Consider the following 72,089-nt stretch of genomic DNA (forward strand, 5'->3'; position numbering starts at 1 on the left):
CTTTTAAATTGACAAGACCTAAATCAACTTTAAAAGAGGAAGAAAACAATTCAAATTCATAAATAAAATGCAAAAAAGTGAGGAAGAAAAATACAAAGTGTTGAAAATAAATCATTTAGTAAATCAATAAAATCACTTTATCCTCACAAGATGAAAATCTCCCTTTTACCATTTAAAAGAATTTGAAAAATCCTCATATTATCTCCAAAACCAAGTCAGTTAGACTCTTCCTCCTGGCCTTTTATGAGATATTTTGAGTTTCACTTTCACCCCCAATCAAAAGTGAAAATCTTGGTTATTACCTCAACCCCTTCTAAAATCCTATAAATAGGAGGGAAATCTAAGAGACAAGGGACCCAAGTTTTTATGCATCTACACTATAGGAATATTTAGACTCATTATTTTAGCATTGTCATTATAGCGATTTCATAGCATTGTTAGTATCATTTTATGTCATTTAGCTTCATTTATTGCATATTTAGTTCATGGCATGATCATTTCACGAGAATTTCTAGGAGTTACATTTCACACATAATCTGCATTATAGTCATAGATCTTGCATTTTTTATCATAGATTTGCATCTTTAGCAATATCCCATCCTAGAAATGTCACTAAAAGGCTTGGTCTAAGAGCTATTTTAGCGGTTGTGGTTGGGGAGACATGAGATGTTTGTAGAGGTTACTTGCTAATGATGATGTCTTGGGTCTAGCATAGTTTGTCATTAGTCCATTTGCTTTTTGCGTTAAAGTTTCATGAATACACATTCTTTTACCATGTACAAAATGGCACCCACCATGGGGCTGAACTAAAAGCCTCTCTACATTTTGAGTTTTTCAATCTAATCCTTCTTTTTTAGTATAGATCTGTGTTTTTCTTGTTGTCTTTTGTGTAGACCTGATCTGATACAGGTTCTACTGTGTCCAGGAGGCCCCATATCAACAAGAATAGCATTCCAAAGTCTTCCCAAATGTAGAAGAGTCAAATATGGGTCTTCTAACACTTTTGCACTTTGTTTCAATGCTTCTAAGCAATATTCTAATGCTTGTGAACTCTGTTTCTGCATATTTAATCTTATCGTAGTGCTTATACATCATTCTGTAATACATTTTCCCTATACTATAATGTATTTGCATATTATTATAGCACTCTTAAGAGTATTGTGACACATTTAATCATCTCTATAGAGCATCCAAAGAATCTCATAGCGCATTTAACTTTTTTAATAGTGCATCAACATAATAGAATAATGCATTTGAGGTTTTCTAAAATGCATTTAACCATTTTTGGAGAGCATCTAAAGCATCCCATAGAAATTTTGACTTTATTTTAGCACATTTGCATAATAAAATAGTGCATTTTATGTTTCCTACAACGCATATGAGCATTTCTGTAGTGCATTTGATGAAAGTTGCAGTTTTCTAAATCTAACTCCTAGATCCAAACTTTTTTTCTTATAGGTCCTTTCTGCATCAACAAACAAAGCCTTCAAATTGTGGACAATGCACACTAGGAATGAAGACCCTCATAAATGCACCTAGCCCTTGCTAGCTTCAAATCAGGTAGGTGGATCTCTACTCTTGTCAATTAAAAGTGTGGCATTGTTGAGCTTTCAAACATAGTTTAATTAGATCATTCAAGCATGTTGATATGATAAAGAAGTAGGCCTATTCTCTCAACTCTTTTGAGTTGATCAAAATGCCTGACCTTTTGTAAAGGTCAATTACAGTTGAATAAGGAAAAAGAACCCACACATAGTCTAATTAGGAGCCCGCCTATTTTTTGTAGTATAAGGGCTAGAAATAAATCCTTTGTGTCTGACGTGTTTGGGGAGCCAAAGTAGTAGAGATATGCTCTCACTCTCTCAAGTGATCAAATTCCCAGACCTATCTATTGACTTTCATTTCTCACTTTTCACTAGGTAGAATAATCTTGTCATAGAAGGGCTACCTCCCGAGTTGCCTTAGTAGGGCCAATGAGAGGGATTGCCCCCAATCTTGCATTCTTAATCAAATGCAAGCCATCCATGTTCAAAGCATAGCCTTCCTCTAGTAGTTGTGCAAGGGATTGCACCAAACCTCCCTAGCATTGGTGGGAAGCTCTCTATTATAGGAGAGGTAAATCCAAACATAGTTGGAACACTAAGACCTACTAGTCACTAGCCTTAGATAACCTTGCTAGGAAGCATTTTCTTTTTGTTTTCTAGGTGTTTTTGATTCTTCTTTTTGGTTTGATCTCGCTATTGTTGTGGTTGAGTTCTTTCAAGCTTAATAATGAACACTAGTGTGAATCAAAAACTTTCTAGAAAGACAAACCTCAAACCGGTATTGAGAAATCAAGTGTAAAACAAAGACATTGTTGAACAATCCTTGAAATAATGCATTTGATTACTAAAACAATGCTTCTAAACATTCCTATAACACTTCTTACTGCTATTATGATGAATATACCTATGAAACAGTGCATCTAAGACTTAAAACCATGCATCTGATTCAAAAAATAATGCATCTAAGCATTGAAATAGTGCATATGAGCAACAAAACAATGCATTTGATTACTAAAGTAGTGCATCCGAGCATTCTTGTAATACATCTGAGAAAAAATAAAAAATAGAGGTTATCTACAAACATGATACTTGCAAAAAAATTGTAAATTTTGATACCCTTTTCCATGCTAGAATTTTACAAAGACTAAAATTTTTCGTAATTAACCAAAAACATCTTTTGAAAACAAGAAAAGAAACATCATCGTCAACCCAACAATCACCATTACCTCACTTTGCACATCAAGCTAGGAACATTTAGAAACACACATTTGTACTTGACTTCACAAAAGTGGACCTCATCCTATCAACATTGGCAAACACCTTATGTACATTAGCTTGTTGCTACGAACAAGTCACAGTCAACAAAAACTTTCACTTCTTGAAAAATGCTGAAAAACTAAAAGGATCCCACTTACTTTTCATGCCACCACACAAAAAAAGTGTACCAAAAAAACCAAAACAATCACCCATATGAGTAAGTGCTAGAATAGCAAGTAAAACTACCAAACACATAGAACCTTTAAACCTCTCAAAATCCACTACAGCAATAGATCGTGCATAGAACGAAGTTACTCCTACATCACCTTTATTTGATCAAAATTTAGAATCCCTAGCCATGATGGTCTCATTTCACATGTGGGATGATAGAAGCATTGAGTCTAAGATCAAGGATTTTCAACAAAATCCCAAACTTGTCGACATCATGGACAAGATTTTAGAAAAACACAAAGAGCAGTATATACTCACATTAGCACAAGAAGGTGCAAAATTTCCATCCAATTTTTATGTGACCAATTTGAAATGAGATCAAGAAGAATCACCTTTAGATGTAGTCACACAGAAATTACAAGACCTACAATTAGAAATGGAAAAAATAAAGAGGAAAGTCACAACCCGCAGAGTTTAGCCTTGAAAAAGTGTGTCCCCTACCATTTGACTAAAACATTACCTTCACAGCTTTTCCTCCAAATGTGCAAATACCAAAGTATGACAAATATTTTGGCACATCAGATCTACAAGATCACTTGAGGCAATTCTACATTCTAAGCATGGAGTTTGTCCATGACACAACATACTTGATACATCTAGTTCTTAGGAGCCATGGAGGGAAAGCCATGGAGTGGTTCTCTAAATTACCCTCTAATATTAAAACTTTCAACCAATTGGCCTCCATTTTCATCAGCCAATACTCTTATAACATTGAAAGAGAGGTTATGATGATCAATCTATGCAACACAAAATAACTCCCAGGTGAGTTGCTCAAAACATTCCTACAATGGTGGAGACAAATGTTTGTTAAATACCATAGAGTTATACCAAATAAGGAAAAGATGGGTATCTTCATCAAAGGTCTCTCCAAACCGATGAATTATTGGCTCCAACTCCAAGGCCCTAAAGATTTTAAAACCACTTTAGGGAATGCAGCTAAGGTGGAAGAAACCTTGGTAAACAATGACATGATCAAATTATCTAAAGATGGTAAAGGCTTTTCTAACAACTCCACACAAACACACAACTCCTCTGATTGGTCCATAGACAAACAAAAATTGTGGTGGAGAAACAATAATAAAAACTTCACAAATGAGGGGGCAGTTGAAGCTAATCATGTCAAAACTCACACTCAACCCCCTTGAAATCAACCAAGTCCCAGTGTCGCACCTCAACAAAACAATGTCGGCCCATTTTACTTATGTAACACAAAGACTCTCTCAACATCCAACCAACAAGTTGCTTACAATCAAGCACCTCCACCACAAAGATATTAGTCTTCTAATATACCTAAGGAGTATACACCCATAGGGGTGTCCTATGAGAGTTCTTTACAAACAATCTTGGCTGATGACCTCATCATATTACCCAAGGCTAAACCATATGAACCCCAAGTTAAGCCAAAATGGTGGAACGAGAAACACACTTGTGCCTATCATCGCAATCGGGGGCACCTAACGAACAATTGCCTCACCCTTAAGGGAATCATCCAAAAATTAATAAATGATGGAACCATTGAAGTAAATAGTCTCAGTAATAATGAAGATCATACAGCATTTAAGAACCCCTTCATGATTCATGAAAAGGGGGAGTCCTCCAAGGCTAATCAAAATTTGACTCCACAAACTAAAGTTAATTATGCACACCACTATGACAATACCATTGGCATGATTTCTAGATTTGATGACACTTTAAATGTTATCATAATAAAAGATAAAAATAAAAAATAGTCCTCAAATGTCATTACTTGAGGTTAAGCCTCCAAAATTACCCTACCAGGAGTAGTGACAAATCCCAACTGAGTAACCCCAAATTCCTCTATGCCCAAATATAACTTGGTTAACCAATTGCCCAAGACTCTGGCCCACATCTCCATTTTTGAACTACTACAAATCTCCCCAGAGCATAAAGAGATACTCACTAAAGCCTTAGTGCCAAATGACTAAGACGTGAGTAGATTCCAAAACATGGTCAACAATTTAGTTGCTTCCCATTGCATGCCATTTTCAATGCAAGATGACATGTCTATCATACAGCCACAAAAATCTCCTTTTCACATAGAAGTATTCATCCATAGGAACCAAGTTAAAAGGGCATTGGTCGATGGTGGGGTTGGTCTAAATATCTACACACTCAGTTTAGTTAAAGCCCTTGGGTATGTAGAGGATGTTGTTGACCCAAGAAAAAAGATTACCATCAAGGCCTATGATGATGAAGAAAGGTCCTCCAAAGGCATGGTCATATTACCAATAAGAATAGGGCTAGTCATGAAATAAACTATCTATCAAGTCTTAGATCTACAATTAATTTACAACATTCTATTGGGAAGACCATGGATCCACGACATGCAAGCTGCTCCCTCCACCTACCACTAGTGCTTCAAATTTCCATACATGGGACAAGAGATAACCATACCCGAAGATCAACACTTTGCATAGTATTGTAACTCACTTATCCCTCATAACAGAGAAGAAGTTGATACACCAATAGATGCTAGCAGTCAGTCCACAGTTATAGGTGCTTCACACTCAACTAACCAAACAAGCAACCACTTATCAACATTAGCTAAGGGTAAAGAGAAAGTGGCTTGTTCAGGTCCTTCCACTCCTTCACCACCATCATCATCAAAAGATACCAAACAACTACACTATGAAGAAATGGATAAATTGATTAAGGAATTTGATAATAAGTGTAAGTTACACTACAAAGGGGTAGGCGAATACTCAATCTCCCTATTTGATCCCCCACTTTCTCTAAGGTCTCATGGAAACTGACTTCCACAAAACCATATCATGCACATTTTGTCAAAGCAAGTGGCACACCTCCAAACTTAGTGGAAGACATTAGTCAATAGAACATTGACATCTCCTCCCACCTACATGAGAAAGGCTTTGATCTAATGAAAAGGATAGGATATATGGGAGATGGTCCCTTAGGGAAAGGGAAAGGAATCATAGAACCTTTGATGGCACAGTTCAGGTCCCATAAATCTAAAACAGGGGTAGGGTATGATGGACAAGACAAGGCACAAACCTCTTCTACCTTGGTGTGGGTACCTAAACTAAAGGACAATTATACCCAAATAACTACTGATGACATAAATAAGCATTTGGTCCTCTCCAATTCACACTCTATAGAAGAACCACCCATAAATACCTCCAATAATGAAGATGATGATGATTCCACTAAGTGGGAATTTGATTCACTATCTAAAGAATCTCTCCACGACAAAGAATGTGATGTTGTCCACATACCCACCCTTGATAGTTTGGCTACACAAAGAACAATTTGAAGTCCAAGAACCACTTCCCCAAGAAACAAAACATATCAGGGTGGCTTAGAAGATGATGAACACATTGAAGGGTTTCACTTCCAAACTTTATTCCTTGACTTCTTTCTAGTAGAAGTCAGAGATGATTACTATGAGCATCTCACAAGCTCTACTTTCCCTAACACTATAGAAGAAGCCCATGTCATAGATCTAATGGAGACAGTGTATGAGCCATCTAATGAATTTATGTCTTTAAACCCTATTGAACCCTTCCCATACTACGAATCACTTTCCCTAGTCCTTCTCGAGCTCATTAACTAGGATACAACTAAACCCTATCACCTCCCTCATTTTGACACTGACCGTAAAGCTTTCATTTACTTTAATGTGGTTGAACCATCTCATCGACAAAGAATGAAAGAAGAACATATGGTTGGGTCAGGTATCAATCACCTCAGTCACAGTGGAGCAGGGCAAACATCCCACAATCTTATTGACCACCACCAAGTTGTGGTTAATCTTGATAAAAATATGGAAACAAATAGAAGTGATTTATCTCAAGGTGAAAACCCAACTGTGGCACTCGCAGATTGGGTAATTGATACCTTACCCAAACATTTTGAGGAGTGATCTTCTATTTTGATTGAACCTACAAAATTGGTCAACATCGGCACAGAACAAGAACCAAAGGTCATTTATTTAGCACAATCTTTGAGTCCAGAAGAAAGGAGGGCATTCATTGAATTCTTTGAAGAAAGACAAATCAACTTTGCATGGTCTTATGCAAACATGCTTAGCTTAAACCTGTCCTTAATCCTCCACCATCTTAACATCTCTCTAGAGGTTAAGCTAGTAAAAAAAAACTTAGAAAAATGCATCTGCATATAGCCCTATTAGTGAAATCAGATTTTAAAAAATTAATTAATACCAATTTCATCTATCCTATAGCATATGCATCATGGATCTCCAACATTATCCCAATATCAAATAAGAATGGGAACATATGCATCTGTATTGACTTCCAAGATTTAAAGAAAGCATACCCTAAATATGACTTTCCCCTCCCTAATATTGACACCATAGTCAATCTCACAATAGGCCATTCCATGTTTTCATTTATGGATGGATTTTCAAGCTACAATCAAATCAAAATAGCACTAGAAGATCAAGAGAAAACAACTTTTACTTGTGCATGGGGCACATTTTTTTGGAATGTAATGCCCTTTGGGCTAAAGAATGTTGGGGAAACCTATCAATGGGCCATGACCACTATTTTCCATGATATGATGCATATCTTCATGGAAGATAATGTGGATGACATTCTTGCCAAATCCCATAGTCGAGAAGAACATCTTCCCATATTGGCCAAAATATTCACCCTCCTAGAAGTGTTTAAGGTCAGGCTCAATCCCAAGAAATGCACTTTTGGCATCAAATTAGGCAAGCTCCTAGGATATATTATCTTAGCTAAAGGGATAGAAGTTGACCCTGAGAAGGTACAAGCCATAGTTAGTATGCAACCTCCAAAGAACCTGAATCAGTTATGCTCTCTTCAAGGTAGGCTTCAATCAGTGCACTGGTTCATTTCTCAGTTGACAAAAAAGTACATATCATTCACACACCTATTACATAAAGACATAAATTTTAAGTGGGATGATCAATGTCAGAAGGCCTTTGAAATGCTTGTAACCTATTTGATGAATCCATCTGTGTTGGTGCCTTTGGTATCACACAAACCATTGCTATTATATATTTTTGTAATGTATAAGTCAATTGGAGCCCTCCTAGAGCAAGAAAATGACCAAGGAAAAGAACGATCCATTTACTACATTAGTCACACCTTAGTCAACTATGAGCTTAATTATTCTTTCATTGAAAAGGCTTGCATAGCTATAGTTTTTGCTTCCCAAAAACTATGTCATTATCTCCTGATGCACAAAGTCAAGTTCATATCCAAGATTGATCCTCTCAAATACCTTCTCAGCAAGACAACATTAACAAGTAGACTGGCTAAATGGGTAATGATCCTAAGCAAGTTTAACATTGAGTATGTGGATAGGAAGGAAATAAAAGGATAGGTCATTGTCAATCAATTGGCAGATACACCTATAGAAAGTTCCAATCCTATCTTAGTTGACTTCTCTAATGTGCACATCCTTCAAGCAGAGTCAGTTGCATGGAAATTTTATTTTGATGGTTCCTACACACACCATGGGTCAGGCACCAGTATTTTGTTCATGAAACCACTTGGCGTTACCATCCACAAATCATAAAAACTACTCTTCCCTTGCATTGAAAACATGGCCAAATATGAAGCTTTGGTCTTGGGTGTCAAGCTAACTTTGGAATGGAAACTAACAGCTTTAGAAGTTTATGGAGACTCCTAGTTAATTGTCAATCAAGTTAATGATACTTATCAGACAAAGGATGAAAAATTGCTGCCTTATAAACATATAGTCGATGCACTCAAGGCATGTTTTGTTCACATTACTTTTGAACAAATTCCTAGAGACAAGAATAGAGCAACAAATGCTATGGCCACCTTGGCCTCCTTACTTCAGCTCCCAGAACAACACGAGCAATATGAGTTCCTAGTGGAAGAGGTGGTTTAACCTATATTTACTCAACCTAATTCTCTTATCATTTTCCATCTAAATACCCCCGAGTCCCTTTGGTATGATCCCATTATCACTTACCTCCATGATAACACCCTTCCATCTGACCTCTCACATAACCAAAAATGAAACTCCATTCACCACACCTCTCGTTACACCTTAGTGGCTGATACAATATATAGGAAAGGTCTGGATGGTAGTTTATGTTAGATTGTGGTTACTGATCAAGAAAGTACTGCACATACTTCATAATTAGTGGGGTTCGGGGCATCACCCCAAAAAAAATTTCTTGGTACTATTCGTAGATTCGCCATTCATAGATTCGGCACTAAAGTTATGGCTAATTATGGCTGACATGTTATAACTTGAAAGTGGTTTAATACTTGTATAAAAGGGTTTGGGGTTGGGTATTTTTTCATTATGTTATGATGCGAAATTGGTTCTTGCAGTGGTATTGAGCTGTAAGGGATTACGGATTGTAATCAGGTTGTAATCACTAGATTGTAATAAGATCAGACTTGTTGTTTGGTGGACATAGCCCAGGGATTGGGTGAACCATGTTAAATCTTGGTGTCTTGTGTTCATTTTTGTGTGATCTATTTTTTTTTTTATTGGTTATATTTGCATGTAGTTTTTATTTCTGTCCTTGGTTTATCCTAACAAGTGGTATCCGAGTGAGGTTGTCTTTCAGTTATCCTCTGCAAGAAAGTCTCATGATTAAGTGGGAGTCTCATGATTGAGTGGGAGTGATGGTAGATGAGGTAAGTTGAGGGTTGATAGGTTTAATGGGCAGAACTTCCAGTTATGGAAGATGAAAATGGAAGACTATCTATATCAGAAGGATTTATGGAAGTCGTTGGAAGGAAAAGCCAAGAATCAGGGAACTATGTCAGAGGCTAAATGGGATCTTTTGGATAGAAAGGCACTTGGAAGCATTTGTTTATGCTTGGCAACATTGGTGGCATTTAATATTACAAAAGCAAAGATGATAGAAGATTTGATGAAAACACTAGCGACATTGTATGAAAAGCCCTCCGCTTCAAACAAGGTATTTCTCATGAAGCATTTAAATGAGTTTAATACTATTACTAGTCAGTTATCTTCTGTGGGTATCAATTTTGATGAAGAAATTAGGGCTCTCTTGATTTTGTGTTCTTTGCCTGAAAGCTAGAATGGCTTGGTAATGACGGTGAGTAATTCTATTCCTAGATCTAGTACCCTAAAATATGATGATGTGATCGATGTTGTTTTGAGTGAGGAAACTCATAGGAAATCCTCAAGTGGATCTACATCAGGAAGTGCTGAATGACTGAGAGAGGAAGTAACTCTAGAAATCGTGGGAAATCAAGAGGAAAGTCAAAGGAAAGGAGGTCTCAATCAAGAGGACCAAATGATTGTTGGTACTATGGGAAACTAGGGCACAAAAAGAAATATTGTTGGAATCGAAAGAAAAATGAAGGAGATAAATCAAATGGAGACGAGGAAAATGTGGTAAGTAACAAATCTGAAGAGGATGCTTTGCTTCTATCTTTAGAAAGTATTGATGATTCATGGGTTTTAGATTCTGGTGCTTCATTTCATGCTACACCTCATAGAGGTTATTTCATTGATTATGTCCAAGGGATTTTGGGCTTGTTTATTTGGGGGATAATAAACCCTGTCAAATTGTTGGAAAGGGAAAAATTAAGATTAAGTTGCAGAATGGGAATCATTGGCTACTACATGAGGTAAGACATGTTCCAAGGCTGAGTAGGAATTTAATTTCAGCGAGGCAACTCAGTGATGAGGGTTGTGTAGTTACTTTTAATGATAAAAATTGGAAGGTTTCAAAAGGTTCCCTTGTAGTAGAAAAAGGTGTGAAAGTAGGAACCTTATATCTTTGTACAGGTCATATTGTTCCTTCTACTTTGATTGTTTTAGAGAAAAATGAATGTACAAGAACAATTGTTGCAGTTGAGCAGGGAGAACAAATAGCTGTTGTAGATTCTGATATAGTATTGTGGCACAACAGACTTGGGCACATGAGTGAGAAAGATATGAAAGTACTTCATTCAAAGAAAGTTTTACCAAGTCTAAAATGTGTTAATATGGATTTTTGTGAAAGTTGTGTGTATGGAAAACAAAAGAGAGTGAGTTTTGTAAAGACTGGGAAGGAAAACAAAAAGGAGAAATTAGAGCTTGTGCATATAGATGTATGGGGACTAGCTCAGGTATCTTCCCTTGGTGTCTCTTATTATTATGTTACATTTGATGATGTAACTAGAAAAGTATGGGTTTATTTCCTTAGACAAAAATTTGATGTATTTCAAACTTTTAAAAAATGGAAATGCTTGGTTGAAAATGAGACTGGTAAGAAATTAAAATGTCTCAGATCTGATAATGGTGGTGATTATTGCAGTCATGATTTTGAAGATTATTGCTCCACTAATGGTATTCATACACAAAAAACTATTCCAAGGACTCCATAGGAAAATGGAGTGGCTGAACACATGAACAGGACTATAATGGAGTGCGCAAGGAGCATTAGGTTGCATGCTAGGTTGCCCTTACACATGTGGGCGAAGGTTGTCAATACTACAATATATTTGATTAATAGAGGTCCCTCTACTCCTTTGGGCTGTGGTATTCCAGAGGAGGCATGGACTGGTAAGAAGATGAGTTATTCTTTTCTCAAGACCTTCATTGTGAAGCTTTTGCTCATATAGACTCTGAAAATAGAACCAAGCTAGAAGCTAAATCAAAGAAATGTGTCTTTGTTGGATATGGCATTAATTAATTTGGTTATAGGCTTTGGGATTTGGAAAATCATAAAATTGTAAGAAGTCAAGATGTCATATTCAATGAGAAAGTGTTGTACAAAGATCTATTGCAGCAACATGAGAAGAAAGAAGATGATTATGTAGTGCTGGATGATACTCCAAAAGCTGATGTTCCAGCCATTCCTCATGATGTGCAACAACTAAAACAACAAATACCACACACACCAGTGAATGTTAGACATTCAACGAGGCAAATTAGACCTCCACAAAGATGTTCTCCCTCTTTGTATTCTATTTTACTTACTGATGCTGGTGAACCTGAAAGTTATGATGAAGCTATGAAGGTGGATACTAAGATTCAGTGGGAGTCTACAATGAAAGATGAAATGGACTCTTTGCTAAAGAATAAGACATGGGATTTGTGCAAGTTGCCTGTAGGTAAAATGGCTTTATAGAATAAGTGGGTTTACAGGTTGAAAGAAGAGGAAGGAGGTAAGAAAATATTTAAGGCTAGGTTAGTTGTAAAAGGATTTGCACAGAAAAAGGGAATTGACTTTGATGAGATATTTTCTCCTATTGTTAAAATGACTTTTATCCATACTATTTTAAGTCTTGTGGCTACTGAAGATTTTCATTTAGAGTAGCTAGATGTTGAAACATCCTTCCTTCATGGTGATTTGGATGAAGAAATCTGTATGGCTCAGCCACAGGGATTTGAGGTCAAAGGTAAGGAGAACTTAGTGTGCAAATTGAAGAAAAGTTTATATGGCTTGAAGCAAGCACCTCGGCAATGGTATCTAAAATTTGATAGGTTTATGCATGAGCATGGCTATAATAGGTGTCATTCAAATTATTGTGTTTATTTTAAGAGGTTGGATGATGATAGCTACATTATTTTATGTTTATATATTGATGATATGCTTGTACTTGGGTCTAACATGGATCATATTAAGGGGCTGAAATTCCAATTAGCACATGCATTTTCTATAAAGGAGTTGGGGGTAGCAAAACAAATCCTTGGTATGAAGATTTGTAGAGATAGGAAGAACAGAACATTGATGCTATCTTAGGCTGATTATGTTGAGAAGGTGCTACAACGTTTCTCTATGGAGAATGCTAAAGCTGTCGGCACACCTTTATCTGGTCAATTGAAGTTGACTAAGGAGATATGTCCTAAGACACAAGAAGAGGAGGATAAGATTTCCAAGGTACCCTATACTTTAGCTGAAGGAAGCTTGGTGTATGCTATGGTATGCACTAGGCCAGATATTGCACATGCAGTGGGAGTCGTTAGCAGGTATATTAGTCATCCATGATTTGAGCATTGGAATGTTGTCAAGTGGATTCTTAGATATTTGAGAGGAACATCCAATAAGTGTTTATAATTTGGTGGCTCTACTACTAATTTATAGGGCTATGTTGATTCATATTTGGCAGGGGATATTGATACCAGGTGGAGTACTATAGGTTATGTCTTTACTATTGGTGGGGCAGCTATGAGCTAGGTTTCTTGGTTACAGAAGATTAAAGCTATATCCACAACAGAGGCAGAGTATGTTGCTGCTATAGAGGTAGCTAAGGAGATGATACGGCTTCAGTTCTTCTTGGAAGAATTGGGACATCCTAAGAAGGATAATTATTTGTTCACAGATAGTCAGAGTGCCATTCATCTTGCAAAGAATTCAGCTCTGCATTCTAAGACCAAACACATACAGTTGCAATACCATTTCATTCGGTCAATTTTGGAGGATGGATAGTTAAAGTTGGAGAAGATACATACCAATGAAAATCTTGCAGATATGTTGACAAAGGTTGTAACACGGGAGAAGCTAAACTCCTCTTCAGCTTCAGTTGGTCTTTTAGACTGAACATGATTAAAAGAACAGCAGAGTCCAGGTTGGTTTGATCCAGTGGTAGCCCCATGTGGTAGTAATATTATTATAAGATCAGTCTCCAATTGGGATATTCTTGTTTAGTGTGGAGCTTGATTAGTCCCCAAGTGGGAGATTGTTAGATTGTGGTGACTGATTGGGAAAGTACTGCACATACTTCATAATTAGTGGGGTTCGAGGCATCGCCCCAAAAAAAATATTTTGATACTATTCGTAGATTCACCACTAAAGTTATGACTAATTATGGCTGACATGTTATAACCCTAAAGTGGTTTAATACTTGTATAAAAGGGTTTAGGGTTGGGTATTTTTTCATTATGTTGTGATGTGAAATTGGTTCTTGCGGCGGTATTGAGCTGTAAGGGATTACGAATTGTAATCAGGTTGTAATCACTGGATTGTAATAAGATCAAACTTGTTGTTTGGTGGATGTAGCCCAGTGATTGGGTGAACCACGTTACATCTTGGTGTCTTGTGTTCATTTCTGTGTGATCTATTATTTTCTGTTATTGGTTATATTTGCATGTAGTTTTTATTTCTGTCTGTGGTTTATCCTAAAACTTTATTTAGGTGTCTCAAAAAGGATGAGTCTAAAGTTTCTCTACAATAAGTACATGTAGGGATTTGTAGGTCACACTCTAGTGGGTTCACATTAGCCAAGAAGATTCTAAGAATGGGCTACTTTTGGCCAACCATGGAAAAGGATTCTATTGATTTTGTCAAAACCTATAAAAAATGCCCAATCCATGGCAACCTTTTTCACGCACCAACCCAAGAGCTAAATCCTTTAGCCACACCATGGCCTTTTTATTAGTGGGGTTTTGATTTGATTGGAGTCATCCATCCACCCTTCTCCAATGGGCATAAGTGGATTATCACCACCACTGAATACTTCACCAAGTGGGTCAAAGCAGCACCACTTGCAGACTCTATGGGAAAATAGATCTCTTCTTTCATTCTCAACCACATCATTTGTTGGTTTTGGATACCTCATGCAATTCTCATAGATAATGCCTTGTATTTTAAAAACCAAATAATTGATGAATTATGTGAAAATTTTCACATTATACACCATTCTTCATCTATTTATTATCCACAAGACAATGGCCAAGCGGAAGCTACCAACAAAACTATCATCAACATCTTTAAGAAAATAGTCAGCGATACTGGAAGGGATTGCCACTTATAGTTAAACCCTACACTTTGGGCCTACAAGAAGAGTGTTAGGACACCTATCGGTGTGACACCCTTCTCTCTGGTTTATGGCTATGAGGCTATTCTCTCTTTAGAAGTTGAGATCCCATCCTTGAGGGTTACTCTTCAAGATATCCTATCAAATGAGGATTATAGAGTGGCCCATCTAGAATAGCTAGAGTTGTTAGAGGAACATCATCATATAGCCCATGACCACCTCAAAGTGTATCAGAATAGATTATCAAGGCATTACAACAAAAAGGTCAAACCTCATGTTTTTCAGACTAGTGACCTAGTTCTCAGAGAAAACACCAAGAACCAAGTAGCAAGAGAAAAGAAAGGGAAATGGGAGGCCAATTTGATTGGTCCTTACCTTATCACAGAATCCTTTGGGAGTGGTACCTACTAACTTTCAGATTGTGATGGTACTGAATTAGTAGAACCTATCAACAAAATTCATCTCAAACAACTTTATGTCTAAAAGCTTTCAAAAAAACACATAGAAAATACCAAAAAAAATTGAAAAACATCAAAAATACCAAAAAAAATTGAAACACATAAAAAATTCCAAAAAAAAAAATGATAGTTGCATTCATCTCGTTTGCATTTTTCATCTTGGGTTCCTTACGAAACAAATGGTTGGTACACAACTAGGTTACAATCCACCAACATTACCCAGCCATTTCATGACTAGTTAGAAACAACATGTGCAACACCATCAACAAGCTTATGAGCACTCATGGACTTTGTTTCTTCACCTCATCCACGCTAGCATTACATGTCATACATTGACCATCAGATTGCACCACTTCATTTGCTGCCTTGCATGGCTTTTGAATCCCAAACAATCTCATTTAAAAACCTTCCATTTTCATCTGATTCATTGCATCACCTTTTCTCATTTTCCCTCCCTTCCATTTCCCCATTTCATCCATTCATTCAGTGGCTTTTGAATCACAAATATTGACATATCAACTCAAAGCCTTTGAATCTCAAACAATTGCATTTCAGATTCCATTCCATTTTTATTCATCCACTCCTCCATATCATTTTATTTCCATAAGAAACACCCTTTCATTTTCATTTCATATTTCATATCATTTCATTTCATATTTCATTACTCATTGCATTTCATTATTTACTCCATTGCATTTTCCTTTTCATCATCATTTCCCTTCATTTCATATTCCATTTCATTTCCATTCCATACTCCATTGCATCGTCCAGTTCATTTTCACTTCCTATCCCATGTCATTTCATTTCATTCCATCTTCTATCTCATTTCATTTCATTACTTATCTCCTTTCCATCTCCTTTCATCTTCATTTCACTATTATATCATTTTAGTACATTTCATATCATTCCATTTTATTACATTTTCACTACATTTCATATCATTATATTTTCACTTGTCATTCCCTTACATTTTCATTTCATTTCATTTCGTCACGTACATCTTTTCATTACATTTCATATCATATTGTTCCATTTCCTTACATTTCACATTGTTTCATTCCATTACATCTTCATTTTCATACCCTTTCATTGCATAATCCATTTCATTTTCATTTCATACGTCATTTTATTTCCCATTTCACATCCCATATCATTTTATTGTATTCCATCTTCTATCTCATTACCTATCTTATTTCATGTCATTTCATATACCATTGCATTTTCATCTCATTTCATTACATTATCCTTACTCGTTCCATTGCATTATCATTACACTTGCATTTTCATTACATTCCATTTCATTACACATTTTATGGCATTTTCATCATTACAATTCATTTCTCATGTCATTCCATTATATTTCATTACAAATCATTTTCATCATCTCGTATTACTTTTTATTATATCCCATCCTATTATTTCATTTCATTGCATTTTCATTACTCATGTCATTGCATTTCATTACATTTCATGTTATCACATCTCATTTCATTTTAGGTCATTTCATTTCATATTTCATTTCATTTTATTACATTCATGTTACCACATCACATTTTCATTACATCATTAGTAACCTACCATCTACTCTAAATAATGATTCATCTACATTAATCAGTCACACACACACACACACACACACACACACATATATATATATATATCTACATCCACTGTCAACATAATCATCACATCAAAAAATCACATGACAACATAAGTCCATGACATCATAATCAGTGCACACATCTAAAACATCAAAGAAGCTTGGATATCTCATAAAGCCACATGACAATCAGATAGTCCTACATAAGGATACAATCACATGCACAATAGAAAACATGCATCAACATGAAAATCACATGACCATATAACATGAAAATACATCAATCTAGGATCAACTAAGTACATCAACATAAATATCCAATAAACATCTCAAGAATAGTCATACAAAATGTAGAATGAGGCCATAGTACAATCATAAAATCATCCCTGTGAGGGTGCCTAATCTGATGGTCCCTGCTCATTGGGGGCACTTGTATCCTCTTGTTGTGATTGCTCTATCACATCTATCGATGGTGCAATGGGTGCAACCACAGCTATCTAACTCGATGTCACCCCATCTATCCTCAGTGGTGGTGGTGGTGCCAATGGTCCTCGTGTAATCATTGTTATGAGTATCTACAAGTTACTCAACACCTCATCCATTTGAGCCTCTATGGTGCTTACCTAAGTCTCTAAATCTGTCGATCCCCTGGACCTCTCTGGTGGTAGTGCCTCTGCTGGTACCTATTGTTGCCCCTGTGGCTATGCACCTAGTAGATCTCTAATAGGCCCCTGTACTCATGGTCTTTACTGATAGACAAACTGAAAATCCTCTGGCAATCTCACCCTCATCTGCTCCATCACATCACCCAACCATTCCTCCTCTCACCTGTGCACCACCTCTGACACGGATGCCTCTAACTCTCCCTCCACCCACTGGTCCTTGCAATGGGCCTCGTGCCACTCCCCTTTGTGATAACACCACAACTACTCAGCCTCATCTCCCCTATACTCTACGCACTTTGACCCTGGCTCATCACCTCCCTCTACCTCTCCCTAGATGATTCTCATCAACATCATCTCCCCCACTCAATGGCTCATCAATACCAGGCATCGGCTCAGCTGGATCTATGTACCTCAAAAAGGGATGATCTTGAAACCATAGTGCATAATCCCCCTCCATCCTAGCATCTTCCATTCCATCCCATAAGGCCCAAGGTTGTGGTGTGTCTATCATCTATAAAAAGGCCTCTAGACAAACCTCATACTCTAGAGTCAGTCCCCACACTACTCTCTCTGATTGAACTCGAGCATAATGTGCAGTCCCCTATGGCATGCCCTGTCTCCAACCAAACTACCTCACCACTCGCCTGAAGCAAAAATGTTCTAGCACTAAAGTAATATGACCCAACAAAAACCTTGGACTGAAGAAATACACCATCTCATCATCATCCTCTACCCATGGCTCTATAAACCTATAAGGTCTCCATATGACCTCATCAATATCATCCAGTATCCAGTGCCAGTAATTTGTCTTGTCCAAATGGGGCTGCATAATAGGCCTTGAATAAGTATACATATATGGCAAGCCCTGTGGCCACTATCATACACACACTAGATGTGTAATGGGTAGATGCTCCCATGTCCATACCTATAGCAAAATGACCCCTGTTGATAATGATGAGGCCCTCGAATATACAACCTGGTGTAAATCATGATACAAATGAGCCAAAATACAGCTACCCCATGCAAATCTCCATGGCTCATCAATCATCTCCTAAATCAACTACCCCCATCCAACTAAACACCCTCACCCTCAGTGATCTGGCAACAGAAATCCACCTATTAGTCTTATCAATACTGTTGGTAATGCATCATACTACAACATCTAAAACCAAGACATGCTATCATCACCAATACTATCATCTCTGAACAAGTCTCAAAATGTGGCCCCACCAATAGTCTAATCATAATGCACCAAATTCCCTACACTTATGATCTGAAGAATCATGTACACATCCTCAAGAGTCACTATCATCTCCCCCATCATAAAATGGAATGTGTTGTGGTCTAAGTGCCACTGCTTGTCCACAACTATCAATAATCCCATGTTCACTCAAAATTGGGGCATCTGCAATAAAAATGTAAAGCCACATTGGTCTATCACCCACCTGTCTACATCAGACAATTGACCCACTAACTCTAAAGGCCATGGATAGAGCCCTCACACCATGAGCTTACACCCAGGCACCTATTATTCATCAAGAAAATACAACATGTTAGTCTTCGTTACAAAGTGACCATCAAAAATCAATCTCATAATTACATCTAGCCACCTAGCTAATGGTTCTATCTTGGACCTATTGTTCATCTTTTTCTATCCTGAGTTGGACTAGTTTGGCTTCCCTACTCTGTATCCTAAGTTGGGGCATTACCTATATCTTATCATATTAATGCTAAAAACATCACTTTACGAATATGGATACCTGACTACTCATGTTTACTTGTTCTACCCATCCTCGGCTAACCAACCAAGGCTCTAATCTTTGGTGTTATCTTACGTTCAACCAATCATCTATACCTTATCAACTAAGTCACAGAATCCAATTTCCCTAATCCACCATGCAAAAGCACCATTATATACATCATAAGCGTTGTAAGATCCAATATGTGCTATTCCATCATGCATAAGCACTATTATTTTCAAAAGTGCTGCAAAATGCTACAAATGCATGACTTCACTAGGTGTATGCACTTTACAATTATATGCACTCCAAAACTAGTTATATGCAATGTTCTATCAGTCGATTGTGCCCTTACATTTATATGCGCTAATACTTTATGTATATGCACTATTATACTGACCATATGCATTTTTTTATGCAGGAGCGCTATTATATTCCTTATATGTGCTAATCTATCAATAACTAGGGTTCCAAATATGCTGATATGCCCTACACATGTGCTAAAAGACTATGCATAAGCGCTAAAAAAAATCAAATGAGCCACAAGAAACTTCAAATAAGCCAAATCTTTGAAATTAACACATCTACCCTACAAATCCACACAAAACTCACAAAATATAGGTAAAAAAAGCTAAATCTCAAGCAAATTGGATCTTGATGACATACTAGGTCACCGTAGTCTATTGGACACTCATACCAACAACCCTTCTCAAATCTATGCTTGCGTAATGGCACCACCATATTCGTTGGATCAGCGCTTCAAATCACCAAATGCAAAAGCCAAAAGTGAAAATGACTAGGGTAAAAGGTCTTTTTTGACCTATTTAACCCCCCCCCCCCCCCCCCCCAAGTGGCATTTACATCAAATTTTCACATTATTTACCCCTTTTTGGCACCTTTTTGATCCCCCAAGATGACTCAGGTATTGTATCAAACCTCCTGCCAATCTACTACCATATCAAAAATAAAATTGGAACATACTCCACTTTCTCATTTTCTTACTTTTATCCAATTTTATTTCTGAGGGGGCAGTATATCAAATTGGGACATCCAAGCTGGGGCATTAAAATTCTCTGAAACATCAAAATGATCCTCCCCAGCCAAAAATTTGTAGACATCAAAACCAAGGTATTCAAACAAAACCATTGCAATCAAACCATTGAATCAACATTGCAATCCAACCATCAAATCAATGACAATCAAAACATCATCAACGATCAAACATCAAATCATTGATGATCAAACATCGAGCAATCAATAAACAGAGACCATGAATATGACAAAAATGACCAAATATCATCGAACAAGCATCCAGTCATCAGAATTTGACCTAAAATCAGAAAGTCAAGATAGTCTTTGAACTAATATGCTTCGCATATTAGCTCAAATAGGGGTATTTGTAGACACCCAAAATTTGGCAAGGACTTAAATTATGCAATCCTGATCAATTAGGATCAAATTAAAGAGAAAATTAGAAGAGACACAACAAACTTTTAAATCAAAAAATTGCATCAAATCATTAATCACCTTTTAAATCAACAAGACCTAAATCAACTTTAAAAGAGGAACAAAACAATTCAAATTCATAAATAAAATGCAAAAAAGGGAGGAAGAAAAAGACAAAGTGTTGAAAATAAATCATTTAGTAAATCAATAAAATCACTCTATCCTCACAAGATGAAAATCTCCCTTTTACCATTTAAAAGAATTTGAAAAATCCTCATATTATCCCCAAAACCAAGTTTGTTGGACTCTTCCTCCTGGCCTTTTATGAGATATTTTGAGTTTCACTTTCACCCCCAATCAAAAGTGAAAATCCTAGTTACTACCCAACCCCTTCTGAAATCCTATAAATAGGAGGAAAATCTAAGAGACAAGGGACCCAAGTTTTTATGCATCTACACTATAGGCATATTTAGACTCATTGTTTTAGCATTGTCATTATAGTGATTTCATAGCATTGTTAGTATCATTTTATGTCATTTAGCTTCATTTATTGCATATTTAGCTCATGACATGATCATTTCAAGAGCATTTCTAGGAGTTACATTTCACACATAATCCACATTATGGTCATAGATCTTGCATTTTTCATCATAGATTTGCATTTTTAGCAATATCCCATTCTAGAACTGTCACTAAAAGGCTTGGTCTGAGAGCTATTTTAGCGATTGTGGTTAGGGAGACATGATACATTTGTAGAGGTTACTTGTTGCTGATGATGTCTTGGGTCTAGAATAGTTTGTCATCAGTCCATTTGCTTTTTGCGTTAAAGTTTCATGAATACATGTTCTTTTACCGTGTACACTCACAATTTATATAGATCAATGATTTTGAATGAGAACTACACATTGTACTATGATAGAAATAGTATAATATTTAGCATGAAGCAATAGTATAATCTTTAGAATAAGGTTTAAAGAAAAACTAATCTTTATGAATATTATTGTATTGCGAGAGATGAGTTCTTACATTTCACAATTTCTTAAATATAGGTCAACAAGTTTTTCTTAATCATAATTTATAAAACAAGAATCAATATGCCTGATATATTCTACCTATTAGATTGGACAAGAATTATTTATTATCATAAGTTTATCTTAAAACCTAAGTTCCAATTCACCTCAATGAACATCACCTAAGTATAATAAGTGAAATGTTTCATTCACTCTCATAGGAGATGAGTTTATGAAACATGAATAAATGAATTTTAATAAAAAAACTAAAAATTAAATTTTGATAGCAATACTAGAATCTTTAGAATGAAGTTTTGAATTTTTTTTCCCTTTTACCTTAGCATCACAATTACTAAAATCATAGCTTGACAAATATTGTTTCTAAATCTATTAGAAATAATAAAATTGAAATGAACTAAAATTAAGGAATTGTAAATTAATCTAAGAGAGTTTGTGATGAACATAATTACCATCATATATAAGAACTTCCCAAGATCAACACAAAAGAGGATACAAGGATTTTGAAAGGGGAAATCAAAGAAAACCCCTTGTGAATCATATGAATGAGGCAAATGCCTAAGAATGAAGAAAGAGAGAGAAGGAGATAATGGGGAGCCATAAAGTTCATTACATGAACTACATCTTGATTGTGTGTTGTAGAATGAGAGAGAAGCATCTCTTATAAAGAGATGAGAAGAGGAGTTATTTGTAACTGCCAAGTGAATGATTGTCACATTCATAAGCATGTGTATAACAAGTGTCATAATCCTCTTAAGGAGGAATAATCTATTTTCCCTAATAAAGGAATTACAAAATAGACTTGTCCTCACATGTGGACTAGAGGAAAAACAACATAAAGGATTCCTTGGTTTATCCCATTTAATAAATACAACCAAGGAAAGATTACCAATTCTAACACCCCCCTTTAATCTTTACTTGGGGAAATTACATCAAAGGGTATTAAACCCAAATTTTTACAATGAAATTATAAATAGCAGCAACTTGATCTTTGAGAATATCTTCAATTATGCAAAAGGTCTCTTGTGAGTGTAGGTAGATCTTCGTAGGTTCAAGAGAGAAGTGGATAGGTAATTTGAATGTACACCAAATAATACTATCTTGTATGGATTACCTAAAAAACATAGACACAAGAAACAAGACAACTATCCATAAGGAGCATTTCATTTTATATTCAAATTAGAAATCCTTTTAAATAAGTATAAGAAAATTTTCATAGAGAAATAGAGAGGAAAATACAACATGTTACCACAAAGTAATGAAGCTAACCTGATATTATTTGCTCAAAATATTATCAACAAGATCAGTGTTCTCAAGAAAAGTATATTATACTAATGTACTAATGACCACAGACAAGGCCAACTAATGATACGTGCATCAACATTGCATCAATCACGTGGATATAGACAGTCCACTTAATGAATCATCCCACTGCAAGTTAATGGGTGATCAATCCATAACATGCATGACTCATGATCTAAACAATAATGTATGCAAATTATTATCACATTAATATATGAAAATAAAGTATAAGGAGAGACATGCTGATCAAATTATAATTATCATGGTTTTTGTTAGGATACTAAAAGGAATGGATTATGAGGATATAACAACATATTGCCTTCAAATTAAATCAAATCATCTAAATTTGGAGGGAAAAACTCCAATAATAACATCCTCTTTATTGAGGAACAAAATGGAATAACATGGAGGGAAAACTCCATAAATATCAACCTTTTAAAGTAGAGCATATAGAATCAAATGGAGGGAAACTCCATATAAATATCAATCTTTCAAAGTAGAGCATATAGAATCAAATGGAGAGAAACTCCATATAAATATCAATCTTTCAAAGTGGAACCAATAAAACCAAATGGAGGGAAACTCCATATAAAATGAGTGCACACCAATATAGGATGGAGGGACACTCCATGGGCTAGATAAGGAAACTATGTATCAGTTATACTGAGGGGACCTACATAGTTAACCTTGAAGAAATCGGCTCCCTATGCAACTCAAAGAAAATATCATATAAATCATGTAGATCAATGGTATAAAACCATAAAGTGCCAACATGGGCATAGAATGATGCTATAAAAGCATACAAGTGCAACTAAGTGCATATCAAAATATCACAATGAAGACAAATGTGTAAGATAACTCATAAACCATTTAAGGTAAATGCAAGTATCCAAGGAAGATCAATGGAAAAATAAACAAAGTATGGATATCAGGTATAAACTCCTTTGAGGTTAAACTTGAGTACTTAATTCCTATTGTGAAGGTATATATCAATTTTTGAATCATAATAGCCATAAATAAAATTATATATTTATCTGGGTATATGTGTGTGCAACCATATACACTTAAATAAATATATGATAAGTCACAATTTTTACCTTTAAAAAAAAACATTGATAGGATCCTTCTATAACAATATATATCAAATAGAATGAATATTTTGAATAAAGACAAAATGTCTTAAATAATAATTTTTGATAAATTGAAATAACAAAATCCATGATCATTAGGAATGACTACCAAAGCAAATAGAGTACTATTTTTTGTTAAAAAATAACATAACCGAATTTTTTTAGAATGATGAAAGCCGAAAAAGCATATTACATGAACAACTAAAAAAACTATTTTTTATGCATACATGAATAGAGACGTTAAAGCAATGATAGAAGTTTAGCAGTTACAAAAGAATATAACTAGAATAGATAGTTACAAGTATGCCAAAAAAAAACTACTAACATGGATTGGGCAGTCAACAATGTAATTCAATAGAAAAGAAAAAAAACTTCTATAAGATGCAAACAAGAGAATGAAGAAGAGAGAAGCATTTAGAGTCTTACTCAAAAAACTTTAGTCGAGTTGATTCTAGGTGAAGTTAAAGCATATGAAAGTAGAGCATACAAAAGTATCTTTTTGTCATGAAAAAAAACTTATATTCCTTATGTATTTTTAATGCAAGTTGCAGAGAGGAAATGGATCACAAAGTGTTGAATCCCCCAGTGATGATTCCCATTTTAACATGGGAATTTCCATTGGAGTCAACATACTTGAGGAGAGATTTTGATGAACTATTTCAGGCAATGTGTGGAGAGGTGGAGCATGCAATAAGGAGCATAATAGGAGATGAGGTGTTGAGGCCAAGGGCACTGCAACCTATCTATCAGACTCAAGTATTGTCCATATTATACTCAAACATATATGATATGTTACCTTAGTACAAAACGTTGATGAAGATTCAAGAGATTTGTATTAAACCATCTTTTGTGAATGTAACCATATTGGATGAAGCAATCAATGGTTATATGTTGCATGGTTCAAAGGCATGGATGGGAGGAATTATTCCCATCAAGAAGTTTGATGAGGATATGGTATGAATGACCCTTTTGGATACTATGAGGATAAGGTTGCGACTAAGGAATCACATCTATTTTGAAAGGGAAATGATTCATATTGCAGGCCTCCTACCAACAGATATGGTGGCTAGGGCATATGCATTATTTGATGCAATCTTAGTGGTGGTCTGATACTGTGAAAGTCAAAAGGTTCATCCCCAGATGAGGGCCTCCTCTAGGGATGAAAACATAGGGATTATAGTGGAGTCGGTGGGTTCTAGAAACCAGGTGTAGGGGTTTGGGTCTAGAGGAGAGGGTTAAAAAAAATAAAGCATGCAATAGGTTTAGGTTTAATTATGATAGGAGAGAGAAAGAAAAGAAACATTTATGTACTGATTTTCTTTTTAAAAAACTTACAAAATTAATTGCCTACATGAATTAATTTTAACATAGGAAAAGATGTTTTAATATTGTTAACAATTTTTCTTGTTAGCTGTGATTTCTCTTCATGTAAGGCAACATTGCAAATAAAAGAATTGATAATGATAATTATTCTTCCCTCATGAGACATTGAATAATATTCAAAAATAATAATTTAGAGTTCAAAAACTTGTCAGAGAATAACTTTGTAACAGGCAAATAATAATGCAATCCTACGAAAAATGTTAGAGGAATAATTCTTCTGCAAATATAGAAACTGTATTTGCCATTGTTTTGATCAAATGTTACTAAGGAATCTGCAAATATCCTTAAAATAGAAACTTAAAAGTAGATTTTTTTAGATGTATCTAACTAATACAAATTATAATTATTAAAGCCAAATGTACAAGTTATAAATGAATTTTATAACTTGCAAAAAAATTAAACTAAAGTGAATAACCAAACTTATAAATTAATTTAATAACAGAGTTCTAAATGTGATCAAAGGCCAAATATAGAGGTTATAAATTTGTTTTATAACCTACAATATGACCATTTGAAACTTATAAATAATTTAATAAAAGAAAATAAATATTAATACTACAACTTGATTAATAAAATAATTGCTCAAGGTTTATTAAAAAAAACTTTTCTTAGAGTAAGGACAAACTAAAAAAAGCTATATTAAACCTTATGATCTTAAAATATATATATATTAAAGAACAATTATAAAAGAAATGTTATATTAAACTTTCAAACTTTAAATTAAACCTAACTTAGAAAAAACTTATTAAAATAGCTAATTAAGAGCTATCTAAAAGAAAACTTAAAAGATTACGCCAGCCACTCATGCATGCAAACAAAATTGTTTGAAGGCTCACAACGTCCTACATGGAGGCAAGACAGTATTAGGAAAACTGCTTGAAGGTTGCAAAATTCCCTTATATTGTAGATTAAAAACTGTCTAATACAAAGAAAGACAAAGAAACATTACTCTGGAGCCGAAACGCCAATACACAGAAATTGAAGGCAAGACAGGAGGTTAAAACCCCTTATAAAATAAATTGATATGTTTATGGGAGAATGTACTGTTCAAACCCCAAAACTCGTCCTTTTGAACGGCTCAAATTAGAAAAATCCAATTTGGATATAACAAATTTTTGTGCACAAATGATTTTAGAGTGGATTAGATTCATGACAAGGTAATTGACTTCCAAAAAAAAACACCACACATAAGTTCTTAAATCCAACGTTTAATAACAAAGCACCAGTTGCAGGTCAGGGATTTGATTCCCAACAAGCGCAAACCAAAATAGACCTTAACCATTAGATAATAAAATCGAAGGAAAAAAAAAACTTAATTTAACCTTTTTGTCTTATTTTTCACAACAAATCATAATGCAAAAGGGAGTCAAAATCTTTGACACAGTCAAATCAAGCCAAAATCGGCTTGCTCATTACCCATATAAGCAAAAGTGAGGGCACAAACACATACAGATCTGGACAACTCAAATGCATTCAAATTCAAGGGTTTGGAAGAAGTTTGAAGGACACAACAGAGGGAGGAAGTTCAGATCAATTCCAACAGCAAGCACCTCTCCTTTGCCCATTGTCTCTCACACCAAAGATTGACCCTCCCAAAAAAAAATGAAAGTAGAGATATAAAAACCTAAAACAAAATAGGATATCACAGTGATATGTGATGAAAACAACAAAAAATAACCTAAACATCCCATGCAAAGAAAAAACGTAGCAGGAGGCTCATGAAAAATCGCAAAGAAAAAGCCACAAGGGTGAATCATGGAACAACGAGATCTATAAGTTAAAAAAAAACACCAAGTAAAAATTGCAGATCTAAAAAAAATATGAAACGAATTCAAGTGAATGCAATAAAAAAAATGCTAACAGAGAGGAATGCAGACTAAATAGATAGTCGATTTGAGATAGATGATTTCGGAAATAGAGATAAAATAGGAGATTTCAAGGAAAGATACTAAAAAAAAAAGTTCTTTGGAAAAAAGTTTCTAAAAAATTTAAAAATTTACAAAATCTCATAAAGATATAGATTAGAAATATGAATAGATTTTTAAAAAATTATTAGTAATTGTAGACTAATATATATATATATATATACACATAGAATTATTAAAGTGTTACTTTCAAAAAAAAATTGATTTAATCAAAATTAATAATATAGTGTGTTAGTGTAATATTTTGAAAAAAAATAGAATTACACACTAAATAATTTTTTAAAAATTGATTAAAAAAATGAGATTAAATATTTAAATAATAAAAAGCTTATTAGAAAAGATAAATGCTACTTGCTTTAGTGGCTCCCCTTTCAGAACAAAAATATATAATTTTTTAAAATAATAATATGAATAGAAATAAATCTAATCGATTATAATGTAAATCCTAATTAATATTATTTAAGTGTTATCTCCAATCAAATGTTAGGAATGTGTATGTGTGTACACACACACACACACACACACACACACACACACACACACACACACACACACACACACACACACACACACACACACACACACACACACATATATATATATATATACACACATATATATACATATATATATACACACATATATATACATATATATATACATATATATATAATATTTAACAATAAAAAATAATGATAAATACTATTAAATTGAAATTAATAAATGCTACTTGTTAAAACAAGAGCAAAAAAAAAATTACTAAGTTTTTAATAGAGATACCTAGGTAGAGATTATTCAATAAGATGTGCTTCCAATGAATGACAACCTTCATCACATAAAACTCAAAACAAAGATTAGTAGCTCTGATACCATATTAGAAATAATAAAATTGAAATGAACTAAAATTAAAGAATTATAAATTAATCCAAGAAAGTTTGTGATGAACGTAATTATGATCATATATAAGAACTTCCCAAGATCAACATAAAAGACGATACAAGGATTTTGAAAGGGGAAAGCAAAGAAAACCCCTTGTGAATTATATGAATGAGGCAAATGCCTAAGAATGAAGAGAGAGAGAGAGAGAGAAGGAGATAATGGGGAGCCATAATGCTCATTACATGTACTACATCATGATTGTGTGTTGTAGAATGAGAGAGAAGCATCTCTTCTAAAGAGATGAGAAAAGGAGTTATTTGTAACTCTCAAGTGAATGATTGCCACATTCATAAGTGTGTGTATAACAAGTGTCATAATCTGTCATGCCCAAACTACGAGGGAAAAAACACACAAATTATTATTTTTAATTAAATTAATAATTAAAATGCTCTAAGTTTGATCTAGTTAACAACACAATTTAAAGGTTCTCTACATATCATTTTAAGGTTATAATCCTTGCAGAGGGATACATCATTAAAATGAACTCTCATTATTAATCTGATCTCGACATTTATTACGTTACTACATAATTACACTTAAATCTAAATTTCTTTAATTTAGAATCTAATTTTAACAATTACTAACCAAATCACGATTAAAGCTAACAAAATTATATTTAATTAAATATTTGAAACACTAACTAAAACAAAAACTAACTCTACAAAGCAAAAATTAAAATCAAAATAACTTTAATAAAATACTTGATCCATATTAATTTAATTAATATCATTTTCTAATAATCGCATTTTAATAAACTAAATTTTACTAACTTAAATGATAAATAAATAAAACGTAAATTTCATTTAGTTATTCATTCAATATAAATGGGTAAACAGACTAAAATACTAACCTTCTTTTAATAACACTAATACTATCTAATACTTAAACCAAAATAGAATTAAAACTAAATATTCATCACATTAATTAAACTCATTTAAAATTGAAACTACATAATCATCACATTTTCTTAACAATGCTAAACTAATATCATAAAAATACTAACTAAACAAATACTAACTACCCTATCTAGCTTAATTTCTAACTAATCTAAAATCTAACACTAACTTAATTAAACATTTAATAAAACACAAAATAAAATAAACAATAACTAACTAACATACTAACTAAACCTAACTCTAACACATTAAACCCTACTCTAAGCTAACCCTTTCCCATCCTACTCTAACCTACTCCTACCACACATCCCATCAGTCTGCCCACCCCTCAAACCTGTGCTTTCCTAAGCGCTTGATCAGCGTGCTACCTAGCTCACTGACCCTACGTCAGTAGCTGTCTCGTCCTCCATTAAAAGCCCCAAGTTGGGCGCTCAACAAAGGGTTAAGAAATGTTTTAAGTTTTTTAACTTTCAAATCAACCCCATCCCAAACGTAATGACATGTGCCCAAGTTGGAGGTGAAAAGGAGTGGGGTGATGTCTCCCCAAAAAAAATATGTTAAAAAAAAGTTGTTTAATATTCTTTTCAAGCCCATCTCCTTAGCATGCATAAGTGAAGGAAGTAGTTAATGCCAAAAGTTATCTAGGTAGAAGATAGATATTAGTGTTTCATATGTTAAATATTTGTTGATGATTGATTTTATTTATATTTAGATTTATTTATTCATTTCTAAATTTATTAATATTATTTGCAAAGGATATTTTAAGAGAATCTTTTTGATTCTCTGTTGCTAGAGACATTTAAATGCTACTCCCATACAAAAGGCAAAGAGTTTTCACTCTCTTGGGCCACATTTTTTTTTACAAAAATTTCTAAGTATAGATTTAAAGCCATGCATTTTTTTTCAAGGTGTATATATTTTTTGACAAGCTTTAAACATTGATACAATAGTTTATGTCTTAAAAACACATGATTAATTTTATCTCCTAACATCCTGAATAGAACTATAAACTATAATCATTTTTCTTTCCTTAACATAAATTTTCGTTTTCAACATAAAGGAAAACCTTGAAATTTTTACCAAATTGAACATCATCAATTCCATCCAAATTTTGAGATTCATCCATCTAAATTTAAAATTTACAATTAAATCACATGACAAGCAATTATACTCAAACACCAATTTTATTGGCAAACCTGATTCAAAGGCTCAGCCGAGAAAGAACTAGGAAGAAAACTCGGCTTCGTTGCCATTTACAACAAGGTTTAAAATACAATTTACAATAGGATATCAATCCCAAATTTCAACAATTTAATTGAATTTTCTTCATGACCCTCATCAAGGGATTTATAATGTTTTCTGCAACTCATTTCTAGAACCATGGAGGGAACAGAATCTGATCAGGTGACCAAAAACATGACCAAGAACAATTCAAACATGCATATTCCTACAAGGTTTTCACAATAAGATCCACAATGAATCAACACTAGGGAAAGGTGGATTCTTCCAACTAGGAGAAGTCAAGCACAACACCAAATCAGATGCCCAATCAGGGCTATTAACCAAGAACTTTTGTTCTACCATTTAAAAAAATGCCATACTCATATGAGGTTTGTGCTGATGGGTAGGGGCCCATAACCCCCTGCCCTTTCTCCCTCTTCTCATCCTGAGAAGAGACTCTACACTGGTTGGAGTCGAACTAAATAGACCTTTCCCAAAATTGATCACTTTTGCCCTCTCCACGGGTGAGTAATACCAAAACACCCATGCAAGAAAAATCACAAAATTGCAAACATAAACATGAAAGGAAAACATCCACAATAACATGGTTTTCAAATCTTTCCAACATACCCACAAACATGCAAACATTGAAACAACAACAAAGTAGCATAAACATGAAACAAATATGAAAACTGAATAAGGGAGATGAGAATTTCCTACCTTCACAAAGAGGTAATGGCAATGAACAATTTGAGGAGAGTTTCCACTTACTTTCTTCAATCTTCAAGAACTCCTCTCTAAAATGTAGAGATTGGGTAACAACCTCCACAAGTCCAAGAAGGGCCTCTAAATAGACCTCCAATTCAACCACCCAAGGGCTCAATAACTACCCCCACCCACTTGCAATTCTAGAAACTCCTAACTCAACCTACACTATGGTTAAACCCTAAGTGGAGATGAGGTGAGGTAACTCAAGATAACTATGGTCAATTTTCGCACAAAAGCAAAAAGAGACTTTTTGAGTGACCTCAAAAGTCAATAAAAGGGGCTTAGGGGTTGGAAAAGACCCCTAACCCATACCCATACCCTTTGGGTATAATTATTTCATGTTTTAAGCCTTAGGAAAAAGGTTTAGAGCCAAACAAAATCTAGGAATAAAATAGGACCTTCTAACTACTCTAATATTGCAGATTAAGCACTAATCCAGATTAAGGGATGACTAACCTCGATTAAGAACCCAAAAAAAAACTAAAGAACATAACCAATTTACGAGTGTCAAGTGACACTAACAGAACATAATTACGAACACTAACATTCACTGAACATAGGAAGATACATACATACATCTCACAATACAATACGTGAATTACAAACAACAAGGTTTCCAAAATTAGCACACAGAGATCAGTTATGTTCCTCTGTAGGGTTCCTTGGCTAAAATATCTGCACACTCATTGCACACATCAGTAGTCTCGTAAAATCACATGTACATATATGTATACGTGTCAGAAATCCACATAAATTGAAACATACATCAATAAGGGTTTCTTCATCCTGCTTAATTCTTAATCATTTAAAATCTCTTAAATCAAAGTCTCAATCCTACATTTACTAATTTCATCAACATACATATACATGAAACATTAAATGACAATCATCAAATATATCTTAAAGTAACATCACACAACATGAAATAATAAAGTATGTTCTAAGCATCAGATAATGTCTCGACATCTCGAGTCGTGAATATCAAAATAATAGTAATGTATCACTATGCTATGATGGGTCAGGGCGAGGCCTCACATAATCCTCTTAAGGAGGAATAATCTATTTTCCTTAATAAAGGAATTACAAAATAGACTTGTCCTCACATGTGGACTAGAGGACAAACAACATAAGGGATACCTTGGTTTATCCCATTTAATAAATACAACTAAGGAAAGATTACCAATTCTAACAGAATCACTACTCAAAAAATATAGGTTAATGAGTTTAAATATTTTTAATAAAATTATAATCAATGATAGCAAAATGGTATTTTCAATAATAATATGGTAATCTCTGAAAATGTTTTAGTCGTTGCTTGTAGGTAGGACACAACTTAGTTGTTATCAGATTATTTTCTAGAAACCAACTTTAACAAATAGTTCTTAGCTTGTTCTAATAATCTATAATATGAGTCAAGTAATTGACAAATATTAATATGAATAACTATAGGAGTAGAAATCCTAGCCTTCCCTTGCAACCAGTTTGGTGGACAAGAACTAGGTGATAATGAGGAGATTAAAGAGGTGGCATGTACTTAATTTGTAGCAGAGTTTCTTATTTTTTGGCAAGGTTAGCATATTAGCTATATTTTGATTGCTTATTAGATATCTTTACTAGATATTTTAGGGGCAATGTTATTGTAAAATAATTGATTTTTTTAAAGTTTCTTTTAACTAGTAAACAAAGTTATTACATTTTATCTTTTGTGTTTGTATTGCACTTTGATGATGTAGGTTGAGGTCAATGGTAGTAATGCAGCCCCTATTTACAAGTTATTGAAATCAATCAAAGGTGGATTTTTAAGTGATAGCATAAAATGGAACTTCACTTTTTTTGGTTGACAATGATGGAAATATAATTGATAGATATATTGCACCCACAATATCTTTGTTGAAGATTGAGGTACAAAGTATTTTTTTAGTGGCTAGTATTCGTAAATTGGCTAATTTTAGAATTTTGGCTAGTGATTTGGCTAATAATTTAAGATTTGAACAACCTAAATTGCCATAGTTTTATAAAATTTAGTTCTAGAATATTTAAAATCATTCAATAATTTATTTATTTTTAAAATTTAAACTCAAATATTTGCCATAATATTCATTACATGATTAGATTTGAGTCACCTAAATATAATATTATTGGATAAATTAAATTGAACTAACCAATAATTATCATAATTATTAGTTACTTTAGGGATATATCACCAATATTTAGTCTTCACTATTGATTTAAAGTATATGTAACAATCCTCATAATATTCCATGAGGTAAAAAAATTCAATTTTGATTTGTAATATTCCATGGTGATTAATGAACCTCCTATTATTATTGAGATTCATCAATATTTTATACAAAAAAAACTATGATTCGAAAATAATCGCCAATATTAACAATATTTACAATAAAAAATTGAGAGATTCACCGACTGAAATAATTTAGTTTTTTCGAAAATATGAAAGATTAGCCAAATATTTTATATCTTTTTTTGGAGGCAACTTTCTTAAAGTTTACCCTGTTGAGGTAGTTGAAATTCATATTTTGTTATTTTGTCAATTTGTTCTATGAAAATTGCACTTACAATCTTTTCAAACTGATTTTATTTATTTTATGACACATCTTATAGGAATAATGACTAATATATGTAACCTTATGTTTATAGGAAGATACCAAGAAACTATTGGGCTTTGCCTAATGCATTGAGCAACTATTTTATAACTATTCTTCCTATTTACATTGAATGTAAGAAGTAATAATTTAACTAAGACATGGTTCTATTATGTCCATACAAGACAAAATGGATTAGTAGTTACCATTTATAGTACATAATAATATTTTGCAATAATTGGAGAGTGTCCATGGCTCACTTTTTGAGTGTCATTGTTTGATACAAGTGTCTAGTTTAGGTTTAGGATTTACATAATGCAAATTTAGCTATTCATGGATTTAGATAAGCTAGTCATGGCTATAGATTCTCATGGTGTTGTTTATAATGAATCTATTCCCATTAATGAATTAGAAGAAAGAAAACCTAAGTTATTTTTCTTACTTAAATGCCTAATGAACCTTGTTTATAATAATTTTGAATCCACTATAGTCTACCGTTGTGTTTTCTTTTATATATTCTACATAAAAAGTCTTATACCATTAGTTCTTTTTCCCAACTTACCAAGAATGATCACTTCATTATTATTTAAATTTTCTCAATGATGTGCTTGACTTTCTTTTTATAGCTATGTTAAATAATGCAATGATTATTCAATCTATGGTCTTGTTACTTGTAGGTATGGCTTCCCATTGTATGTATAAAGTTTAGAAGAAGTTGGACAAGGTGGAGGTGTATTAACTCTAGACTTATTTGTTGATCACTTCTTCATCAACCCATAGTCACTGTATTCTAGGTTCTCAATTCTTTTCCTTTTTCTAGAAATGAAATATTTTATTTAAGATTCCTTATAATTTTAAGATAGAGCAACATATTCTAGAAGACAACTTCGCCCTATTTCACTTGCCTTTGAAAACTAATCTTCAAGTCCCTGTATCATTTTTGGTTGGATAGTATGTAGTAGTAAGTAGATATTTGATGTGTATATGAACAAGAGTAAAATAATAGTAAATAATTTTATTTTTCCTATAATTTATGTCTTTGTGTTAACAAATTAAATAGGAGATGACACAACTAGATTAGGGAAAATTTTCTTTATGATGGATTCTGAATTGGATATGGAAGTTATAGCCATAGGCTAAATTATCATCAGTTGGTCAACTATGATCAAAAAACACATAAAATTTGGAGATTCAAGTACACAAATTTTTGAGGAATAGGTTGTGCTATATCATCACTCTCCACAAAAAATTGATGAAGAAATTAAAAGTTATCAAATCAACATGATTGGAGGAAATTGACCACCTCTACTCAAAATTGCTCCACATGAACCAATATTTTTCATCTTTACACAAGGTTTACCTTGCCTTGGTGACATAAATACCATAATTTGACTATTCAACATACCAATTTCCAAAAATGATGGTTTCATCCAATTCACCAACTTTAAAACTTACTATTTTCACTTCATTTTTTTGCACTTCAATTGTGTTTATTGTCCATGGATAACTCATTACCTCTACATTAAGAGACTCCAATTATATAATATCTATGGTCTTGCATTGACCCTTCACCATCTTCTTGTCATCATGAACCTCTTTGCAACTTCATTCCTCTGATTGTTTGTCAAAATAGTACTTGCAATCTGCACTTATTTTCCCACCAAAAATTGCCTTATTGATTCAAATTTTGTACATCACAACACCAAAAACCTTACTAGGTTGAACAACATTAATTTAGAGGCTAAACCTCTTGACCTTACATATTCACCTCTACTTTTTCAATCAAAATGCAATTGTGATTGTTCACCTTCCAAATTTGCAAGAAAAGTTGCATGACAACTTTTTGACAATTTTTGCAACTTTTCAATAGTTCCAAACAAATGACTTCAAATGCCTACCAAAACTTGATAAGTCATGCAAGAACTCTAGAAAACATAAAATTGAATATTTTTGGTCAACCCATAACATTGACCAATGTTGACTGGCCTATAACTTGTCCATAGGCCTTATTACAACATGCAAGAAATTTTTCTAAAATGCATTCTAGGATGCTTGAGATTGACTTATTTCCATGTGTCAACTTGGAACTTTTTAATCACCTAATCTATCCAAAATTTGATGTTTGACCATCTTATTTAGGACCTTGGGCCCCTTCCCCACTTTGGCTTTTTGTACATCAAACATATAAGGATTCCAATTATTTGGAAGATTGAACAATTTTGAGTTTATTGGAACCTTGTCTAACTCTTTTGCTTCTCCATGTTGCATTTCTACAAATTCTTTCTTTTTGTTTTTGTGATTGGATTTTGGGAGGTGATGCTTGTAATGAAATCTTTGACTTCTTCTAACTTTTGTCCTTGTTTCCTTGTTAATTTCCTTAACAATAAATATTTAACCACAAATAATGATATTTTATGTAAGTGGACAACTTTTCATTATTTATAATATGGTTGAATTTGAGTGAGGTGACCAATTTTCAAAACCATGTGTGTAGATATAAACATTAAGTACAACATGTCCAATATTTTTGTCGATATACACATTAATTAGACCAAATTTTTCTTTCAAAACCATATTTGTAGATATACACATTAAGTAAAATATGTCGAATACTTTTTCATATATACAAATTAATTACACCAATTTTTTCTTTCAAAACTATATGTGCAGATATAAATATTAGGTACAACATGTCTAATAATTTTGTAGATATATTTTCCTGTGAAGAAAGACCATGCCTGGCAATATGAACCTAGAATAAAATAATAAGATAATTTCTAGATTGTGGTCTTGCTTCTAAAGAAAAGTAGATAAATGTAATTGTCCTTGCAAAAAGTGTAAGGGCTTAAAGAATCGAAGAATTCTAATCACAACTACCCAGAGTTATTGTGTAATGCCCTACCAAGGGAACCAAAGAATTAACCTATAATTCCACTAAGTTTGGTAGCATTTTTTTTTTAAACATGAAAGTAAATACCACATATAACTTATGCACAATAACGGAAGCAATAGCAAAATCCATCTGAAAGTAAACATAACATACATAACAGATTAAATTCTTTAAAGATCCCTTAACACTAAATTACATCTAAAATACTTAACATACATGAATCCATCTAGTAAAACATCCACATGAAATAATAATGATAAGTCCAATGTTTATACATTACATTTCCAAATGCTCAATCATCCACTGTACATGTCACAGGGTATGAAAAGTTCAAAAGAATATACATATGTAGAATAATGGTACATCATCCTATTTTAATCCATGATACATCAAAGTAAAGATAATCACATGATATACATGATACATCCTCATAGAAGATCAAACATAATAAACTAAGTGCATGGTTCCTCCCAACCGTTAATAGCATCATTAGACCATCGTGGGCCCTAGCCATCCCTCCGTGCATAACATTCCCAAATCATCGAAGAGATCATCGGTATTAACATAGTAGGAATGTCATTCCTAACATATACTATATCATATGCAGAAAGTAATCTAACATGCAAATATAAGCATAAGATAACATCATCTAACATATGCTAATCATCAATGAAAGGATACATATCCACCATCACGAAGGACGCATCAGTCACAATGTCTCAATGAATCTCAAATGATAAGAGTGAAAATACACTACCACCCGACCGCGTGGTACCTAAGTGGTCCACTCTCACCATGCTGAGGAGATAATCTCAAGTCCCAAACAGGCTATCAAAATCACATAACACAAATTTCTATAAGTCCAGGAATCCTAGAAGTATACTAACTCAAAGGTTCCAAACACAAAATTGAAATCTAATCCCCAGAGGCACATAATGACATGTAGGAAACCTACTCTGCAAGTGAGAAAGTGTCATTGCATTTATCACGTACAAGTTACCCTGGCAGTTAGCTAAACTCCACAGGTCCATATTGATCTCATGCGGCCACTAGTATCCTCTCATACTGATGAGGCATACTATGGAATGCAAGGTCGCAACCATGCATTCTCACTACTACTGTCCTAGCCTATACAAGCACCCAAGGCATGGGCGAGAACCAAAACACTTATCTTTTTAGGTTCATTTAGTTAGTATTAGGTGTGAATGTTATCACTTATTAATCCAACTTACAATGAGTTACCCTGGCAGCCTCTTAGGGCCCCGGCCCCCATTGCAAGCCACTTCACGACACTACATGCAGATAACCTACCCTAAACTCATGGAATCATAAATCTCAAAATCACAAAAGATAATCCATAATAAAATCATCAAATATGCATAAAAGCATCAAATCTCCATGAGCAAGCATCCATGGAAAATCATGACCACAACAGCTCTCAATTGGCAACTGAAGTATCACTGATAATCAAAAGCATCCAATGGTTCTCAATAACCAAAATATATCTCAATCATACTGACCGAAGACTCCAAAAATGGTTGAGTCAAGGATGTCACAACATGACATCATCAAGAATAAATCCACAGTACAGTCCCATCATGGCGACTAGAAAATAACCAAGGATAACCAATCGATGACCAAAAATGGTTAAGTCAAGTGTCTCATACATAAGAATCTTAACTATAACAATCAGTAATTACAACCAATACATAGAGCATTCCATCACATAACCATGGTTGGGTTTATAAAGATCGAGATTAAAACATCATCATGACATTACAATCACATAACCTCCAAGCCTCTGGTAGACGTCCTATAATTGGTCAACACTAGTCAACCCAAAACCCAAAACAATAGCATAGAGAATACACAATGCAAACACATATTTTGGTTTTGCTAAATTTACAAACTTGAATTTACATGTAGATATCTCGGTTTATGTTTCCAAGTTTAGAGAATGAATTGGAGGAACATTTTGTACGTTTGGATGAATAAAAGTTTTTTCTTAAATTCCATCTTCCAATTATAATCTTTGTTTGAAAACGTCCCCCACCAAACTAACAATTAAATTTCACATACTTTATAAAACAATTAATTAAATCTTAAAAATTAAACAAGAGCTCACCATTATAAAAGAAATGAACCTTTGGTATAAATCATTTATCAGTTATATAATTATTATTCAAATTATTATTAACATATTTACATATTATATATATACATATATATATATATATTTATATTTAAATATATATATACATACATATATAAATATATAAATTATTATTACATTTTACAAAATTGAATTAATAAATTCGTTTAATACCATTTAACATATTAATAACAATATAAAAAAAAATTGACTTCATATGTGGCAAGTGTTATAAACATACATATAACGTATAAACCATTCGCGGTATGCAGGACCCTGTGGTCGCAAGGCATGTGATGTCAGCGGGTACTGTGTACTCCTACCATCGTAGTACCTACAACGGCCGGTACACTGCGACCGCAGTGGCATGGGGGTGCGGGTCTCGTCCCCCCCCCCCCCCACTTATGCATATTACTTTATTTAAAATTGCTTATGCAATTTTCCATTCGGGTATGCGATTTGGTTCTTAATAAAGTTTAACATTTTTGATTAATGGTATAATATTCAATTTTTTAATAAATATATATTATATATACATATGTATGTATATATATTTATATGAAGGTATATGTATGTGTGTGTGTGTGTGTGTGTGTGTGTGTGTGTGTGTGTGTGTGTACATGCAAAATTAAAAACATCACAGCATATAAACATGTATACATATATATATATATATATATATAATTGCATATATATATATATATATATATATATATATATATATATGTCTATGTGTATGCAAATTAAAAATATAAACATATATATACACAAGATATATATATAAATTCCAATCCTCAAAATTTTCCCATAAACCTTTGATCTCAAAAATTTTCCAATAATTGATCTAATGGGTTTGCCTATGAATCTAAACCCTAGCCCTATGTTTTTTTTCAGATCTATGCATATAAAATTCTCAAATAAATTAACTACCCATATTGGGAATGCATACAATAAAAATAGGAAAAATCCTCAGAAGACATATGGAAGACACGAAGAAGACAGGGAAAGCAAGATGCAGAAATAGCATAAGTAAAATCACAAGAATCTACTCAGATTCTGATGTTAATTCTCTCTTCCTCAGAAAACTTGCAGAGCAAGCTCCCTTCTTCAGAGTTCTCGAGTCCTCCAATGCTCTGATTGCTCTCCAAATGCTATGTCTAAGCTTCTAAGAATGCCTGAATATAAAGAGCTCTCAGGAAACATCTAGAATGCTTCTAGAAATAGCTAGAAGGTGTCACCAACTAAGCATGGGTCTTTTCCAACCTTCTAGATGAGCCATAGGGTTGTAGACACCATGTGCTTAGTTGATGCACTAACCCCTGTGTTGTTGACATATGAGAAATGAAAAGGTGCGTTAACTCCCATGCAAGCTTATAACTCCAATTTACTTTATAATTTCTATTTAAATATTTATAACTTTCATTTTAATTTTTATAACTTTTATTATTATTATTTATTTATTACTTTATTATTATTTTATTATTATTATTTTCAATTTCTAATTTTCTTTTATTTAAACATTTTTCCTCAATTAATTCTCATTTAATTAATTATAATCAAAATATCAAAGATTATGATATTTTTATATTAATTTCCTCAATTAATTAATTAATTAATTAAATCTATTTATTAAGACTTAATTAATAGAAAATTCACCATAGACCTCCAAGATAAAATATGAAAACCCATCATAGAGCAATTCACACAAAATCAGTCTAAAAGGTTTAAAATCATGAATTATGTCATCCGACACATTCGGTGGGTAAAATATCTAGATACTTTTCCTACCTCACTAGGACAATTGGTTTAATGGTTTGGGATTTGGACTTGAGAATTTATCTCCCTTCTCTTATCATTGGGATAGTATAATAGGGTACGCTCATCCTGGCAATTCAGGGAAATCGATACCCGGTACCTGCAACCTATAGAAAAACTATGCATGTACATACAATATATATAATGCTAAGCTAAACAGACAATGGCAGGAAGTGGTGCATCGTGTAGATCCTGACTAAGTAGGTGACTATGACTCCCTTCTTTAACCACATCAAAAATGCCATACAATATGAAAACATGCACACCATACACATGCAAGTATGGGGTAAGTATCCATAATAAAACACATGAGATAATAAACCATCTAACTAATCATCAACAGCAACTAAAAATAAAGCAAAGTAATGATCATCATGCATACATGAAAAGTAAAGTCTAAATGATCTCATCATATAACCACTGAATCCATAACATAATGTCTGATAGTCTGAAACCACTAATCCATCAACATAAAACTAGTCTGACATAGTCCGATAATAGAAACATTATGTCCAGAAAAAGATGTGAATGAGGGTAGGCACTACATATTGTAGGCAGCATGCTCATGTTGAAGGGGGCCACAATTTTTATCGATTGGTGAATTTGGATTTCCAACTAGAGGAACATGGAGATGTGAATATCCAAGCTGAGGATAACACTCCCATGGAAGATGATAATGTGCCAAAGGACATGATTGAAGAAGATGGTATTGGTGTAGCTAATGAAGATGCTCATGATGATGGTACTAGAAAATTTGATAATGATGATGAAGATGGTCTTGATATACCTATACTTGAGAAGGCACATGAGCCCCTATAAAAAAGCTCCCAAATGACTCCTTTCTGCTATAGTGTTGTTCGTGAACTTTAAGGTTATGAATGGTTTATCTAATGTAGCAACATCATGTATGCTAAGGTATGTCATTTTTGTCATCTTCAATGTTAGCATACTATTACTGTTCATTATATCAACAATTCATATTTGTTGTTGTAGGTTGATAGGTGAGTTTTTGTTACCACCATCAAACATTCTATCTCATTCGTATCAAGAGTTATCTACTTTTATGAATCAAATTGGAATGAAGTATCATACATTACATGCATGTCCCAATGATCACATTCTATATCATAAACAACATGAATTTTCAAAAGAATGCCTTAATTTTCATATTAGTAGATACAGGTCAAATCAAATAACAAAAAAGGCACCTCACAAGCTTCTTTAGTACATTCCCATTATTTCATGTCTTGAATGATTATTCAAGTACACTAGCTTGGCACAATTTATGGATTACCATGCATGCAATAGAATTCAAGATGATATTATGTGAATGTCTATGGATGGTTCTGCATTTAAAGAGATAGAAAAGACATGGTCACAATTTAAAGAAAAACCTTGTAATCTCAAGCTTTCATTGGCTATGGACAGTGTCAATCCATTTGGAGATATGAGATATGTTTACTTAGTGTGGCCTATTTTTGTTATTAACAATAATATTCCTCCTTGGATGTCCATAAAGAGAGAGCACATAAAATTTTCGATGATTGTACCAAGTATTTTTTTCATTTAATAGTTATATAAATTAATTTATAAATAGTGCATCAAAATTGTCATAATAATTATGTAATTTTTTTATTCATTCCATTACTAGGTGAGTACCAAGTTAAAGATATGAACGTGTATATTGAGCCCCTTATTGACAATTTTTTGAAGTTATGGAATGGGGTCACTATGTACGACATCTCTAGACCAATAGGACAAGGACAATTTCAACTTCATGCAATGCTTGTATGGACAATACATGATGCCCCTAGGCTGACTCATTTTTGTGGTATGTTATATTGTTAAGGTCACATGTTTTTGGTCTATTATAATTCTTACACATTATTTTTGTATACTTAAGTTGTGCATGATAATTATACATGACCCAATTATACATGATTTTTTAGGTCTTCAGACAAAGGGAAAATTCACATGTCTAGTTTGTAGTCTAAAGATGAAATCTCATCATTCAAAAAGTTTAGGAAAGCAGGTGTTCGATGAGTTTAGGCAATTTCTCCACAATAATCATATGTATCGAATTACTAAAAAAAAAAATTTTTAATGGGAAAGAAGAGACAACATCAAGGCCATGAAGAATGACACCTCATCTATGAAGTTGGAATACGATCGACTAAATTACCAAGGTGATGTCTAGTTTGTGGTTCAAAGTTTGAAATTTATATTTTGATATTGTCTTTTATTTAGTAATGATGTGATTGATGCTCATGAAGTTTTTCAAAGAATTAATGACCAACTTTCTAGAGTAATAAAAATTTATCCTACTCAATTTAGTAGGTTACCATACTACAATGATCTCTAAATCGTGCATTTATTTGATGCTATGCATATTGGAAAGAATGTAATAGACACTATAGAAAACATTGGATGGAAGGTGTAATAGAGAAAAAATTAACAAAATTTGTAATGAAATTCATGAATCCAATTATTAATTGAATGATTTCATTGAATCAAATAGCAATGAAGATTGCATAAATACACGTGCCCTTCCTTGGTTATTAATGAAGCAACAAAATAATGCATTAAAAGAAGTCTTAAAAAAAAAAGATTTCCCACATGATATAAGTAGTCTTACATCAAAGAAAGGTGATTTTGGGCCAGGTTGAAAACACATGATTGGCATACCTTTATCAAGGTAAGTCATGCTCTCTATTTACAATATATTTCTAAAATTGCATGTACTACCTATTGTATTATTTCATCATATATTGAAAATATCATTTTTTTATGATTGCAATACGTCCTACCTCTATCCCTCCCACACTAGTTTGACAATAGTACTAAACAAGTTATATATGATTCTGAAAAATACATGAGGTTAGAAGTGTTAGTTCTTAGATTTGTTGCACATATATTATATTTATGACTTGATTTACTTTTTATGTAATCTATTGTATATTTTTATCTAAAATCTCATTTGTATGTTTTTACATATTGAATCTCTTTTAGAAAGTTATCATCTAAAGAAATTGATAAAAATAATATAAAATATTGGAAGAGAAAAATTCCACAGCTTCTGTGTGAAATGCAAAAGTGTCTACCTATAACATTTTTCAATGCTCAAGAACACTACCTCATAAATCAAGTTGAGGAGATTGAATTGTGTGTACTTGTACAAATGAGGTCAATGTGGATAGTTGAAAGGTACTTAAAATTTATGAAGGGCTTGGTTTGACAAAAGACACATCCTAAGGGTTCTATGGTAGAGTGATATATGGTATACCAGACCATGGTATACATTAGTGAATATCTTATCAATTTTGTATCAAAGCTCTATGTAGATTGCATTTGGGATCCCAACTCCATTAAAAAATTGTAGGGGAGTACTTGATGGGGAAATGTAGATTGAGGAGAGTGAAGATAATTATAAGATATTATTTTAGTTAATCAATTCTTATCCATCATCAATATAAGTTGTTTCTAACTAGTCTAGTCATTTTCTTTATAGTTGGTTGTGAGTGGGATGCATTGTATTTGTATATTGCAAACAATCTTGATTGGATGACGGTATGAATTCAATAGTTTCAAGAAAATGGTCACTCATTAACATGGTATGGTGTTGCATTATTGATTAAAGAAGCTCATCGTAATGGAGATCCCAATGTTACACCAATGGTACTTGATCTAGCATATGGCTTAAGAGATAGAAAGGTATGAGAAGATTATTAATCATGACCCATAAATTTAATATCAACTCATAGATTGATGTAAATAATCTTGACATGTTTGAATAATTTTAGATCAAACACCACAAAGCTATGTACTATCATGGCAAAAAATTATACATAAAAAAGTTAGACAATATGAAAAAAACTTGTGATTCTGGGATAAGTGTCGTCTTTGAGGTCACCAATATTTCATCTAGAAATGACATACTTCCTCAACAATATGAAAATTGATACTATGGCATTTTGGATGATATAATTGAGTTTGACTTTGATTCATTCAAATTAGTTCAATTTTTCATCACATGGTATAGGCTACGACTGAATTGAAATGATCCTGATAGGATTGTTATTGAACATGATAGTGGATTTATAATGATTAATACAAGTTCAATTAAGCTAGATAGATATGAGCCCTATGTCCTTCCAAGCTAAAGTGAGAAAATGTTTTACTTTGGCATTCCACATAAACTAGGTTGGTCATTTTTTGTTAGACATGATCTAATATGAAAGCCAACAAAGTATAATGTGATTACAGAAGAAGATACTAAAGAATTAGAAGATAAAGTAAATGATTATCACAAATGACTATTACATAATTATCATGAAGAAGAAGATTCTAGTGGTGTTGATGATGATGAGGAGGAGGATCATGATCATGTTGATGATCAAGGTGATGATGGTCATGATAATCATGATAAAGATGATGATGATGGCGATGAAGATGGTGGTGGTGATGACGATGATCAAAGTGACAACTGTGGTGATGGTGATGATGATGATGACATGAATGAATATGGTGATCAATGACATGGTCAATGTCAAGTATGAAGGGGTCATGATTTATTTATAGAAATTTGTTTGACTTGTATGTTTTTTAAATTAAGTTATTATGTGTTGAACTCTATTGTCATGGAGTATATACAATGATATTGCATAGCAAACACACATAAATTAGAGGTAAGTAATTAAACAATATACAATGATTTCGATGAATTCATCATGTAATTTTTGTCTTCTACATAATTTTTAGTATATAGAGCATTGTAAGTGGAACTTTTCATAACATGAGTGAATTTTATGAGTGAGGTGACCAAATTTTTCTTTTAAAACCATATGTGTAGATATAAACATTAATTACAACATGCCCAATATTTTTGTAGATATACACATTAATTAGACCAAATTTTTGGCTAACTTAAGATAAATGATTTACATATGCAATCTATTCAATGCCTTTGACTAGGATCTTGCACAATCACATGGATCGATAGATATAAGTCAATAGACCCAATAGATACTATTTTTTATTTGCATATCTTCTCTTTACCATCAATATCAACTTTAGTCCTACTATGTCTCTCATTTTATGGATTGCAGGTATCACCAAATAGGTATTTGTTTGATTTGTCTTCCTTGAGTGAGGAAAATGTATACAATGCAAAGAAAATGATCAAAGTAAAAGGCTTTCTATGTATATTTTTGGAAGACCAAAAGTAACAGGGAATAATGCAAGATTTTTAAATAGTTCTCGACCTGTGTCAACTAATAAGTGGCCGAATTGTATATTTGAGGCACATGAGAGAAATTGGGTTTCTGTATGTGCAATAAAATAAATAAGTGCAAGGGAAGAGCTTCTGATAGATTACAATTTGAATCATGTAGATACAAAAAAAGTTTCCTATCATGGAACTCGTAAGTATAACATTTAAACCAATTGCCTCCAATTAATATTGACTCCAATATAAAATCTATTATTTTATTAATTTTTTTTTTTGGTAAGCCTATTACTTTCATTTCATTGTTGATTGCTAATAATTACTAATCTTTTTCATAGGGTGACATGGATATACCACAACGCACAGGCAGGGATGTACCAGCTCACACACCTTCTTCAATGAAGGTAAACTTTATTTATTGTGATTGTATAAATTATAAAGAAAAAAATTTCATATCATTATGTTCTTTTCTTTATGGATTTGGAGTTATTTTGATGGAATTTTATTAATATTGATGTCACAACTTGATACTTATTGATACGAAAAAGTGAAAATGATAGTAGTCAAGTGCGATCTAAAACATAGGCATCATTTCTAGATCACATTGCCCATAGTGCTGACCCTATATTCATGACCCACAAAATCATACAAATATATGGGGATGAAATTCTTTACATTGTCCTTGATAGAAACTTAACTAAGGAGATAGGGGCACTAAAAGAAGAATTGATACTTAGAGTCAATTCTTTGAAGGTAAGTAGTAATTAATCTTAAGGAATAATAGAAGTTCAATGGATGTTTATATTTTATAATATCATGTGGACCATTATCTAAAATATTATTTGTTCTTCTACAAGATTTTTTGATCCTTGTGAGGCCGCCTGGTCAACATGGTGAGGGTTGTAGCACATAACCTTCATGTAAGTAGCACTTTCTCTTTACAACATTACTAAAAATTATAGTATTATTACACCATTGACTTTAAAAAGGCGGATTCAATTATGACTGAGTGTTATTCCATATTTGTGTCTCTATTTGAACTAGTTTAGGTTGTGTTCGATGATGAAAGGTGAGAGTTTTATGACCATCGAATTCAACCAAAAACTTATTTAGTGTTAATAGATCCATTTGTAAGTTGTAGATCGTATTAGGTATAAGATTTATAGTTTGAAATGTGGCTTAACATTCTACGATCAAAATTTACAATTGAATGTGGTTTTTATGTGATATACAATTCTATATTAGAATTATCCCATAACCTAGAGGTTACAGTATCAAAACCTGGCTCTGATACTTAACTATTATTAGCAAAAGATTTCGTAATTCTATTATACATTTTAAGGTTTTCTTTATCCTATTTTGCCAGCAGAACCCATATTGATGCCCAAGCTATATTTTTCCATGTGGTCATGGTTATTTGGTTACAATTATTTGTTGCACTTAAAGAAACTCCATTCTTAGCAACATTTTAGGCAATAGCTAACATAATTAAGTTAAAAGATGTTAATTACTTAGCAAACATGTGTACCCTTTTATATTGTTAAAAGATGTTTAATTACTTACCAGTTTCTTACTACCCCTTTTAGCATTTGAAGGGCATCTATTTTGTTCCATATGGTTTCACCTAATTCATCCACCAATATTTTTTATCTTCATTGTGGTAGGTGTTGTAATGCCCTGCCAAGGGATCCAAAGAATTAACCTAAAGTTTCACTAAGTTTGGTAGCATTTTTTTTTTTAAATAGACATGGAAGTAAAACCATATACAACTTATGCATAGTAACGGAAGCAATAATAATAACCATTTAAAAGTAAACATAAACATAACAGGTTACATTCTCCGTGGATTCCTTAACATTCAATCACAACTAATTTATCTATTCATCTATCATCACATCCTCATGAAATAATAATGAAAAGTCCAATCTTCATAAATTACATTTCCAAATGCTCAATCATCCACTGTACATGTCACAAGGTATGATAGGATTAAAAGAATATACATATGTGAAATAAAGTATATCATCATTCTAAATCTAATCCATGATGCAATAGCATAAATGAATCCATAAATCATATATGATACATCATCATAAGAGATAACCATAAGTAATAAAACATAATTAACTAAGTGCATGGTTCCTCCCAACTGTAAATAGCAACATTAGACCATCTTGGGTCCTAGCCATCCCTCCATGCATAACATTCCAAATCACTGAGGAGATCATCGGTATTAACATAGTAGGAATGTCACTCCTAAAACATACTATATCACATGCAAAAATTAATCTAATATACAAAGTTAAACATAAGATATCATCATCTAACATATGCAAAAAATAAATGTAAGGATACATGTCCACCATCATAATCTATGAAGATAGATGCCAACAAAGAATGCATCAGCCATGGTGTCTCAAACGGATCTCAAATGATAAGAGTGGAAAAATACTACCACCCGACTGCATGGAACCTAAGTGGTCCACTCCCACCATGCTGAGGAGATAATCTCAAGTCCTAAATAGGCTATCCAAATCACATAGCATAAATCTCTATAAGTCCAAGAATTCTAAAAGTATACTAACTCAAAGGTTCCAATCACAAAATCGACATCTAATCCTAGAGGCACACAAAGACATGTAGGAAACCTACTCTGTAAGTGGGCAAGTGTCATTGCATTAATCATGTAGAAGTTGCTCTGGTAGTTAGCTTAGGACTCCAGGGTCCCTACTGATTCTTATGCGGCCACTAGTATCCTCTCATACTGACAAGGCATACTATGGAATGCAAGGTCACATCCAAGCGTTCTCTCTACTCCCATCCTAGTCTGTACTAGCACTTGAGGCATGGGCGAGAAAAAAACAATTATATTTTTAAGTTCATTTAGTTAGTATTAGGTGTGAATGTTTTCACTTATTAAAACAATTTACAATGAGTTACCCTGGCAACCTCTTAAGGCCCCGGCCCCCATTGCAAGCCACTTCCTGACATTACAAGTAGATAACCTACCCTAAGCTCATGGAATCATAAATCTCAAAATCACAAAAGATAATCCACAATATAAACATCAAATCTCCATGAGAAACTGAAAAACATCATAGATAATCATGACCACAACAGTTCTCTATTGGCAACTGAAGGTATCCCTGATAATCATAATAATCATTGGTTCTCAATAACCAAAATATATCTCAAAATCATACTGATTGAAGACTCCAAAATGGTCGAGTCAAAACATGTCACAACATGACATCATAAATCAATATTTCAGTCCCATCATGCTGACTGGAAATTAACCCAAGGATAATTGATCGATGACTCAAAAATGGTTAAGTCAAATGTCTCATACATATGAATCTCAACTTCACACAAGAAGACTGAAAAGCAATAACAATCAGTAAATACAACATCTCATAGAGCATACCATCACATAACCATGGTTCAGTTTATAAAGATCAGAATTAAGACATCATCATGACATCACATTCATAACCCCCGAGCCTCTAGCAGACGTCCTATAACTGGTCAACACTAGTCAACCCAAAACCCAAAACAGATAACATAAACAAAATACAATGCAAGCACATGTTTTGGTTTGCTAAAATTACATAGTTCAGTAATGTGTGGAGGTCTCAGTTTTCATTTTCCAATTTTAGATATTGAATGGAAAAATGTTTGTACGTTTTCCTAACCCATGTATATGTTTGGTAAATAAAGGTTTCCCTTTATAACTCTAAAATTCGATCTTCCAATTATTAAAATGATACTTTTTTTATATAATGTTATTTGAAAATGTCCCCCATCAAATTTAAATAGTAAATTTTGACATGAGAATTACCAATTAATTCCATAACATCTTTTCTTCATAATCCAAATCAATTAATTGAACCTATATATAGAGTGAGACTATAATATTACAATATTATTTTTTATTATAAAAGATGATCCTTTAATCCAAATCATTTATCAATTATGATAATTTAAATTACTAATAACATATATACATACTTACATATATATACATATATATATACAAATATATATACATACATACATATATAAATATATATATATATAATTATTAATATATAATGATAAATATTTAAAAATGTTTTAAGAAATTCGAAATGGGAAAATTCAATTTTATCACCACCGAATCGCATACAACATAACACACACATATATATAAACACCACCATCGGCACACGGTACCCTGCAGTCATAGGACCTGTGGAGATAGCAATATTGCGTACCCTCTATTGTCACAATACCTACAGCAGTAGGTACCCACGGCATCAGCAAGTATGGGGGTGTGGGTTTTGTCTGCCCCCAAACTTATGCAATATGAAATAATAAAAAAATTTATTATAACGTTTTAAAAACGTTTGTCATCACTGGGATTCAAATTTTTTCAAATGTATATTTCCGCAACGATTTTAACATGCCAATTATTATATATATATATATATAGACGTAAGTATATATATATATGTATATTTATATCTAAATGTATATATGTGTATATATATATATATATGTATATATATAAATATATATATAATTTATATGTATATATATATATATATATATAATTTATATGTATATATATATATGTATATATATGTATATATATATGTATATATATGTATATATATGTATATATATATGTATATATATGTATATATATATGTATATATATGTATATATATATGTATATATATGTATATATATATGTATATATATGTATATATATATGTATATATATATATATATGTATATATATATATATATGTATATATATATATATATGTATATATATATATATATATATATATATATATATATATATGTATATATATATATATATATATATATATATATATATGTATGTATGTATGTATGCAGATCTAAATATACATGTCTTTATCTACACAATTTTAAAGGCTTTCAATTTTTAAAAAATTCCATAAAATATTTGTTCTCCAAATTTACTAAATAAATTCTCTAATAGATTTGGCTATCAATTTAAACCCTAGCCCCGTAATCTCTTCAGATCTACGCATATAAGGTTTTCTCAAATAGATTTTAACTACCCATATCAAGAATGCATACAACCAAAATTGGAAAAACCCTCAGAAAGCATATGGAAGACACGAAGAAGATAGGAAGTGCAAGATGCAAAAATAACATAAGCAAAATCGCAAGTGTCTACCCGAATTTTGATGCTAATTTTCTTCTCCTCAGAAACTATAGAGAAAGCTCCTTCCTTCTCCCACATTCCTGAGTCCTCCAAAAATGCTCTCCAACCGCTCTCCCTAAGCCTCTAGGAGTGCCTGAATATAAAGAACTCTCAGGAAGCACCTAGAATGTCTCTAGAAACAACTAGAAGGTGTCGACAACTAAGCATGAGTCTATTCCAACCTTCTAGATGAGTCATAAGGTTGTAGACACCATGTGCTTAATTGGTGCACTAACTCCTGTGTTGTTGACATATGAGAAATAAAAAGGTGTGTTAACTCCTAGGCAAGCTTATAACTTCTATTTTTAATTTTTATAACTTTTATTATTATTTATTTATTACTTTATTATTATTTTATAATTATTATTAATTTTAATTTCTTATTTCTTTTATTTAATTATTTTTCCCAATTAATTCTCATTTAATTAATTATAGTCAAAATATCAAAGATCATGATATCATATTAATTTTCTCCAAATAATTAATTTATTAATTAAATCTATTTATTCAAGACTTAATTAATAGAAAATTCACCATAGACCTCCAAGATAAAATATGAAAACCCGTCATAGAACAATTCATAGAAAATTAGTCTAAAGGGTTAAAAATCATGAAATATGTCATCCGACACATTCGAAAGGTAAAATATTTGTATACTTGTCCTACCTCACTAGGACAAATGGTTTAAGGGTTTGGAATTTGGACTTGAGAATTTATCACCCTTCTCTTATCATTGAGATAGTGTAATAGGGTACGCTCATCCTGGCAATTCAGGGAAGTCGATACCTGGTACCTGCAACCTGCATAAAAACCATGCATGTACATACAATATATATAATGTTAAGCTAAACAGGCAATGGAAGGAAGTGGTGCATCATGTAGATCCCGACTAGTAGGTGACTACGACTCCCTTCCTTAACCACATCAAAAATGTCATTCAATAAGAACAAACACGCACACCATACACATGCAAGTATGGGGTAAGTATCCATAATAAAACACATGTGATAATAAACCATCTAACTAATCATCATCAATAAATGAAAGCAATGTAATAATCATCATGCATACATAAAATGTAGAGTCTAAATAATCTCATCATACATCAACTAAATCCATAACATAATGTCTAATAGTCTGAAAACAATGCTACTAATCCATCAACATAAAACTAGTCTAACATAGTCTGATAATAATAGCAACAATGTGTTCAGAAAAAGGTAAACGAGGGCAAGCACTACATCCACCCCCCCTTGGATTAGGCTTACTCCTGGAAGCCTACAAAAAAGTAGGGATATAACTCTCATAATCTAGCTGCATCTTCCCATGTGGCTGAAGAATCATCAGTAGGGTCTCATTGGACCCTTACCTGCTCGATGGTTCGACCCCTGAGGGTCAACTCCTGCTGCTCCAGAATACGAACCGACTCCAAAGTCAACTGCCCATCCTCTACCTACAACACATTCCAATAAAGAACATGTACAACATCAGGGATATACTGCCTAATACTAAAACATGGAAAACATCATGAATGCGAGCTAGGCTGGGTGATAGAGCAAGGCAGTAAGCAACTAGGCCAATCCTCTCAAGAACCTCGAATGGTCCCACAAAGTGAGGTGCTAGCTTTGAACCCTTTCCATATCGAATATGACTCTTCCATGGATGCACTCACAAGAAAACCTTATCTCCCACAACAAACTGCTTATCTATCCTATGAGCATCAGCATACTTTTTCTGCCTATCCTATGCTGTAGTCAAGTGCTCACAGATACGCACTAACTGTTGCTCCATATCACGAAGCATCTCAAGACCCAATAGGATGCAATCCTCAAGACTATTCCAACTCAAGGGTGTATGACAAGGATGTCCATATAAAGCCTAAAATGATGCCATGCCAATAGAACTATGATACCCGTTGTTGTAAGAAAACTCCACTAGGTAGAGATAGTCCTCCCAATGTGTTTGCCTATCCATCACATACATCCTTAACATATATTCTAGAACCTGATTCACCCTCTCTGTCTGACCATCTATTTTCGGATGATATGTTGAACTAAAATTCAATTGTGCTCCAAGCTCATGCTGCAGCGATGTCCAGAATAAAAATATGAATACAGGATCCCTATCAAAAATGATCTTTCAGGAATACCATGTAGTCTCACAATGTCATGCATGAAGACATTAGCTACAGAAGCTATTGTGTAGGAAGACCTGATTGGTGAAAAATGTGCCACCTTAGTCAACTGATCAACGGTGACCATGATAGCATCATGACGATGAATAGTCATAGGTAATCCTACTATGAAGTCCATAGAGATGATGTCCCACTTCCATGAAGGAATGAGCTTCGGTTGTAAAAGTTTCGTCGGGTGCTAGTGTTCTGCCTGATGGTGGTCTATTGTTGCAAACACTCTATGAGCTCTCCCTGCATCTCCAACTGTATGCTATGAAGCTATTGGTCTAGGTCCTGAAAACTAAGGTGCTCATTGTGGACATTGAGCTGCATAATGTCCAATCTATCCACATGAAAAATATCCTATATTTCTACCAGATCCTTTACCCATAGGTGGTGCATTTGATAGTTGACGGCTATTCCTGCTAACAAAAGACTGACTGCTCTGAGTTGGCTGAGGGGACTAATTTTTTTTATTGCACTGAGTATTGAATTTTTTCTTGGAGTTAGAACCTCTGCCACCACCTTGAGCCTAAGAATTTGATCCCTTCTGCTACTGCGTCTACTAAGATTGATGCTGATACTGTTTCCCCTTAGAAAAAGAAGGCTTCCTATTTCCACCTGAGTTGTACTTGCCTTTAGATCCTGACGTTGCTAGCGCTCCTACAAAACCTCCTTGACTAAGGTTGACACTTTGTTCCACAAGGATGGCTCGACATACTGCATCTTTGAGGGTTTTTGGCTCAAATACCTTGACACCCCCAATTATACAGTTGTTCAAACCTCTAATAAAGTGCTAGGTCAACTGAGCTGACTTTTCACTGAATCTTGAAAAGGACATGAGCTTGTAAAATTTGTGCTCATACTCAGTCACTGTCATAGTATACTGCCTGAGATTATGGAACTCATCTACCCTTTGTTGCTTCCATTCCTCTAGTAGGAATCATTTGCGAAAACTTTCTAAGAATAGCTCCCAAGTGACACTGCTCATATCAATACCCAGCTTCTTTTCCTTAATTGTCCACCAAGTGGCCCCAAAATTCTCCAAGTTGGTAATGGAAAATCTTGCCTTAACATTACTTTCAAAGTCCTGCATAGCAAAAATTATGTCAAGGGCGATAAGCCACTGTTTGGCCACATATCCAAAACCTTTCCCGTTAAAGGGCTTGACCTTGGATCTTGAAAGGTCCTTCATCTGAGTAGATACAATGGATCTCTGTTGATCCTTTCAATGGCTCCTAGACTTGGGTCTATGCTCTTGTTCTATCTGATGTGCTATAGGCTATTCATGAGCAGGAGGTAGATGATCAAGAATGGTCTGCATCATCTGTCTCAAGTTAACCTCCTTAGATTCAGCTTGATCCTCTCTAATGCTCTCTTCCTGCTGCTTACTAGCATGCTCTCCTCTGCTTTCTTCATGAGCAGATCCCTCATGGGCAGACTCATGGACACTAATAGCTTTTCCATGACCATGGCCTCCAACAAAAGATCTAGTCCCATATACCATCCTACAATAGTACAAGATACTATTAAAACCCAAAAGACACATGTTTGTGATAGACTAAGTTCCATTTCAATTTTGCCTATGTTTAGTTTTAAGTAGAATTTTCAGTTTTGAAAGCTAAGTGTTGAAGTATGAAAAATATGCAAATAACAATTTTTAAGTTCTATTTCAGTTCACCTAGTTTCAGGTTTGAAAGAGATACACGTAAAAGTTTAAAGTCCTTGTTTGTTCCAAGATACCCAGAGCTCCCAATGTAGAAACTTGGGCTCTGATACCAAATGTAATGCCCCACCAAGGGATCCAAAGAATTAATCTAAAGTTTCACTAAGTTTGGTAGCATTTTTTATTTATTTTTAAATAGACATGGAAGTAAAACCATATACAACTTATGCATAATAACGGAAGCAATAATAATAACCATTTAAAAGTAACATAAACATAAAAAGTTACATTCTCCATGGATCCCTTAACATTGAATCACATCTAATTTATCTATTCATCTATCATCACATCCTCATGAAATAATAATGAAAAGTCCAATGTTCATAAATTACATTTCTGAATGCTCAATCATCCACTATACATGTCACAGGGTATGATAGGCTTAAAAGAATATACATATGTGAAATAAAGTATATCATCATTCTAAATCTAATCCATGATGCAATAGCATAAATGAATCCACAAATCATACATGATACATCATCATAAGAGATAACTATAAGTAATCAAACATAATTAACTAAGTGCACGGTTCCTCCCAACCGTAAATAGCATTATTAGACCATTGTGGGTCCTAGCCATCCCTCTATGCATAACATTCCAAATCAGCGAGGAGATCATCGATATTAACATAGTAAGAATGTCACTCCTAAAACATACTACATCACATGTAGAAATTAATCTAACATACAAAGTTAAACATAAGATATCATCATCTAACATATGCAAATCATCAATGTAAGGATACATGTCCACCATCATAATCCATGAAGATAGATGCCAACAAAGAATGCATCAGCCATAGTGTCTCAAACGGATCTCAAATGATAAGAGTGGAAAAACACTACCACCCGACCATGTGGAACCTAAGTGGTCCACTCCCACCATGCTGAGGAGATAATCTCAAGTCCTAAACAGGCTATCCAAATCACATAGCATAAATCTCTATAAGTCCAGGAATCCTAAAAGTATACTAACTCAAAGGTTCCAATCACAAAATCGACATCTAATCCTAGAGGCACACAAAGACATGTAGGAAACCTACTCTTTAAGCGGGCAACTGTCATCACATTAATCATGTAGAAGTTACCCTGGTAGTTAGCTTAGGACTCCAAGGTCCCTACTGATTCCTATGCTGCCACTAGTATCCTCTCATACTGACAAGGCATACTATGGAATGCAAGGTTGCAACCAAGCATTCTCTCTACTCCCATCCTAGTCTGTACTAGCACCCGAGGCATGGGCGATAAAAAAACAATTATATTTTTAAGTTCATTTAGTTAGTATTAGGTGTGAATGTTTTCACTTATTAAAACAACTTACAATGAGTTACCCTGGCAGCCTCTTAGGGCCCCGGCCCCCATTGCAAGCCACTTCCCGACATTAAAAGCAGCTATCCTACCCTAAGCTCATGGAATCATAAATCTCAAAATCACAAAAGATAATCCACAATATAAACATCAAATCTCCATGAGAAACTGAAAAACATCATATATAATCATGACCACAATAGTTCTCTATTGGCAACTGAAGGTATCCCTGATAATCATAATAATCATTGGTTCTCAATAACCAAAATATATCTCAAAATCATACTGATCAAAGACTCCAAAATGGTTGAGTCAAAACATGTCACAACATGACATCGTAAATCAACATTTCAGTCCCATCATGGCGACTAGAAAGTAACCCAAGGATAACTGATCGATGACTCAAAAATGGTTAAGTCAAATGTCTCATACATATGAATCTCAGCTTCACACAAGAAGCCTGAAAAGCAATAACAATCAGTAAATATAACATCTCATAGAGCATACCATCACATAACCATGGTTGGGTTTATAAATATCAGAATTAAGACATTACCATGACATCACAATCATAACCCCTAAGCCTCTGGTAGACATCCTATAACTGGTCAACACTAGTCAACCCAAAACCCAAAACAGATAGCATAAACAAAACACAATGCAAGCACATGTTTTGGTTTGCTAAAATAACATAGTTGAGTAATGTGTGGAGGTGTCAATTTTCATTTTCCAATTTTAGATATTGAATGGAGGAATGTTTGTACATTTTCCTAACCCATGTATATGTTTGGTAAATAAAGGTTTCCCTTTATAACTCTAAAACTCGATCTTCCAATTATTAAAATGATACTTTGTTCATATAATGTTATTTGAAAACATCCTCCATCAAATTTAAATAGTAAATTTTGACATGAGAATTACCAATTAATTCCATAACATCTTTTCTTCATAATCCAAATCAATTAATTGAACCTATATATACAGTGAGACTATAATATTACAAAATAATTTATTATTATAAAAGATGATCCTTTAATCCAAATCATTTATCAATTATGATAATTTAAATTACTAATAACATATATACATACTCACATATATACATATATATATTTTTATATTTATATACAAATATATATACATACATACATATATAAATATATATATAATTATTAATATACAATGATAAATATTTAAAAATGTTTTAAGAAATTTTTAATGGAGAAATTTGATTTTATCACCACCGAATCGCATACAACATAACACACATATATATAAAAACACCACTATCGGCACACAGTACCCTACGGTCGCAAGGCCTGCGGTATTACGTACCCTCTGTTGTCGTAGTACCTGCGACAGCAGGTACCTACAGTGTCAGCAAGTACGGGGGTGTGGGTTCCGTCCCCCCCCCAAACTTATGCAATATGAAATAATTTTTTTTTTTATTATAACGTTTTAAAAATGTTTGTCATCACTGCGATTCAAATTTTTTCAAATGTATATTTCCACAGCGATTTTAACATGTGGATATATATATATATATATATATATATATATATATATATGTATATGTATATTTATATCTAAATGTATATATGTATATATATGTATGTATGTATATATATATGCAGAGATTTATTAAGCATAACATGTATATATATATGTATATATATATATATGTATATATATATATAATTTATATGTGTGTGTGTGTATATATATATATACACACACATATAAATTTTATATATATATGTATGTATGTATGTATATATGTATGCAAATCTGAATAAACATGTCTTTATCTACACAATTTTAAAGGCTTTCAATTTTAAGAAATTTCATAAAATATTTGTTCTCCAAATTTACTAAATAAATTCTTTAATGGATTTGGCTATCAGTTTAAACCCTAGCCCCGTAATCTCTTCAGATCTACTCATATAAGGTTTTCTCAAATAGATTTTAACTACCCATATCAAGAATGCATACGACCAAAATTGGAAACACCCTCAGAAAGCATATGGAAGACACGAAGAAGACAGGAAGTGCAAGATACAGAAATAACATAAGCAAAATCACAAGTGTCTACTTGGATTCTGATGCTAATTTGCTTCTCCTTAGAAACTGCAGAGCAAGCTCCTTCCTTCTCCCACATTCTTGAGTCTTCCAAAAATGCTCTCCAAACGCCTTCCCTAAGCCTCTAGGAGTGCCTGAATATAAAGAACTCTCAGGAAGCACCTAGAATATCTCTAGAAAAAACTAGAAGGTGTTGACAACTAAGCATGAGTCTATTCCAACCTTCTAGATGAGTCATAAGGTTGTAGACACCATGTGCTTAATTGGTGCACTAACTCCTGTGTTGTTGACATATGAGAAATAAAAAGGTTCGTTAACTCCTAGGCAAGCTTATAACTTTTATTTTTAATTTTTATAACTTTTATTATTATTATTTATTTATTACTTTATTATTATTTTATAATTATTATTAATTTTAATTTCTAAATTTTTTTATTTAATTCTTTTTCCCAATTAATTCTCATTTAATTAATTATAGTCAAAATATCAAAGACCATGATATTATATTAATTTTCTCCAAATAATTAACTTATTAATTAAATCTATTTATTCAAGACTTAATTAATAGAAAATTCACCATAGACCTCCAAGATAAAATGTGAAAACCCTTCATAGAACAATTCATACAAAATCAATCTAAAGGGTTAAAAATCACAAAATATGTCATCTGACACATTCAGTAGGTAAAATATTTGGATACTTGTCCTACCTCACTAGGACAAATGGTTTAAGGGTTTGGGATTTGGACTTGAGAATTTATCACCCTTCTCTTATCATTGAGATAGTGTAATAGGGTACGCTCATCCTGGTAATTCAGAGAAGTTGATACCCTGTACCTGCAACCTACATAAAAACCATGCATGTACATACAATATATATAATGCTAAGCTAAACAGGCAATGGCAAGAAGTGGTGCATCGTGTAGATCCCGACTAGCAGGTGACTATGACTCCCTTCCTTAACCACATCAGAAATGCCATTCAATAAGAACAAACACGCACACCATACACATGTGATAATAAACCATCTAACTAATCATCATCAATAACTAAAAGCAATGTAATAATCATCATGCATACATAAAATGTAGAGTCTAAATAATCTCATCATACATCAACTGAATCCATAACATAATGTCTAATAGTCTCGAAACAATGCTACTAATCCATCAACATAAAACTAGTCTAACATAGTCTGATAATAATAGCAACAATGTGTCCAAAAAAAAGTAAACGAGGGCAGGCACTACAGGAGTTTCTATAATTTATGTTGCTCTTTTTCTACTAAAATGTCTTGCAAGTTCTAATAACAAGAATCATCTTCCTCTAGGCCCAAGTGGTCTTCCCCTAATTAGGCACTTTCATTTTCTTCTTGGCAGTAAAAGGCCAATTCACCATAACTTAGCTTCTCTTGCTAAAATCTATGGGCCAATTATGCATGTCAAATTTGGCAGCTACCCTATTTTGATAATAAGCTCTACAAATTTAGCAAGAGAGTGTTTATAGTGAATGACAAGGCTTTGGGATTGAAGCCTCAACTTTCACAAGGGAAGCATTTGGGGTACAATTATTCAATGGTTTCTTTGGCTACATATGGTCCCTTTTGGAGAACTTCTCAAAGGATTTGTTTTCTTGAGCTTCTCTCTCCCAAGAGAATCTAGTCTTTTGCTCCCAAGAGATCCAAAAACTTTGCAATGGAGTCACTTCTCCATTTGAGAAGGTTGAGCTACAGAATAGTGTTAACATGAAGAGGCTCTTCTCCTTCTTGAACTTCAAGATGCTCATGTCTATGATCATTAATGAGAAGTATTTTGCAGAGGAGTCAGGGTCTCAGAGGAGATTATTTCCAAGGCAATTGAGGAGTCTTTTGTGTATCATGGGTGTGTTAATATTAGGGATTATATTCCCTACTTGAAGTGGCTTGATTTGCAAGGGTATGAAAGGGAAATGATCAAGGTCAATCACATTTGGACTTGCGTATGAAGACAATATCTGAGAACCTCATCCATCTATAGCCACTTGTAGTGTTGTCAATATAGGTCTATGAAATCTCATCTCAAGGTGGCGGTAGACCCACCAAAGACCTAAAGATCAATATCCAAACTAATCACTGACCAAGTTCTTGTCAGTGATTACTTTGGATATTTATCTTCCATTATTTTTATTTTTTTAAAATATCTTAGTCAATATTTCAATTAATCTTGGTTGACATTTCCACCAAAGTTTGGTCAAAATTGGATTTGGCATGATGGTCGATCAAGGACCAGCATTGGTCAAACTTTTGACCACACTTTGGTGGAAATTTTGACCAATTCATTGGTCATGGGTTTGGCATATTAGTCAATGAAGGGCCAGCATTGATTGAAATTTTGACCAATATTTGGTAGAAATTTTTGACCAAGATTGGTCAAAATTTTGACCAATGGTCCTCACAACAACACAAGCCATTTTCAACCAAATGTTTGGTCAAACTTCTAACACATACAAGTGTTAGTCAAAATTTTGACAACAAAAATAGCGACACAACAATTGGTAAAAAAACCACATGGGTCAAAAAATTGACCAATTTTCATAAAAAATGAGTCAAAATGTACTAGTGTGTCTATTAAAAGAAACACAAGAGGATGTAGTTCAAAATTCAGTAACCTATCTTTTTACATCTTCAGAAATTGTCTTTTTGAGGAACTCTGCAAATATTCACCCAATTATTCTCAATGTCTTCATCTAGCATATTTATCCTCCTATTGTATCTTTGAACAATTCTTCTACATATATGTAGTAAATCAAAAATTGCATGTACTTGTTTTCTATGTGTCAAATTTTTACTAGATATAGTAGTAATCAATGCTCTACGAGCAATGCTCAAATTTCCTCCTTGAGTTGTGTTGTCGATTTTGCTACAACTTGTTTGCAAATTTCATATGTTTTCTCCTAAATAACTTGACAAATAACTGTGTCTTTCCAAATATACTTTTATTCTTGAAATATTCATCCCACATATTTTCGCAATGCTTTTTAATAATGTTCTCATTTAGCATATGTTTATATAGAATTTGACTAAAAATTATTTCCTCATCAAATCCATCAAATTTCCTACACCTAATAATTTGTTTCTATCATTAGAACTACCAATTTGTTCCTCTGCTTGAATCTCATCATCTTCATGAATCTCATATTCTTCATGAACTTCAGTAGGTTGGTTTTGATTATGTTTTATAAGACCTTTCATTTTGTCGTCTCTTATTCTATCATATTTCCTTGATCTATCATTTTTATTATGCATTGATTACTTTGTTCTACAGAAAAATATTTTAATTTAGATTCCACTAAATACAATTCAATGCTTCAATATAAAGTATAAATATAACTACGTGAAAAAAAATACCTTATTGACAATCCTTTGCAGTTGTAGTTAAACTCCACGAAACAATTGATGAAAATGGCTTCAAAAAATATTTATTTCTCAAAATGCTCCTTTATTTTTTTGTTGTTTATTATATTTATTATACAATGGAAAAAAAAACTTTTATTAATATGAAACCACTATGTGACCACTAGTGGTTGCATCAGGCCGACAAGGGTTACAACTGGAATAGTCTCGGCCAAAATAGTTGCAGTAGAAAGTGCTTTAGCCGTAATTGTCTATGTGACATCCTAAGTGGCAGCCACACAAGTAAAAAATGCAATTTCTACAAACTTCTCACTTTCAAGGTTGATTTCTCCATATAAAATGAAGTTTCTTCAAAAAATAAAAACACCCTTTTGTAGATCTCAAAGTCAAGATCATGGACATATAAATTTTGTAGTGTTTTGAGTAGTCATAATATGTTATAATTTTAAAATATTAAAAGTAGGTATTTTAAGATTCAAGAAGATGACAGTTCAAAAAAAGAAAAAAAAAATAGTAAATCATGTTCAAATTTTTTTTTAAATTATATGTACCTCTAGAGGAGAGATTCCTCTTCAAAAATATTTAATTTTTTATAAAAAAAAATTAGATTTGATTGAAAAAATTTGGCAGGAAAACAAAATTGTCAATTTGATAAGTTCAACTTTGACCACTTATAATTTCAAAAATATAAATCCAAAATCAACTTTTGCTCTTTTGTCCACTAGATATACATGTCAACTATAACATATTACAAAATCAAACCAAAATATGATCATTTTCATATATTTGTTGGATGGCAACAAAACTATATATTTTTAGCATTTTAGAAAAATTATATACTAGACTTTGAAAATTTTAAAAATGCTAAAAATTTACTCAAATTTTTCAAACAAAGTTGCAGGTATAAACTCCATCCAATTTTATAGATTTTGTTAGCTTATATCATTTTCAAATTCTAAACAAAAATGCCACTTTTATGTCATTAAAGTTGAATAGTTTAAGTTTTGATATCCTTTTCCTTTATAAAAGATGACATAGGTTTGTGCTTTTATCCTTCCAAGTGCCTTTATATCCTAAATGTCTCAATCCTCATCTATAATATTTGGGTCTTTCTTGGACTTTCCTCCCAATGGTTGTCATAAATTCTTTTGATGTAGATAGTCCTCCATTTGCATTTTCCATAACTGAAAGTTCTATCCATTAAACTTCTCAACCTTTATCTTACCCTTGTCTTTCATTACTCCCACTCAATCATGAGACCTTCTTGCCTAGGATAACTAAAACAACTAGGCTCTAATACCACTTGTTAGGATTAATTAGATATAATAATATAGGTACATGAAAAATATAACCAATATTACAAGGAATAAAGCACACATAAATAAACAGAAGATAAAAATATGTAATATGGTTCACCCAATCCTTGGGCTACATCTACTAAATAGTGAGTCCAATATTATTATCCTGTAACTTCAACCTATTACAATCTTCAATCTCTCTTACAACTCAATACTATTGCAAGAAGCTATATATTTGCATTAGGCAAAAACCCTAATCCTAAGCTAATATTACATAATTAATGTCAGCTTAACAAGTTAATCTTGAAAATACTTGACAAGTCAAACTTGGGAAATGGTTTATGATTCAACTTTAAAGTGCTTGATGAGTTAACCAATTTTATTTTTTTGTGATACCTTAAACCCCATGACTTATGAAAAGTGTATAGTACAAGTTCAAGATTGGTCGCCACATATAAAAGATCTCTCGTTTGGGGATTGATTAAGATCCACACTAAATCACCTCCCACTTGGAAACCAATCCTATAGCCACACCGCTACCCTTGAAGCTTCTATTGGATGTATGTATCCTAGAATTTTTTGTTCATTTATTATTCTTAGTCTAGAAGACTAATCAAAGTTAAGAAAAAGTTTAGCTTCTCCCTTGGTACCATCTTTGTAAACATATCTATTGGATTTTCATTGGTGTGTATCATTTTAAGCTTTAACTATTCATCATTCAAGACTACCCAAATGAAATGGTACCAATATATGTTTTTTCTTTGAATATAAAGAAAAATTCTTGGCAACATGAATCTCTAGCTATCTATATACATATATTTTCTAGTATGTGAGTTTTCCAACTCTTTCATAAAAAGTTTAAGCCATAGCATATCCTTGGATACCTCTATAGAAAAAACATACTATGTCAATGTAGCAGATAAAGCATTCACCTTCTATAATAGAGAAAACCCACTTATTGTGGTCCCACCAATAGTAAATACATATCATGTGGTACTCCTCCTAGTATCTAGATCCCCTGCCAAATCTGAGTCAACATAGCCTTGTAAATTAGTACTATAGCTCTGAAAATGTAAATATTTACAAGATGTACCCCCCAAAATGTAAACATGTACAAGATGTACCTCTCAAGTATCTAAGAATCCATTTGACTACATTCTAATTCTCAATTCTAGGATGACTCATATACCTACTAATGACTCCCACAACATGTGCAATATCTAGTCTAGCACATACCATGGCATATATTAAACTTGTACTATTGAAGCATGAGGTACCTTGGATATATTATCCTCTTCTTCTTATGTATTTGGACACATTTCCTTAGTCAATTTCAAATAACTAGGCAAAGGTGTGTTGACAACTTCGGCATTCTCCATATAGAAACATTGCAATGTCTTCTCAATATAATCAACCTAAGATAATGTCAATTTTCTATTTTCCTGTCTCTATAAATATTTATGCCAAGGCCTTTTTTTCCCCAAATCCTTGATAGTAAAGGAATGTGCTAACTGTTATTTCAATCAACAATAATGCAGGTCAAATACCACAATGTTATGTGTTGTGATGATCATAAATTTTGAGTCAAAAATTAGATGACACAAAGAAAACTTATGATTCTTGAATAGCTACAGTCATTGAGGTGACTAATATTTCATCTAGAAATGACATACATCATCAAGAGTCTCAAAATTGATGTTTTGACATTTTAGATTATATACTTGAGTGTGACTTTAATTCCTTCAAGTTAGTTATGTTCGTTGTCAAATGGTATGGACTATCAAAATGATTCTATTAGAATTGTTATTGAACATGAAAAGGATTTACAATGGTGTATAAAAGGTTTTTTGAGTCAATTAAAAATGAGCTATATATTCCTCCAAGCTAATGTGAGCAAGTATTTTACTCAGAGGTCCCACATAAAATAGTTTGGTCATTTTTTGTTAGACATGATCCAAGAGGAAGATTGAAGTATAATATGATGGAAGAAGAAGATACTGAAGAGGTAGAAGATGATGTAGATGATGATCACAATCAACAGTTAGTCGATGATGTTCTTAATGAGAATGTTTGTAAAGATGGTGATGGTCATGGTCATGTTAATGAGTAGGATAAAGAAGAAGACTATGTTAGAGTAAAAGGCTTAACTTTAATTGTTTTATTAAAATTATATTTTATCCTCTCTTAAGATTTCATCTTTATGCATAGTTGACATTTATTAAATGACATTTTCTCTTTAGGGAATCCATCATATGATTACATGGTCCCCTTATCTCTTTAGGAGTGGATGACAAGGATTCCCTTATCAGCTTATCCTCCTTAGAGACTACATGATCTCCTTTATATATAGATCATCTCCCTTGTATTTTACATCTTGAGAACTCATTTCTCATTTATGAGAACACCTCTCATTTTCAATCACACGAATATATTCTTTCTATTTTGTGAGCAATGTTTTCTTCTTTTCTTCATCTTCCTTGTAATAGGTATTTTCTTGTAGGTTATTTCCAAGATCTGTGAAGTTGAGTTTTTACCAACTTTGACATGGCATTAGAGCCTTGGATTTATAGCTTTCTATTCCATTTTGAATATGTTTGAAGCTTATGTACTTTTGAACAACGAATCTAGAAAAAATTTTCATTCTAGCGAGTTTACACTCTATTTTAGCACATTTAAAAAATTGTGTAGCATGTTCGCATGATAAATTTGGCACTTTTAATTGCTTTTTACTGCATTGGATATATTTCATAGTGCATATGAGGTATTCTATAACACTTTTGATATATTATGTAGTGCATATGCCTTTTAAAATAGCACTTTTGAATTTTGATTTGGTAGTCAAACTTCGGAAGGCCATAACTTGGTCATTCAGACTCCAAATTGCATGCAATGTTTTTTATTTTGGGTAGGAACAACCAAATTATCTAATGGTGAAATTATTTTTGAATTTTTATGCACTGATTTTGAGTTACTAAACATTTTTTATGATTAGACCTAGTTAATCCTCAATTTTGCAACTTCCAGAGCTCTGTACGAGCTCATACAGACACATTTTCAAGTTCCATTTTTTTTAAAGAACATATTTTTTTGAGATCTATCTAGATCTACTATCAAAAGATAGTCTTCTTTGAGCAAAAAATCCACTTTTAGAAAGTGGCCTTATTTGGCCACTTTGGTACTTATCCTCTATTAGATTGTTTTATGATCTAAGTGTTTTTTTGTATGAGTCTGATATTACTTCAGATTGGAACTTTCTATCGTAACGAAACAAAGTCTAGTTTGCTTTTTTTACAACAAGAAATTGTACCTGCACTCCATTATAAAGTGCCAAAAATTTGCATTTTGAGGGGGTGACTTTTAATTTAGTGAAATTGGGGGGCATATCTATTGGAAATATAGATGGGGGGGGGGGGGGGGGGGGGGGGGTGTTGGGTTTGAATCAATTACCACAAAATCAAATCCACAAATCCCTTAGATGTCTGATAAAAATAATTACTGTTGTCACTCGGTAAACATATAGAAAAATATTGTAACTCGGTAGATGTAGTGTATGTTAACTTTAACAAATATTTAAGCATTCACAGTGATTAACATGCAACCATAAAATAAATAACATGAACACATGAGATACCAAATTTAACGTGAAAAGCCAATATGGGAAAAACCACCAAGTAACTAGCTATTAATTTTTGCTCTTCTAAAGTGAGCCCTGTTAGGAGCCAACCCGGTTAAAGGTTACAAAACACACTGTTAGGTGTGACCTTGTCAAAAGATTTAATCACCTTGTTAGTAGTGGCCTTGCAAAAGGACTTTAGAACAATTCAATCGAACTGTCACCTTGTTAGAGGATTTACAAATGGCTATTAAACCAACTTTGTTAAGAGATTTAGGAATCACTGCTACAATGGTAGGAAAGTAACAATGAATTGACCTAAATGAGATGCAACTAAATTTTTGATATAGATATTTGTTCTATTTCACTAGATCCTTTCTAATCAAATACAACTTTTCTGCTCCTCAAGGATATTTGATCATCCTTCAAATTTCCCTCATACTTTCCTCTTCAAACAATCAACACACTTGCATGCTCGCTCATTACACTTTAGAATTCTCAACTTGAACTTTTATTTAGACCTTACAAATTATCAACTTTGCTCATTTACAAGTTTAGAATTATCAATAATCAATATCTCAATCGGCTACAATCATTACTTGAAATAATTAAACTTTATTTCCCAAAACAATGAAATCCTTCATTGACCGACCCTACTCGGTAAACACTATTCTAGAAATAATTTCCAATGTTAACCAACTAAAGCTTGATTAACAGTGCAAACCCTACAAAATCCTTTGGAGACTGAGTGACCTTGATAAACACTGACTTTCCTTTGTTAACCTTGTGAGCTTGGTTACCACTGACTTCTCCCACAAAATCTTTTGATGCTCGAGTGAGCTCGATAGACACTATTTCCATAGAGTAATTTTTAGGAATGCTCAATAGACTTTGAAATTTACTTTGCTAATAGAATGAGCTCAGTAGATACTGTCTATCAACTGATATGACATTTTTGTAACATTAAAGATAACACACAATTAAACAATTGTATCCAACAATCTCCCTCTTTGGCATTGATGGCAACACAACATGTCATAGAACAATAAAATTTGAAAACAAGTCTTTTCCTTAAAGAACATTTATCCCTCTTAGATTTTATGCCACAAACTTCTCTAATGCAATAATATCCCTCTGTGAAGGAATTACATAGCTTCTTTTCCAAATAGAAAACTCTCCCTTAAACAAATTCAAATTTTAGAAAAATATGAAAATACACACTCTCTCTCTTTGACAACACATGCCAAATCCAACACATACCAAATGAGTAGCAATGTACATTAAGTACTGATTCATATGTAATGTTCCCATGACTATGTTGCATCAACTAATAGATCTTCAACTTGGTTCTTGTTGATGCATCACTAAAACTTTATTTGAGTGAGCTTCAGATAGGGGAATGACCCCTAACTTACCTCTTAGATACAAGAATGCATCCTTAGGTAATGGCTTGGTGAATATGTCAACAATTTTTTCTTTTGTATGGACATATTCCAATTTGAATTCCTTGTCCTACACCAATTCTCTGACAAAGTGATATTTTATTGCAATATGTTTGGTTTTGGAATGCATCACTGGATTCTTTGATATGTTGATTGCACTTGTATTATCACAAAACATAACAATTGGTTCTTTGATCTCAACCTTCATGCCTTCCAATAACTATTTGAAACAAACAATATTAGAATAGTTCACTGCTGCTGCAACATATTTTGCTTCAGCTGTAGATTGGGATGTGCAATTTTGCTTTTTACTTGTCCAAGATACCAACCTTTTTCCAAGAAAGAATGCTCCACCACTTGTACTCTTTCTATCATCAATGTTTCCTGTCTAATTAGTATCAGTAAACACTTTCAAGTCCAAATTTCCTCCAAATTTGTACAACAATCCATAATCTTCAATGCCTTTCAAGTATCTCAAGATCCTCTTGATTGCCATCATGTGATTTTCTTTGGGTTTTGCTGAAAATCTCGCCACTATACCAACTACAAGAGCAATATTAGACCTTGTATGAACTACATATTATAATTTTTCAATCATTGATCTATATAAGGTCTAATCTACTTCTTTTGAATCATCATCTTTGGTAAGCTTTAGTCCAGTACACATGGGAGTTCCAACTAGTTTTGAATCTTCCATACCAAACTTATTGAGTATCTCCTTGATGTATTTAGACTAAGTGATGTAGATACCACTCTTTCTCTACTGAATCTAAAGACCAAAAAAGAATTTAATCTCACCAAACATAGACATCTCAAATTCCTTGTTCATTTGTTCTAAAAATTCTTTACATAGATCATCATTCCCTGTAAACAAAGTATCATCGACAAAATATTTCTACCAAAAAAATCTTGTTATCTAGTCCTTCCTTGATATATAAGCTATTGTTATCATTAGTTCTCTGAAAACCAATATGAATAAGATAGTTATGCAATCTTTCATACCATGCTCTAGGGGCTTGCTTCAGACCATGCAATGCTTTATGTAATTTACAAACCATCTCCTTTTTGTCTGGATCAACAAAACATTTAGGTTCCTCAATGTAGACTTCTTCATCTAGAATATCATTGAGAAATGCTAATTTGACATCCATCTGATATACCTTAAATCCTTTGTGTGCAGCATATGCAAGTAGGGTCCTGACACCTTCTAGTCCTTCAACAGGAGCAAAAGTCTATCCATATTCAATTCATTCTTCTTTAGAGTAGCCTTTACATACCGGTCTAGCTTTGTTCCTTGATACCTTACCATCTTCATTTAACTTATTCTGGAATATCCACTTAGTTCCAATTACATTTTTATCTTTAGGCCTAGGTACAAGAGTCCATGTTTTTTTCTTCTCTATTTTCTATATCTCTTAATTCATAGCCTCAATCCGAATTTCATTTTTCAATGCATCTCTAACATTTTTAGGTTCAAAATCAACAAGTAAACAAGTACCTTTCAGCTTACTTCTTGTCATAGTACCTTCAAATTTGTCTCCAATAATCTGATATGGTGCATGATGTCTCCTGACATACTTGGCCAATACAAGTTCCTTGCCTTTTGAATGAATAGCATTGTCATCCTCTTGCACTTCAACTTCAGGTTCTGGATGCTCTGGCTCGGTAGGTATTGGCTCGGTAGCTTCAGACTGTGACTCTAGTCCTTATGACTCAGTTAGAACTTCTTGCAACTCGGTGACTAATGAAGACTTGGGAGTAGAAGTCTCCTAATTGATAGAAGTATCTGGCACTGTATCAAATTCAATGAAAACAATTTTTTTGTAATCTTCTGGTTCCTTTTTGCTTTCTTCTTCAATCCTTTCTGCAAACTCATCAACTTTCACATGTGCACTTTCTATGATTTTGTGAGTAGACAAATTCAAACATCTATATGCCTTACTCTTGAGAAAATATCCCAAAAATATATCTTCATCACCTTTCACATCAAATTTTCCTTTTCTAGATTCTTTCAAGATATAACAGTTACTTCCAAATACTTTTAGGTAACTTATATTGGATTTATAGCCATAACATAACTTATAGGGGGTTTTGAATGAGTCCTTCTTCAACTATACTCGGTTCAAGGTATGAACTATAATGCAGATAGCTTCCTTCCAGTATTTGATAGCAATGTTCTTTTCAATCATTAGAGTCCTTACACAATCCATGATAGCTATGTTCCTCCTTTCAGCTATTCCATTATGATTGGGAGTTCTAGGGGCTAATACCTGTATTTTGATTCCTCTTTCAATGCTAAAGTTATTGAATTCATGGGAGATAAATTCAACACCTCTATCTTATCTCAAACATTTCAATCTTTTCCCTAATTCCTTCTCTACTCTAGCCAAATACCATTTGAACTTCTCAAATGCTTCTAACTTCTCTCTCAGATACATGACAGTCATCATTCTAGAGTAATAATCAACAAAAAGAATGAAGAAATTTTCTCCAATATAGCTCTCAATTCCAATAGGTCCACACAAATCAGTATGCACAGTTTTCAAAATTTCTTTAGACTGATAGTTTTTACTTTTAAAGCTAGTCTTTCCCATCTTATCAATCTGACAATTCTTGCATAGACCAACATCAGGTTTCTTTATACTAGGAATGCCTCTTACTTTCTTGAATTTTCTTATCTTTACCATGTTATCAAAATTTACATGACATAACCTTATGTGCCATAACCAACCTTTTTTTAACTTGAGAAATAAAACATGAGCATTCACCAAGTTCAAGATAAAACAAGTTACCTTTTGTTTGTATGCCTGATCCAATCAGCTTTCCTTTGTCATCCAATAGTCATGCCCTTCCATGCATGAATTCCACCTTGAATCCAATATTGATTAGTTGTGCCACACTCAACAAATTATGTTTTAGTCCTTCAACCCAATAGGCATTATCACATACAAGCTCTTTGGTTAGTGAGATTCTTCCTCTTCCTTTTATGCAACAAGGTTCATTATTACCAAACATCACACTAGCACCATAATAGTCTTCAAAATGTTTAAACTTTATTTTGTCACCAATCATATGATGAGAACAACCACTGTCTATGATCCATGTATCATTTTTGCTTGCATGAGAGATAAGTCCCATCTTATCTTCCTCATAATTATCACAATCATCTTTCATAGCAATGTAAACAATTTCATCTTCACTATTATCAGAATCATTAGAGTCCTTAGCCATGAAACTTGTTTTCTTACCTTTGTCCTTGAATGATTTGAAGTCTTTCTTGCCATTGCACTTGTGACCTTTCTTCTCATCCTTGTTTTGCTTGTTTGGGCACCTAGCAGCAATATGACCAATTTCCTCACATGAAAAAAAAATTAGAGGAACTTTACCTTTGTATTTTCCTTTGCCTCTAGAATATTTCCTTGCAAGTAGAGCTTAAACTACTTCAAGATCACTGTTAGAACTCTCCTCTAATTCTTCTTCACTTTTTCACTGGTTGTCCTTTATCTTCTTGCCCTTTTCTTTGAGTGAAAGATTGGCTTCAAATTTTGATTCAATGTTCTTGGAAGCTGGAACATAATTGCCATAGTTATCTAGCTCAAATGTAATCTATCTTCCTACTATGGTATCCAAATTTATCTTATGATTTTCTTCACATCTTCTTTCTTGAATTGCAGATACTCTAATTGCATAAAAGGGAAGCAAAGTTCTAAGAACTTTACTTACAACTGTTTCCTCCTTGATATCTCCTCTAGAAGCCTTGATTGCACTGATGCTTGCTTTGACTCTTTCAATATATTTGGTAATGTTTTCATCCTCTCTCATTCTCATCTAATCAAATTGTCCTCTTAGACTTTCTACTTTGGCTCTCCTCACA

The sequence above is a fragment of the Cupressus sempervirens genome, chromosome 6 (genome assembly GCF_028749045.1).
Source record: "Cupressus sempervirens isolate cs-2001-9-10 chromosome 6, ASM2874904v1, whole genome shotgun sequence".
In the NCBI taxonomy this organism is placed as follows: domain Eukaryota; kingdom Viridiplantae; phylum Streptophyta; class Pinopsida; order Cupressales; family Cupressaceae; genus Cupressus; species Cupressus sempervirens.